The sequence below is a fragment of the Polyodon spathula genome, chromosome 11, assembly GCF_017654505.1.
Source record: "Polyodon spathula isolate WHYD16114869_AA chromosome 11, ASM1765450v1, whole genome shotgun sequence".
Taxonomy (NCBI): Eukaryota; Metazoa; Chordata; class Actinopteri; order Acipenseriformes; family Polyodontidae; genus Polyodon; species Polyodon spathula.
In genome coordinates this window covers 42101758-42154340 of record NC_054544.1, presented here as the reverse complement: position 1 = coordinate 42154340, position 52583 = coordinate 42101758, and the positions used below count along the sequence as shown (strand labels likewise).

The 52583-nt window shown below is 39.3% G+C and overlaps 1 protein-coding gene across 1 annotated transcript; it reads right to left on the bottom strand.

Moving 5' to 3' along the window:
* Positions 1 to 6246: 6246 nt before the first annotated feature.
* Positions 6247 to 49347, bottom strand: LOC121323485 (espin-like). The gene is made up of 13 exons (XM_041264570.1): positions 49054 to 49347; positions 43595 to 43785; positions 29758 to 29944; positions 28406 to 28588; positions 27410 to 27541; positions 18519 to 18524; positions 18175 to 18261; positions 16050 to 16214; positions 11189 to 11312; positions 10179 to 10294; positions 9438 to 9617; positions 8092 to 8797; positions 6247 to 8052 (listed from the first exon to the last, which is right to left on the bottom strand). The coding sequence occupies exons 1-13, from the start codon at positions 49345 to 49347 to the stop codon at positions 7196 to 7198; spliced, it is 3228 nt and encodes a 1075-aa protein (XP_041120504.1). The 3' UTR covers positions 6247 to 7195.
* Positions 49348 to 52583: the final 3236 nt, after the last annotated feature.

Genomic DNA, 52583 nt, shown 5'->3' with positions numbered 1-52583 from the left:
CAACCAGCTGAGGAAACGATTGAGGTAATAATCCAGTTTGGAAGCACTCCAAAACAAACTGCAAAAATACAGGCACCAAAAACCATAGAATTGACACAAGTGGCAAAAACAACCTTCCTTTTCAGCGTGCTGAGATTAATACCACTAATAAAGTTTCTGTGGGGCTGCTCAGCTGAACCGTTGTTTTGTTGAAGCAACAAAAATGTCACGGTTAGTCGCCAACGCTTTGTTAAATGAAGATGGACAATAAGCTTGTAAATGCATTATAAACTACTTAGGATCATTTATGTATTGAGAAGGCAAATAGGCTATTCCTCGTGATCTGTATCTCTCATATACCATTACGTACATATAAATATGTTATTATTTACAGTTTTACGTTTGTTGTGGATGCCCCCATTTTTCCTATTGGCTCTTAGAGTCAGTGAGTTTGCTGAGTCAGAGTTGAGTCAGAGTTGAGCCAGCCTTGAAAGTCAACAATCATCATCGTTGAAATTAGCAATGATTTTTAGTGTCGTTGCTATTCATCAAGAGTGACATACAGACAGAGACACCTCTCCTTAGATCCAATAGCCTGCGAAATAATGTTGATACTGAGTTTAATGAAAATATAATAAGCAGTTTTCCAGATAAATGGAAAATGTTAAGTGTGACATACATGCGTACGCATTCCGACAGTATATTCACGTTGACAGGGATTTTAACCCCTGTGGGAGATAAAGGAGAAAGCGACATGCACAGCTTAACCTGAGAAACAGGGACCCAAGTCTAAAGCTATTCATTGAACTGTCCCCAAGGGAATGTCAGGAATGACCATTGCTATCTAGAGTGTTATAAATGGAACAGAGGGGGGGGGGGGGGTGACTAAATGGAGCACGATGTGGGTGGAAGGGTTTGGAATGCTTGTGATACCCTGTATTCAGAAGACAGTGAACCATCAATGTCATCCAACAATAGAGTACAAAACTGCAGGGAAAGTGGATCAGATTGAGGCATGGTTTTATGACAGATTTGTAAAAAACCCAACCTGATATTATATACTGAGAAGGGCTCCAGTGGGTCCCCATATATTCAGGTGTATTTCAGAGAAAAAAAAAAGGAGACATTGTTTTCTCAAACAAAACCTACAAGATAGGTGGCAGCCAGCAATTTTGTTGAGGATGTCATGGGAAAGGCATCCAAAAAGTTAATCAAGGGTGTATCTTATACCGGTAATGTTTAGTTAATAACCTTCAGTTGTGAATTTCATACTCAAGTCAGATGTCTGTGACCACAACCCATCTCCAGTTATCTGTCTCGCTGAGGAACTTTCAAATGTTGGCCACTATGCAAGTTTCAGTTGAGACCTTTTGTTTGATATAGTTTACTCATCTAATTTTAATGCAGCATGTTTATGTTGTGCAGCCCTCTTCAGCAGGCATAAATCTCAACTTAAAAAAAGAATAAATGCAAGGCCACCTGGACCATCAATGCTAGTCCAGTTCTTAATTGCTGAAAAATCCAATGACATTGTCTAGTCAATTCCTCGAGGATCCCAGTTATTCAGTATCCGTGACGTGGCTTGGCAGCCCATTCCATGCACAGTGCTTTAAGTGCCTTCTAAGTCTGCCTCCACATTTCCAACTGTGTCCTCTGGCCCCAGTCTGCAATTAAAATATTAGCAAGAGTTACTTGCTGTCATTGATATCTAGGTTTGGCAGCTTGTCTGTAACACAAGTGTGAGTCCTTTGTTTCTTTGGTTTCTTTTCTGTTAGCATGACCGGGATTGACTCACATTGGTTGTGGGTTGCACCCGATTCATTTTACTTCTAAGCTGTCTACTATATACAGCCCTGCCTCCTCATCTTTACTGTCTGTCTTTTCTAAACAACTTAGAGCCCCTAACTGAGTATTCATCTGTGCTTGTGGCAAGACTAGTTTCTGTAATCCCCAAAAAAGTATGGTTCTAAGATGCAACTATAGCTTCCAGCTCTTGTAGTTTGTCTTTAATACTTGTTAATTAACTTTTTAATTCTACTACAGTAGTATTCACAGTGGTTTACCTATCCTATGACAAGCGAAGGAGACACTTGTTCACACAGTGTGGTGAAGGTATGGAATGGGCTACTTAGTCAAGTTGCTGGGGCAGAATCACTTGGATCCTTTAAGACCCAACTTGACAAAGTTTTGAGAATAATCAGCTTCTAAGAACTGGACTAGCTTAGTTGGGCCGAATGGCCTCTTGTTCGTACATTTTCTTCAGTTCTATACCAGTTTTCTGTCTTGGTTTCATTGTTAGAGCAAGGGGCCCCAGGCTTTTTTTTTAACAGTTGCTTGCCTACTAATTGCTGCCCTTCTCAGACTTAGTTTTAACCTTGCCTATATACTCACCTAACATGTTGGATCTTATTTTATTCTGTCCTTTACCAGTACAGCTACAAGCACTCACCATGGAATATGCATAACACTGTTTGCTGTGGCCTGGTTCCAGAAAGACAACGACCCTGCTGGAAATTTGTCCCAGTAACAGAATGTAGCTGCAGTGGTTCTCCTACACAGTTAGGAACCTGTAATACCAGTTGAAGAGATGGTTATGGTGTTCAAGAAAATACAGCAAGAGCCTATTTTTTTTAACAATAACTACCTGCCGAATTTTATGTTGAAGTTACCCGAAATGTATTTATTTATTTTTTTTAAAACCAAATAAATACAGAATTTTGGCTTGTTTTTATCTTGAACTTCCCTTCCCAGCACACCCCAGTGGGAAAGAATGGTTTGCTGCTGTTTATTAGACACACACAAAACACAAATCGAAAAAATGGGGAGAAAAATAATATTTTACGTGTTCCGATTTTTATATGTTACGGACAACTACATGGTCCTTAAAATAATTGAAGACAAATACCTGCTGAACTTAGAAAAAAAAAAAAAAAAAACAGAAGTCCTACCTATACTATAACCCTGTGCTGGAGTTTTATACGAGCAGAGTATCCAGTAAGAAAGTAATTAATGTGTGTAGCTACTGTTAACTCTAGCTGGTCCCCAGCTGACTAGCAGTAACTGGATTTTCCAATCTGAAAAACAAACAAATCAAGCTATATTTAAATTCAACTCAAAATGACAATGTGCATTTATGACACTTATTTTCTTCTTGTTGGTACTGATCAATCAAACATACCCTTTAAATTAGGCAAACATGCAACACTGTTTGTATTCACATTAAGACAGGCCACAGGGAATCTGGATGGAAACTCCATTCATAGTAGGGGAATACCGGAGGTGATAAAACCCTGCTGAGATTCTTCATTGCACCTTAACCACAACTATTGAAACTGAAACGAAAGGAATTGGAACAGCAATTGTTATAAATGGTTACCACGTTCACCAGAGTCGTAAAATGACATTTCACCCCCACTAGTTAAAGCTATTTATAGTGTCTCTTAACAAAAACAAAAGCAAGCTGGGCTTCGTCACTGTGTAGAACAAACAAATGGAACCCAATAATTAGGAGAATGCAAACTTTGAACTAGGAAAGATTCAGTTTGGCACACAAAATATGTTGCACTCTCATATACAGTGTGGTGCACCACAGCAGTGTAATTTACCACAGCCAGTCAACCATATTGAGGCATCAATATAATTTTGTGTGTAAAGATACATCCACAAATTCAAACATTCAGTAATTCAATAAAACTAAAATGAAACATATTTTCTTGTATTATGATTCAGATGCAAATACATGGATTCTAGTATATGAAAAAAACAACAACAACAAAAAAAAAAGCTTACAGTTGATATGATAAACTATAAACTCCTGCATACAGATACAATTCCATTGTTAAACAGGACAATGTTATACCAGTAGAATGTGAGTTGTAGTGTAATGTAAGAGTAGAAACCAAACACTGATTTAAGTGTAATCAAGAGGGAGTGGGCTGGCCCTGTGGCAGCAGCATTGCTTTTTGTTTGGTTTTGTTTTGTTTGTACTATGGTGTTTGCTGTTCTATAGCCATTAAGGTAATTATTGGCTATAACGTAACTTTTGAAGTTTTAACTTGAGCACAGTTTACATATAGTACCTGACACGTTTGTAGTACCAGTTGTGAAGATTATGTTGCTGAATATAATCTCACATAGCTAAAACCTTATCTCACAACCATCATCTCACATATTTGTGTGATAAGGTTTTTTTTTTTTTGTTTGTTTTTTATAATTAAGTGTATCCAATTATAATTTTCCCCTGATTTTCTCCCAATTTGGAATGCTCAATCACTTTTCTCCTCACCACAACAATTCCCGACACAGCTCAGGAGAACTGAAGGTTCAATGGGTGTCCTCCGATCCCACGAACAAGCCAGCTTCCTTCTTCACCCAGGAACTTGAAAGCGGATGTCAGCGAGCCCTGTAGGTGTCCACTATGAGCTCACTGGGTGCCTCCCTAACCCACATGAGCGCCTGAGCCAATGCAACACTCATTTCGGGGTCCCCAGCGAAGACTGGTCTACTTTGCACAGCCAGGGTGCAAACATCTCCAAATTAAATGGCAATGCTTTCTTCATGATCAAACTTCAATCATCAATATAATCCTGGAAAGCCAGGTACGTGAGAATCAAAATCTAAAAAGTGCTGCACGGGTTTTGACTAAGGAGGAAACTCCCTGTGGGAATTAACACCTGCAGCTCCTTTGCAAGCTTACCTCAAACATCTAGCCCATTAATCAGGACTATGCCACTCTTCTTAAAAGGTCTCAATTCTCAATGTAAATGCACTGATAATGTTATTAGCAAGAATTACACATATAAAGATATTTGGATCTAAAACATTTTTAAGTTGATAACTACTAAAATAAATTAGACACACACCCAGGAAAACATAAGTATAATTTTATGCAATACATTACATAAATCAAATCAACAGGTATTCTAAAATAGAAATCAACAGAACAAAAAACACCTCAAAAAGGTCATAAAAGTGTTCTAAACGGTTTGCCTTTTTAACAAGTCTTGAACAGTTTGATGAATGTAATAGATATTATTCATAAAAACCAACTTTGAAAACACATTAAAATGACTCCTAACATTCTGGGCACAAGACCCTGTTGTGGACCTGATAACGTCTTGGACTCGATGTGGAAAATGAAACAGTGGTATTGGATCAGAATACATCTGTAGATACTGGGAACCCATATGGTATTATTATTATTATTATGATGATGATGATGATGATGATGGTGATGATGATGATTATTATTAGTAGTAATAGTAATAATAATAATAGCAATAATTCATTTTTGTATTGTTTTGCCACTATATATAAGTTTGGGGTTGCATTTTTGCAAATGGAGTTGGGGATTTTGTCAGAATTAATGGTCTCCTCAATGCTGAGAAGTACAGGCAGATACTTATCCATCATGCAATACCATCAGGGAGGCATCTGATTGCCCCCAAATTTATTCTGCAGCATGACAATGACCCCAAACATACAGCGAAAGTCATTAAGAACTATCTTCAGCGTAACGACGAACAAGGAGTCCTGGCAGTGATGGTATGGCCCCCACAGAGCCCTGATCTCAACATCATCAAGACTGTCTGGGATTACATGAAGAGAGAGAAGCAACTGAGGCTGCCTAAACCCACAAAAGAACTGTGATTAGTTCTCCAAGATGTTTGGGTCAACCTACCTGCCGAGTTCCTTCAAAAACTGTGTGCAAGTGTACCTAGAAGAATTGATGCTGTTTTGAAGGTAAAGGGTGGTCACACCAAATATTGATTTGATGTAGATTTTTCTTCTGTTCACTCACTTTGCATTTTGTTAATTGATAAATATAAATTATTAACATGTCTATTTTTGAAAGCATTCTTACTTTACAGCATTTTTTCACACCTGCCTAAAACTTTTGTCTCTATTAATGCACAGATGAATCATAAAAATAATTATAACAATAATAAAATAATAAATAATCAGGGATAAAAAATTAAAATAAACAAATAACCATTAAAATTAATAAACATAAAAAATATGGAAATAATAAATAATAAAAAATAGATAAAAAAAAATGAATATAAAAATTAATTGTAACAATCATTTAAAACTTTCCAATGTTGATATTATTATCATTAATACTAATAATGATAATGATAATACAGATCACAGTAATGAACAGCAATTTTATTATTATTATTATTATTATTATTATTATTATTATAATTAGACACAAAATCCCATAAATGAAAAGGATGGTTGTGATTTTGATTAATCGGTGGCAGACATTCTATTTTACTAACTGTTTTCTCATTCACAGATATTCAGCACCAGATACACTCTGTTTTTAAGGAGGGGTAACTTCAACATGTATATTAAATAAAAAGTGTTACACTTCAACAACATATGCATGTTTTATTTTGTTAAAAGCAGTTAAGTGTTCTTGTTATTACTAAGTTTCTTAGCTCAGTGTTTTTGGTGGGAAGTGTCCACAAGACGGCAGTACCATAAGAAACTGACAAAAGTACTTAAAAACGTATTCATTCGTAAGCTAGTTTAAACACTTTCTGAAGACGCAGGGCTCCCACTTGTATAGAGTGTACATTGCTTTCTGTTTTGATTTGTAAACTGTGAAAATAATAATCAAATATTTAGCATCCAGTTATGTGGCATGCTGGGAAAAGTCTGGGCCTATTGGATACAGATACCAATTGCTAATTCAAGATAAGAATAGATAAATAGCAGCGAAAGGGCTATCAAGAGAGAAATGGTTTTCTACCTGGTGAGGACATTTGTAATTCCCTTACAAAGCTTAAGTCTGTCAACTACTGATTTATGCGGCTGCTCTTGTGAATGACTTTTTAAAATGTATTGTATTAGATACACAGAGCAGTACAATTTTGCTAACAAAGCTATCTTCTTAGAGAGGACATCAGCACAGCATGTAAAAATGGCTAAAGCACCAAATAAGAGGGCCTTGTAAATTACAGTATTTCAGAGAAGAATAAAGAAAAATAAAAACACACACTGATATCTGTCAAGCAATATGCTTTGCCAATAAATAGTGCAGTTTCCTCAATGGCAAATTGTGGTCTGTGTTGTGTGTGATTGCTGTATCTTGTTAAAATAACTTTTTAAAATTCATAACTGTCGACCAACAGGATGACATACTGTGTAGTCCTTTAAGCTATTGACCTATTAACAAAACAACAAGAACAAAAAGTGGTGGCAGCGCCTATTCTGCAAAGTCAAAGATCTCTGCCTCTTTCTCCTTCCAGAAGGCAAAGCTGCGGTCGATGTACTTGCAGATCTCATCATTGCTGAAGCTGCTGAGATCAGAGCCACTCTTCCTTATCAGGTCCTCTTCTTCATCTGGTGTGGCACTTTGAACAATGACTTTGGGCACCTGTCTCACTGTGGCGATGGTCTGCTTGGCAGAGTCTGTTGCCTCCAGTGGCTGGTTTTGCACGTTTCCAAAGAACTTAAGTTTGATGTCTTCAAAGCCATCTTTCCACTCCCGGCTGCCTGCATCAATCTCCTCAATGACCGCCTTGTGAAAGTTGCGGACAGTCTCCCAGCTGAACTTGCCCAGGTGGTCAAAGACCTCGAAGCACAGCAGATGTCTCATCTTTCTCTCATCAGGTGGAAGCTCCAGCTCTAGTATGTGAAAGTAGCCCAGCATAAAGAGGTCAAGGGTCAGACTGTGGTAGTCAAGGGGAGCCCCGTTCACACGAGGCAGGAACTGCTCTGGTGAGTATGTAATCTGCTGTCGGTTCAAGCGTCGTATCTGTCGTGAGGGGACGTGAGAGATAATGTTCCTCCAGTTTCCAATCATTTTGTTGATAGCACTTCTCTGCTGGAAGAAGTGGCCTAGCTTGCCATTCTCCATGTTCCTCTTGGACTGTCCCAATTCCTCCTCGGCTTTCTCCTCTACCTGCTCGGTGGCTGCCTGCCCTGCAAGACTCTGTTTCCTCTTAATATCCTTTATCTTTAAGGTCATGGTATAAGCTGACTTCTTCCAGTGACCAAGGAATAAGACCACAATGCGTTCTTTCCTCAGGCTAGTTGATTCCTGAACCGGTGAAATATTTCCTTCAGTAGGTGCTTCCTCAGAGCCAATTCCAGAGTCACTGGTATCATCAGGCTGTGACAGATAGGATTGGTCTTCCTCACCAAGCTGATCTGGTGGATCTATGGTGCCTGTGGTGTGAGTTTCGGCTTCAGATGCCACGGCAGGGCTTTCCGGCCTATATTCTTCTATAATATCCTCTTTGCTTTCTTCTTCAAATGGAGAGGTCCTCTCCTTTGTGGGACTTTGCCTCTCAAAGTTGGACCTCAAGTTCCTGACAGACACTCCAAACTGCTGGATCTCTATCTCAACCTTTTCCTTTGTCCCCCGGGTAGAGCTCTTCCTCTCTGGCCTCTGAGAGAAGACGGTTGCAAGTTCAGTGTTGGGCATCTTGGAGATCTCCTTGTTTTCCTTGTTTTCATTAAGATTGGCCAGAAGCAGGGACATACTCTTCACAATGCCTGATATGCGGTTGCACCACACAGGTAGAGAGATATGTCCATCCTTTCCTGCATTCTGATGCATGAACTGTGTGTTGACAGTTATATTGACGATGGGGGCAGGCAGAATGGTTCTTAGCTCTTCGGCCAACCTGGCCAGCTCAGACTCATACACCTGACATTTCTTCTTCATCTGCACATTCTCGATCTGCTTCTCTAAATAGATAAGATCATCTTCAGTCAACAACTCTCCGAAAGGACCCAGGATTGCATTGTGAGCTTGGGAATATCTCCAGCCTTCCATCTGAAGATATTTGTTTCCATTTTCCTTTAAAAGCAGATGACAAAAGTGTAATGTCAGTGTACATCTATCCACACCATGCACAATAAAACCAAAGGCAGAACATTAAATGAATAATGGAATATGGAATGGTGTAAAGAGCTTATCCTGGAGAGTGTGTTGTCACTCACAAGGATGCACACATCAACCCAGCCAAGAGGCAAATACAGCACAGAGGAGGAAAGCGTCCAACATTGATATAACTTGATTTACAGATCTAGCATGAACATAAGATCCTTCAATCTTCTTGGACAGAAAGATAACTTTGTAGAAAACACTCATTTAAAATATTATGTAAGTAAATACATAAGAATAATAAACAGTACTAATACGAGGAGTGCAGAATTCTGAAATGGAGCCAAACCAGATGTGTTCAAGGCAAAAAACAAAAGTCGCTTGGTCAGAAACATGTTTGAATACAACTTTAGCAAAGTCCTATTCCAAGTTTAAATCCTACACACTCCTCCTCCTCCTCCTCCTCCTCCTCCTCCTCCTCATAATAATAATAATAATAATAATAATAATAATAATAATAATAATAATAATAATAATAATAATAATAATAATAATAATAACAATGCTTGTTATTTCACAGTAGGTTATAAAAGGCTTCACACCAAACAGATACCTTTCTCCTCTGCTCCTCCTCATCCTGAAGCCGGGCTTGCAGTTTGTGCACCATCACCTGACGTTTCCACTCCGCAATTGGGCGTCCCTTCTCATCATGGGTGGGGACTAAAGAATCAATATCCACCACGTTCACCTCCTCAGAGGGCAACACCACTGTCCCATTCCCCGTGGAATCTGCCTTCTTTGGACGAGATGTTGTGAGAGATATTAATGTAATTGTAGCTAACAAAATAGCACATTTTCTCATTCACTCATTATATAGTATAGGTCTCAGTTTTTAAAGAAATACATGTTTTAGAATTTCTATTTTAAAACATGAAATCTGGTTCTACACAAGGTTAAAGCAACATTCACCTGGAGGTATTTTGTATTGGTGTGTCTATTTCTAAAACATATATTTTTTAATATATGGCCTTGGGGCAATTTTGAAACCCAGGTTTCCGCACTTGAACTGGTTACGAGGAATCCTGGAGACGAGGCCCAGTATAGGAAGTCTCCTGCCCTGTGAACACTGCTGTGATCTCTCACAGTATTAGCTATACTGTATAGCCCCCCATCTGCCCTGTGAACACTGCTGTGACCTATTTCACAGTGTTAACTATACTGTACAGCCCCCCACCTGCCCTGTGAACGCTGCTGTGATCTCTCAGTGTTAACTATACTGTAGGGCTGCCCACCTGCCCTGTGAACACTGCTGTGACCTCTCTCACAGTGTTAAATATACTACAAGGCTCCCCACCTGCCCTGTGAACACTGCTGTGATTCCTGCGTGCTTCAATGTTTTTGTCGTCTTCATTTCATCAAACAGTTGTTTGTTGTCGTTACTGGGCAGCGTCATGTTGAAAGATTTAATCTCTAGAACAATACAGCAAGAAACGTCAGGGAGTCAATGGTAGAACAATAATGTTAGCAATCAACTGAAAAGCCTTTAGCTGCCGATACCACAAGCAGGCAAAGATGTTAAACAAAGATGTTTAAAAAACATACAAAATGTCATATGAGACAGTATTGTAGGATTGTACAAAATGACTGTAATTATGGTTTTGAACTACGGCTCACCTAGCTGGATCTTTATTACATTTGAAAAGGTTGTAATTAATTTTATCAGCATATTGAATTGAACAGAAAGGCAAGGGCTGGACAAGAACTGCAGATCTCACAGTTCTTGACAGGTAAGGATGTGTCAGTATTATTAACACATCAGCCGCTAGGAAGAGATACATTACAAGGTACAGAGAAGGGTAACTAAATCCCATGAATAAATTGAATGAATTTTAATAGGACCAGCTAAATGTGTACCCAATTCTCACATGAAATGGAATTTTTGTGATAGAGAAAGTCTGTTTATAAACATATTAAGAAAAAAAAAACATATATATGTTAAGGATAGTCAAGATCTCTGGTCATTCATGCATTGTTTTATAGTCAATACTATAAGATGAGGATGGCTTCCTTATAAAAGTTTCCCATAGTAGAAGCATAGCAAAGTGTAATAAAGCAAAGTGACAGCATAGTAAAGCATATAGAGGTATGGTAAATGCATTGTATAACTGTAGGAAAACTGCAAAATTACTTTGGAAATGTACTGTGGTAAACTCCTGTGAGGGCTCATCCTCCTCATTTTAAAGTATATTCCAGACATGCTTTCTGGTCTGGTCATGGGCTCTGAAAAGGTGAACCACGTTCACGTTCAGCTCTGATGAAGCACAGATCCCTTCTTGAACCAACCCTTTGCTTTCTGATTCTCACCTGTAGATGTCCTTTCCTGTCTGGGTGCTGGTGCTTTCTGGGCCCCTGAGTTCTTGGTTGGAGGTAAAGGTGGTGCTGGAGGGGGTGGAGGCATGCCCAGCGAAGGGCTGACCAGGGGCTGCTTCTGGAAACACAACAATTAAATATGGGTTGCCATTTAATTCAATACCTTACTGTCTGCTGCAGCCTTAACCATTACCAGAACCTCCAAATAAAGTTCCATTCAATGGTCATACAACCCACACAGGAATACTTATTTCAAGGAAAACATTATGTGAAGGCTGCCATTATTGCTGTTCACCAGCAGAGAGCTGAGGGGATTTTGATCAGATTTAATCTACTAGGGGTGCGGAGCAGAGGGCAATGCTCTAAAATACTGCATTATATTACATTTGTGATAATTAGTCCCATTGTTGTACTGCTATTTAATGGGGATTCTTTTAATAATTACTGTGTTTTTAACAGTTGAAATAAACATTTTCATTTTTAGTAAGGACCTGTTACAACAGGTAAGCACATTATAATGTACAATGCGATCAACAGCAGATTGACAATATGCAGAATTACACAACTAATATATATATATATATATATATATATATATATATATATATATATATATATACATACACACACACACACATATATATATATATATATATATATGTGTGTATATATATATATATATATATATATATATATATATATATATATATATACACAGTGCTTTTTGTTAATGCTGTTTTTAAAATAAAGTTCTGTATACATGAACTGTTTCTTGTCTGTTTTTAAAAGTGTCTGAAATGGATTGTTTTCAAAACAAATCTTTAAATTTAGAGAAAGCCACCAAAAACCATAGACTGCAAAAATGCAAGCATGAACTTATTTAGGCTTTTGCAAAGTCTTCATGGATACAATTGGTGATAAATGTGGCTGTGCTTGATGTCCATCGGCAGAGCTGTATGAGAAGTACAGAGCTCTAACAGCAGACTAAGAACAGTTAGATGGATTGTTGACATACAGAGCTGAATTTAGAACACAGCCTACATATGCAGAGATGAGGCAGTGTAGTTGTTTTCTGTCTTACGTGTTCCCAAAGAAGTCATTGCCAACTTGTAAATTAAACAGCTAAGCGGTCACTTCAAAATAACATTCTGATTGTTTCGGACTGTTTCATCATAGCATGTCTTCATATTTAGAAATATTAAAATAAACTTCAATTCAAAAAGACTTCTAGTTGAAACGTTTGCCATTTAATTTAAGTTTCGTTTAGCATTTCTAAATTCAGCTCTATTGAGTGTTTAAATGTAGAACCATAAGTGAGATTACGATTAAACTTGTGTATAATTTCACAGCACTGGCAAGTTCAAACAGAAGGTGATAAACAGTACAATGCTAGCCTCGTAACTATGGACAGGAGTGATAACGACGAGGCCAAGCTGAATTCAATTGAAGAGTTTTCTTATTGAATAAAACCTGAACAACAGACTGCACCCTCACCTTGCCATTGAACCAGTCTGCAAAACAAATGGAATAGTCTTCAATTAAAGAATAGATGTCCAGAAACTATACTTGGGGAATGTAATACATGTATATCTGCAGAAAGGTTGATGTTTATGAAATGCAAAAGGGTGTGGTTATAAGTTGCTTCATAACAAAAGGGGCCAGTTTAATAGTTCATGAAAGGAATTGAATAAGTAAACAATAATATAGCGATCTCAGAAATTGAGTAAAAGAAGCTGAAATAAATATAAACAAATGAAATGGCGGGTTCTAGTTAACAGAGGTATTTTAAACAACCAATTGATAAAGAATTAATTATGATTTTGTAATGTCTCACTGACTGGAATTCACTGAGATTTCACTTTGATATTTACAGACTCATATTCACTCAAACAGTTATCCTACTTGCATATTCATATTATGTGTTTACTGAGTTAAGAGTATTGCTATTTCTTTTGCAAGACCAATTGATGAATGCATTTTCTTCCATGTAATTGATATTTAACTGAAGCTGAGATATTACCTGAACAGTATTGCCTGCTGAGATATAACAGTGTTGCATGTTTGCTCAACTGTTGACTCTGCGGTTTGAGCTTGTTTGGAAGGAATGCATAATGAAGAGCGCCAATTAAAGTAATTACATATTAATTAATTATCTATTAATTATCTTCAAGTAGGTACCTAAACACCAGTCGTCATCTCCCTGCATAATAGGTATGTGGATGATATTTTCTTCATAATACTTTTTTATGCTTCTTCCTCGAAGAAGCATCGTGTACTTCGTGATCATGCTTTGCACACAATAATACACGATAGACGGAACTGGTGTTGACCCACCTGTACAGACTATGCACTAACTCTTTTTCCCAAATAGGGTATAAAAAAAGGGTGTGTGTGGGCCTCTGTGAAATCACAGGTGTTTTTTTCTTCCTGTGATGAATCGTTAAACAGGAGCTGCCACAGAGAAATGGCTCTTGTGATTTTTCGATATACAGGACATTCAGTAACCTAAACGTATCTTTAGCTGCTGCCTGGAATAGTTACTTCTCATACAGAAATGCATCTCAGTGTCAATGACAGATCTGGGTTTGGTGAAAACTTAATACGTGGCAGCTTACTGCTACGCTAAAGACCAGCATGCATCTACTATTGTATACTTCTTGAGAAGCCTACAAATTTGTGGACTGTATGTAAAGCAAATTAGATTTTAGTGAAGGAGGATTTTAATTTCAGTCATTACATGCTAGTGAAAGAAATTTTGATGACGACAGTAAATGATAGCGAAATCCTTGTTCACAGCTCCCATGACTTGCCCTTCAATTTATTTCAAGAGGCTTAACCTCAGTGTTAAAAACTCCATGGCAACCTGGCATTGCGCTGCTCAATGGTACCTCACGATTCCTCGCTTTTTTCAAGATGCATGCTTCATATTCTGCATGTACAGAAGCACAGTGTATGCTGGACTTAAAGGACTTGACCCTACACACACACACACACACACACACACATACATACTTCACACCTATTGGGAACTGATAATAATCTTCTTCACGGCAATATACAGGGGCGTAAAACACAGACAAATATTACCACGTCTAATCCCTCCAAGGAAAGACTAGTCTCCAGAATGGCTCATCAGGAGAGTGATCATTTTAAAGCCTCACTAATTTTGTGCAGCCTTGAGTACTAAACACTTGCCGACTGAGCGTTGACCATCAGCACCTTATCACATGTCTTTTCCATTATGGCATATATCGTCTAGCAACATGGAGATGCAGTAGAAAGACTGAATAACTGAATACCAATTATATAAAAGTTTTTGCTCTATACAGTACTGTGTTCCCCATGCCTACCTTCTTGTCCAATCCCAGTATTCTGTAATACATAAAAGGTGCTTTTCCCTATTGCAAGACATTTTCAGTCATAATGAACTAGACAGCAGATAGAAGGCATTCGATTGGCAAGTATTTCCACATTCAACTGCACTGATGAGCTAGAGATACCAAGACACAGTACTGGCATCATCAGCCCGATCTGCAGTTGTTTCTATTCCGTGAATGGATTACTTTTTTGACTACCACCACACTTGTGAGTTGACTTGCTCTTTAAAAATGTGAAGAGGGGGTAATTATCTATTCAGGGGTATCAAGATACTTAGTAAGCAAGGGTATGATTGGGGTAAAATAGGCAATACATGCCACAAACTCTGCATTTTCCTTGTGTCCAATATATGTGTTGGAGGTTGTATACAGCAGGCATTCCATGGTTCAGTAACTTATCATAGAAATGATAATGGCCTAATCAGCTACAAATGCCCAAGCTGCATGTTTGTTATCATAGTCCGTCCTTATCAGCGTAGTAAAGAAATTATGCTATTGGTAGGAATGTTCCAAATCTGACAGAACTGTGGACAGTGGAACGCTGAATATCCGACCGTCACATAGCTGCCCTGGTCAATGAACTGCCTCGCTAAATAAATACATAAATATTAAAACGTAGGCTACTAGAGTAATGGCATTGGCAGGAAATGCAGCATCTGCAATGGAAACAGAAAGAAAGTGTTATAGCAGTCAGCCTTTTGGTGCGTTCCCCTTTAAGAGGGGTGGGCTGTGTACGTGTAGCAGTAACGTTTCAATACACATGTCGAGAAAGCTTTTTTTTTGTTCAATGTGTTTATATGATGGAGCGCACGCTTGCAGATATTAGCAGCGTGTTGTTGTAGTTTTTAAATGCATTTGAATTAAACAAAGCAGGCTTCATAAACGTAGTGCTTACTGGACGTTTGTTTAAAATACCCGAAGCAATCTTCAAACCGAGCTGCTTATCGGCTCTTGGCAATATCAAGAAAGAGAGCAAAGTACCATGACAGAGATATTAAGAAAGCAGAACCAGGGAGGCAGTTACTTCTAGAGCTAAGAAAGAAGCCATCAGTTGCAGGAATGGAATTACTGTACATTTACTGTTTGTTTAGCATTTTATTAATTTTTTTAAAAGCTTTGTGTGGAGATAGCTTATAACAAACTGGATAGCAACACTGTGTATTTGTAGCCCAATTAATCTTGTTTACATTTGCTTACTTTTAAAGCAAAACATTTCTCCACGTTTAAAGCAGTTGTTTTTGTTCACTAACCTTCTTATGGATGTGTAAATGCTTTTTCTATAGATGTTTGAAAATCCGACTTTTTCACATATCTGCCTATACCCCAGTCCACAGGGGGTCGGATATGCGATGTTGTACTGTACCTGTAATTTGTCTTGCGGTGAAACAAGAAACAACAAATAACTCTAAATTCAACTAAAAACGACTAATACTGTGAAAAGAAGTGATTATTAATGAAAAACCTGGATTGATGGTTACCTTGCCATTCTCCATCCCCGCACTGTAGCTGTGCGAGTCCCTGCTGCCTTCTGTGAGGGAGCGATAGTAGTCTCCAGTAGTGGTATGCCTTGACACGGCTGTCTTTGATCGTTTGTCCACCTCGTTATTGCTGATCACCAACAGAGAGCTGTTAGCTGGGGAGGGCTGAGGCAATAACACAAGAGTCTTAATGAATCTATAGTACAGTGCAGACAATAAATACAATTAATTATATTACTGATAAAAGTCCTTTGTGGATGGTAACAGTTTGCACATGATCCTCTTTACCTGTGAACTACCTAGTATCACTTCATTTTATTTCCATTATTCAGTGTGTGATGCAATAAATCAATTAGAGCCAATATTTTACTATTATTTGGCATTTTATTAACCACTGTTTAAAACCACATGTTTGCTATTGATTAAAAAGCACAAAAGTTTAGGTTAAAGCTGGGAAAAGAAAGTGCTCCTTTGCAGACAAAGTGCAAACTCCAGAACAACGCGCCCTCTGAATGTTTGCACCTCTTGTTTGTCCGTTGCTGAGATGTAAGAGGGACAGGAATTCTATTTTATTTTTTACTGTGGATGTACAGGGAAACACCCAGGAAGATATCACACCACCGACTCTCGAAGTCAGATACTGGAAACAGAACAGCATCTAGTACATGTTGCTAATGTTAATAAAACTTTTTTAAATACCAATACTAGATTATAAAACAAATGTACCTGTCCAGCCACCACCACTCACAGTTAAACAGAAAGGGTGACTTGCAGTTCAACTTGAACTGGTTTAACTGAGGTTTAATCCTGAAAACGAGTATTAAAAGACTAGTCTATACTTCCGAGTGACGCTTCTGTATTGTCTTCATGTATCAGAATTATGGATAATTCCATTTCATTTGTAGTTTGAAAAGAATGCTGTGAAAGAGAATTACGTTGCATGTTAGTATAGGAGGTAATAGGTGTTGTTCAAATAAAAATGGCGACAACCATACTGATAAATAAAATAAAGTGCACTGCAGACTCAGTATTGCAGAGTTAAGGTCATAGATATCTCGATATAGCTTGAGTGAAATCTTTAGTTTCAATGTTTTGTTCCACAACTCATGTGGAGAGTTTTGCGGTCTCATTTTGCCATCTTGCATTCATTCAAACCCACAACGGAATGCCTGGGCGAACCGCACTGTTCCAAACTACAACACATTGCTGAGCAGAAGCAGAGGTTGATCTAAGGAAATTTAAACAGCTTTTTTGGCAATTAAATTCCATTTTATCCAGTCTGTGATCTCTTATTGTGTGGGCTGATAATTTACAAATTCTCTTTCTTTTGTTGGACCAGCATATTTGTAGTTCCCTTTCAAGTGGAAAATACTGTACTCATATTTATTGTGTCATATATTACCACTCATGCAGTTTTGGTTAAGTTTTAGTTTAGTTTGTACATTCTAGTTCTTTAATATTAAACCTAAAATCTCATTCGAGTTGTATTGAACAGTCAACATTGTACCCAAGTATAATTGGTCCCAGTAACGTTTGGTTATTACCATAATCCTGGTTCCCTGAAAAGAATGATAACCATTACCGAATCAGAAGAGCCTTTCCTTCCTGTCAATCACTGAGCATATATAAAAAAGCTGCCCTATCAGGGCCTTGCTGTGAGGGGGTAGTCCCTCCCACCTCCTGCTGAAGAGGGACGTCCTCACAGTAGCATATCGCCATTTTCTCACTCACCTCGGTGAGGCAACACCTAGATTGCCCTTGTGCTTTCTTTGTGCAGGAAATTGTCTCATTTGTACAGTTTTTACCTGCAAATTGGATTTGTTACGGTAAACTACAATATTACGAGTGTTTTAGAGATTGCTAGTTGCCTTAGTCTCGCTTCGGTAGACATTACTGATTAGAGTTGGTTTCGACCTCTTAGAGAGACTGGCGCTAAGCTTTTATTCTCTCTCTCTCTCTTATTACCTTATGTAGTTATACTGTTTCTGAGTCGTGTGAGCTAATGTGGTGTAGTGTGAACCCGCTGGCATGCGGCGCTGTCCCCGACGCTGAATAATTCGGCTCTAGCTACCATCCAGCTCAGGCCTACGCGCACTTCTCAGCCTCGGGCTCTCTTAGCGCTTACGTGCTCCTCCTCGGCGCCGACTTCGATTGACTCGACTACAACAGCTCGGCACTGACCGAGCTCTTCATAACAGGTCTTTGGACATAGCTGGGATCAAAAAAAGGGGCGGGAATGAATTCAGTTAGACATTTAAGCAGCTCACTTGCTCTTTGTGTTTAACTTTAGCATAGTTTTTACAGCAAGGGTATTCTCAAACAACAGCTTTAATACTATAACAAGGGCATAACGCAGTTTATGGTAAGTGCTTTTATACAGAACTGTAAACCCACAAGAGATATAAAACATGACAGTCCAGACACAGCATAAAAAATAATTTTTATACAGTTCTGTATAAAAGCACTTACCATAAACTGAAAATAAAGAGCAGTAAAACACATTATTAGCCAATCAGGCACAAGGTATTTTGCTTTATTACACCAGCTTAGATTCACTCGTGTACCAGTTCTCTGAGCATGGAAACCACATGTTCACAAAATTTCACTAGTAATCTTCAAAAACAGCATGAGTTCTTTACACATAGCTAATTTACATATCAACTCCACCTTTCACATTCATTTGCATGACGTCGGGTGAAAAGCCTGGTTTACTCGAGTAAAATAAATTAGTGAATTGAAACCCAAAACCTTTTTCTCGTGTAAATGTCTGGAGCTACAAAAAAACTTGCATGGAAACCCCATGATTGTAATCATATAAGGAACTGTGTTAAAAGGAACTGCTTTAAGTCAACTGTACAGAATAAGGAAGTTCTAAAGGTTTTCAGTATGTACACCAAACTGACAGTTTTGGATGTAATGGACATCTTAATATTGGCAGTTAGTTAAATTATAAACTACTATGTAAAACAGTAATACGACTTCTCATAGGAAAATTACAGTTCACCATGAATACAAATAATAATAATAATAATAATAATAATAATAATAATAATAATAATAGTACAGCTGGTAGACTGAAAAGCATACATGGTCTCCAAAGAAGCAACTATATTTAGAAAGTCTAAAGTAACCCATAGTCTGTTCTAACATCAAACTACGCATCCAAAAGAGACCAGATTGTCGTTTATCTTCCAGGTATTTCCAGTTTCAGTTTAGGCTTTGTGAATAGGGTCCAATATTTCCACAAGCCTGTTGCACAGGTTAAAAATCCAACTGCAAGCAACACTATGGTGAGGGACAACTTCACAAAGGCCTTTCAGCAGCTAATAGGATCTGTTGCTCTCTCCTCTAATCTTAGTGAACATAAATGTATTGAAAACAATCAGGGATAGCTTTCAAAAGCCCCATGTAAATGTTTGACTGGTGTATATATCCATTGCTGGCTTAGTTTATCAGGTTAGCTTCAGTAAACCCAATTCTAGAGGTCTCAACTGAAACTACAAATTAGTTTTATACCGTTATGTTTTATGATAAGCAATCTTTAACTGAACAGTATTGGCATTCTGCCTGCTTATGCCTTTCCAGGAAACACCTTTATATGTGAAAACATTACATTAAAACCCTAAAAAAGGAAGCCTACTCTTACTCTAACATTACTGAAAGAAACAGTTAAACAAAGTACTTCATTAAAGGAGTACCAATTCTACAATAGTACCTTCTCCTAAAACCTATGAGGAATTTCTCTGTAAGAAAACAGGTGAACCAGAAGCCTCCTCGCTCCAAATGAGACCCTCACAGTGAGGAACATGAAATGTGCAACCTTACTATTACAGGCTTGGTCAACTGTACTGACGAAGACAGGTCTTTTACTGAGATCTGTGTCAATGAATATGTTCAGTCGGAGGAACATTTTACTTCAAGTTCACCAATTCCAGCTAATACTCAAGCTTGCGTAGCAAAACCATGGTATCAATCAAACTGACAAGCATGACCTCAAGCTTCCTTTCTTACTTGATATCACGTACATGCACGCCTGTTTTTATGAAGTAAGCCTGGACACCTTAATTATGAACAATAAACACACAATCTAAAATAGTGACTCACCGCTTGCTGTTTACACAAAAACCCAATCAGGTAGAAATCAGCCTGTACCCAGGTTTGAAGAAAGCAGGTACGTCTGACCCAAGCCAGCAAACTCCTGCTCAGAGACTGGTGACCACAAGGCCAGGGATCATTAGGTTATATACAATAAAGGCAGATCAGAGATCTTTTGATTAGAATGGGATTAATAATTGAAAAGTGATATTGGGTGACTATGACGTCACAGTGGCAAATGGGGACGGGCAGGGAAGTTAAGACAGAGAAGGGAGACATTGTATCCTTCATGCTCCACTGCTTTTCCATTCTTCCATAGGAATGAAGCAACAAGGGAATGTAAAGGATCTTCCGTCACGCCCATCTGTAATCATGATGAGGAAACTGGCTGAGCAATGTGGTAATGAATACCTCCGAACAGCCATGGAACTGTAGAATAAGGATGGATGCCAATGGGGAGGCTAAACTGATTTACGGCTTTGTCATTTGTCTCCAGTTCAGCAAACAAAGCTTTCCAAGTAGTATATTCCAAGTGTTGGAATAGTTTGGAGTGGTATGGCTACATTTCTGTCACTTGAGATATCCATAAAGGCTCATAGCCCTTAATAGCTCTACGGTACAATAGTATTTCATATGGCAGCTGTCTTATACATAGATTATGTTGCTGCCAGCACTACAGACTAGCATGTTTAGGCTCTAGCGGCTTACAACAGTTACTAAAGGCCACTGGTAATATAAACATCAGGCTTGTGCTAAACACTGTTTTCCATCATGAACTGCATCTGCAATATCTGTATTTCCAAAGTGAAAATGGGTGTGTATATATATATATATATATATATATATATATATATATATATATATATATTATATATATATATATATATATATATGTCCCCTAAGGGATTTTGTTGGAATTCCACTCAAAGAAAAGAAATGGAAGTTTCATAAACACCATACTTTTTTTTAATTAATCAAAATGGCGTGAGTTTAAGTTTGGTGAATAGAGCCTACCTCGTATTTGCTCTATGCCTATTACATTTTGGTGCAGATACTTGTATACAAATAAAATACTTTCAATAGAGACCCTTGTTCTTTACAAAATGATTACTGTTTCCTGTTTCAGCCAGCATTGCCACGTGTTGAAGATGCTTCATATGGAAGGGGCTAATGTCTTAGTGTTTGTGATAGAAAGCTTTTACTGGATGATCCTGTTTCGGATTGTTGCACCCACATCATCTCCTGCTACGGTCTGGAATGACTTGCAATCAAAAGTAATGTGCTGCACGCTTAAGAAGGTGGTTTATGAGTGGATGGTGACTTAGATTGTAGATGCTACTTTGATACCCTTTTGAAACCCAACCCCTACATTTCCCGCCAAAGCTTCGGAAAGAATGATAGCTCCTGATTTACTTAGATTGTGTTCTGTTGTAAAATAGATGATCCCAAAAAACATACCAAAGAATCTCAGAATGTCCCAAGACAATCAGTGAAAGAAATTCGATTAGGCACAAAAATAATACTTCAAAATAATGGCTGTGAATTCATATGAATTTGATACAGTTGAAATTAGAAGGGGTAAATGTGGTGTCAGTGCAACTTATCGGCAGAAGTGCTAATCCACATCAAAACCACCACCCAGACCCAAATGTTACATTGGTACTGTAGGTGACAGATATTGTACGGAGGAAGAAAAAATGCAAAAATGACACATTTTATTGCTTGAAGCTAAAGCCCAGGCATCTAAAACCAGGCCAGCTTCTCGTCTCTGTAGGCGAGATGCTGGAACCCGTAACTGAGAGGCCTCCAGCCACCAGCCAAGAGGGTACCAGACCATCTGATTCCAATGCTTCCGACTCACTGGCACAGGGAGATCATTCTGAATCCTGCTACCCATCCAAGGCAAGGTTTATTTTCATGGTGCATTAAGATATTAGCAAAGCGTAGTCTTCATTTATTTATAGATTCCTGGGGAAACAAATCTGCCCTTTTTATAATAACAATATTGGTAATCAACACTAAGGAGAACTGCATGACACTGGCTGGGGTGAATTTCTTGGGGGTAAACCTGACATGTCTCATGTTAAATTCCATTTGATAACCGTGTAACAATTTTTACATGGCTAGTTTCAAAATAAAACGAGTCTGATACAGAATGTGAATGTATTCTATGAAAGTGAGTCTCATAAATACCCTTACATCAGACATATACAGTGCTGTGAAAAAGTATTTGCCCCCTGTCTGATTTTCTGCATTTTTGCTTATTTTTGACACTGAATGTTACCAGATCTTCAACCAAAATCTAATATTAGATAAAAGGGACCCCGAGGGAACAATTAACACATTTTTATACTTATTTCATTTATTTATTAAAGAAAGTTATACAACACCAATGTCCCCGTGTGAAAAAGTAATCACCCCCTTAGACTCAATAACTGGTTCCGCCACCTTTAGCAGCGATAACTGCAACCAAACGCTTCCTGTAGTTATTGATCAGCCTCTCACAGTGCCATGGAGAACTGCTTCAACTCAATGACATTTGTGGGTCTTCAAGCATAAACTGCTCGTTTCAGGTTCTGCCACAGCATCTTTTAGGGGTTTAGGTCTGGACTTTGATTAGGCCATTCCAAAACTTTAAATTTCTTGTTCTTCAACCATTCTGATGTAGACTTGATTGTGTGTTTTTGATCATTGTCTTGCTGCACGACCCAGCTGCGTTTCAGCTTCAGCTCATGGACGGATGGCCTAACATTCTCCTGTAGAATTGTCTGATCCAGAGCTGAATTCATGGTTCCTTCAATGATGGCAAGTCATCCAGGTCCTGATGCAACAAAGCATCCCCAAATCATGACACTACCACCAACATACTTGACCGTTGGTATGAGGTTCTTACTGTGTAATGCAGTGTTTGGTTTTTTCCAGACATAATGGGGCCCAGGTTGGCTAAAAAGTTCTACTTTTGACTCATGTGTCCATAGAACATTGTTCCAGAACTCTTGAGGATCATCCAGGTGCTTTTTGGCAAACTTGAGATGAGCATTCATGTTCTTCTTAGTGAGCAGCGGTTTCTGCCTTGCTACTCTGCCATGAATCCCATTTTTGCCCAGTGTGTTTCTGAAGGTGGAGTCATGAACACTGACCTTAGCCAAGGTGAGAAAAGCCTGCAGACGAAATTCAATGTGAAAAATGCAGAAAATCAGACAAGGGGCAAAGACTTTTTCACGGCACTGTACAGTAGCAGGATTTAGAATCCCTACACTGAAATCTGTTCTCAATACTTCCAATGTGTAAAAAAAAAAAAGGGGGGGGGAGTGAAAAAACAAATCAATTAAAAATAAAAACCTGATAAGTCTTCATTAGATAAGTATTCACCCCCTTTGCTATGACCCTCCTAAATAAGCTCAGGTGCAACCAATTGCCTTCAGAATTCACACAATGAGTTAAATGCAGTCCATCTGTGTGCAATAAAAGTGGTTCACATGATTTCAGATTAAAGCCACCTGTTGGGTAGTGCATTCAAAGCAAAGATACTACCATGAAGACCAAGGAGCTTTCAAAACAACTCCAGGATAAAGTTGTGGAAAGGCACAGGTCAGGGGAAGGATATAAAAAGATTTCAAAGGCATTGAATATCCCTTGTAGCACAATCCAGTCGATCATTAAGAAATGGATGTTATACGGCACCACCCAGAATCTGCTTAGAGCAGACAGACCTCCCAAACTGAGTAGTCGGGTAAGAAGGCATTGGTCAGAGAAGCCACCAAGAGGCCAATAACAACTCTGAATGACCTACAGCGTTCCATGGCTGAGATGAGAGAAACTGTCCATGTGTCAACAACAGCTGAGATATTCCACAAATCTGGCCTGTATGAAAGAGTGTCAAGAAGGAAGCCATTTCTGAAAAAAAAACATGTACAATCCTGTTTGGAATTTGCAAAAAGGCATGTGGGAGACTCTGAAAAGATGTGGCAAAAGATTCTGTGGTCCGATGAAACAAAAATTGAACTATTTGGCCTAAATGCAAAGCGTTAAGTCTGGTGCAAACACAACACAGCACATCACCCAGGTAACACCATCCCTACTGTGAAGCTTGGTGGTGGCAGAGTCATGCTATGGGGATGCTTTTCATCGGCAGGGACTGGGAAGCTTTTCAGGGTATAGGGCAAAATGGATGGAGCTAAATACAGGCAAATCCTTGAGGAAAACCTGCTTCAGTCTGCAAAAGACCTAAGACTGGGATGGAGATTTACCTTTCAGCAGGACAATGAACCCAAGCACAGAGCCAAAGCGACACAGGAGTGGCTTAAAAACAAGAAAGTGAATGTTCTAGAGTGGCCCAGTCAAAGCCCGGACTCGAATCTGATTAAGAATCTGTGGTAAGACTTGAAGATTGCTGTCCACCAATGATCCCCATCCAACTTGACAGAGCTTGAACAATTTTGCCAAGAAGAATGGGCGAATATTGCACGATCCAGATGTGCAAACCTGGTAGAGATGTACCCCAATAGACTCACAGCCTTAAATACTTATCTAACCAAGACATCCACATCCTATGGAATTCGGCAGTTTCTTAAAAACAGGTTGCCTTTATTTTATATAGTTCTGGGTATTTTATAGTTATTTTTTTTTGTAATTATATTCTTCAAAAATAAGCAACACAGATTGAACAGCAAAAAGGACAGCCTTAAAAGAAATTCACCTGGCTAAAGCTTGTCAGCGTTTTCCAAAGAAACTATCTCACTTAGAACTCTGCAGGACAGTCTCTGAAAAGTAAACAAAACTCTCTGGTGGCTACAATCAAATTAAACTTAACCAGAGGACCCACGACATGTACCAAAACAAAATTTTAAAAATGTTCAATCCTGAACCAATCAAAATGCTTAAACCGATGTGGAAAGAAAACAACTGCTTAAAACTCATTTATGACGAGGGATATGTTAATAAATATCAAAAGAATCACGATTAATGTTGAAAAAGATACTGCAGGGATACATTCAACAGGGCATAAAGCTAGGGAAAGCTCTAGCATTGTGTTGTAAAACCTACAGCCTGTTCAATATAACTTTAACCATAAAAATGGCCAATAATTTAATAATGGCTGCTGTCATTTAAAATGTATGTTAAAATCCTGTTCACTAGTTTATTGTGGAATAACAAACGTTGAACTTGGGTGAACTAGACTCATTAAAACCATTCTGTATTGTTAAAGTCCATGTCAGATGACTGCAACATGACTAAGATTCTCACGGCTTTGTTTTTCCAGAACATACATGAAACAGAATCAAGTAGAGAAATGATCAACAGAACCTCTGTTAAAATATTCATCACTCACACAAAAGGCTTGCAGAGTACCATGCTTTGTTACAATCCTCAAAACAATAGCATTCATTTAGAAAGTCTTGTGGCCTCGGTGATAAGAAAACAAGCTTCACTAATTAATCTTCTGCCTGTCAGTAATAACTCAGGACTCCTCCTGAAGCTAGTCCCACTCAGCATGACACATGTCTTTATCGCTGGCACCTATAATTAGTTGTCATTTCATTTAATTTTCTGAAACACTATGCTAGCTATACTAACTAAACAACTAGCTGGCATACTTTATCACACAGCTGTCTGATGAACCGTCACTGAAGCAACGTTTACAGTACTTTTATCGCCTAGAGGACTAGTTGTCCACCTTACTATAGTAACAGATAGAGGTACAGCATTGGAAACGAATCTGGGGGGAAAGCACAAAGCCATTCAGGTGTTTCCTGAGAGTACTTAACCCTTTAAGCTACAAGGGACTATCAGAAGCCTGCGTTTCCAACTGGTTCTGGGGTGCTGAAGCCTTTCGCCCCTGGAGCACATGCGCAGTGGTGATTTCTGAGCTCTTAGTGGGTAAAAGCAATCCAGGTTTTCAATGAGCTCTGGGGCGCTAAACCCAGCGCCTGTGACAGTTATGAAAGTGTATAGCTGTCATAACTACAGTATGACATTCCAAACAATCAAGCCACTTTTAAAATAGGTGAAATATGTTTTAATGAAATAACTACAGTATGCTCCTGCAGAAAAGAAAGTAAAATAAAATAAATCATGGAGATTCATCATCTATTGCCTGATTAAACCTGGTACCCTTCATTTGTTTTCCCTCTGCACTAAAAGTAATACTTAAGCATAGGGCGATATGGTTATTCATATTGTATTTATATCAAATGCTAGTTATTTACATAGCCTACTACTTCTGTAGGCCTATTTATTGAGTATACAGAAAGCAGCAGCCTAGTATCTCTGGTGATTTATATCACAGGCTTTCATTTCAGTAATGTAATACACAGTAGCAATTACGGGAGGATAACTGAAGAACAGTTAAATACAGTACATCGTGTGTAAGTAGTATGTAACTTTATTATGTTATCCGTGTATTTGGGAGAGGTGAAATATGGGGGTTATGGTTGGGGGATAAAATGATGGTTCTCCGATGCCTCACCCCTCTCAAAGTTCACCAGCTGCCACTGGAACAAACAGTGTGATATATCTTCTGATACATATGCATTCAGACATTTCAGCGTGCATGTTTGCGTGCATGTTAGTCGGTTTAGCTTATTTCTGTAGAAATATGAATACATTTCAGAAAGTTAGTATTTTAATGATTTAAAGTGTAGCTAACAAAATTGTTCCATAAAATGTCTCCACCATGCAAACCCATAATATAGGTCTCAAATGTGCAGTTTTGAAAGAAACACCTTATTATTATTTGTTTATTTAGCAGATGCTTTTATCTAAGGTGAGTACAGAGACTAGGGTGTGTTAACTATGCATCAGTTGCAGATTCACTTACAACAACGTCTCACCTGAAAGACGGAAGACAAGGAGGTTAAAAGCCTTGCTCAAGGTCACACAGAATTGTCCCCAGACCTTCCCTGGCTTCAGTATCCAATCATCTGCTCCCCCAGTTGACTGACATGCTTTCTAACAGCAACATGCTTTTGACCCAGAAGACACTGCCGGGTGAAATGTCGTCGGGAGTTTCCTTTACCCTGAAGTCATACCAGTTATCACGTTTTATAATAAAAATATGTGTGTGCTGTATATGTGTTTCTTTTAAAACTGCTCAACTGCTCACAAAATGAGTATAAACAACCTAACTTACTAAAACTTCCTTAAATACCTGCTGTGTGTTTTTTTTTTCCAGTTTTGTATCTTGACCAATGTTTTCACATGCTGCTTGTTTATCGTTAAATTGGCGTGCAGTTAGAAAGGCCTCATGGTGTGTTGGAACTTACTGACTCTTGCACTGCCTTCAGGAACCTGGCACACTCATAGTGCCCGTTGTATTCAGCCAGGTCCCCAGCTGTGTATCCGTCTCTGTCTCGGAATCGAGGGTCCACTTGGCTCATCACCAGAATCTGGCAGCACTAGGGAGACAACAGTGTAATGATCCTGCAGATATTATACGACCATGTACCTTTCAAGATAGAGGTAATGGTTAAAACTGCAGGTGCAGTCCCCAGAGTTCAAGAGATGATAATGATGGTATTGTCTGGAACTGGGTTAAATACTGACACAAGATGAAAAAACGACCAGTGTTCTGTACAGGTTCATTGTAAGTGCATTGTAATGCTTCTAGAAGTTTAATCAGTTCTATTGGGGTTAACCTGGTAACCTGGAATTTGGTCTTTGTGTTTTTATTTTTTTGTTATACAAAATTGGCATCCTTTAACACCTGACTTGAAAAAAGGTTTTTGATCAATCGCCTACTAGGAACCAGACAAGCACTGAATTGTCTCCTCTCGTTCGTGACTATTCTTATGTGTTCGGGATTATTATTCACCATTATTACTCACACCAGCCTGGGGACTCTTTTCAGAAACATATTTTGCTGGAATAGTTAGTAAACATGACTAGAGAATCATCCATAACACATAGAATATTAAACAGGTGGGCCATTAGCTGCAAGATCAGTCAACTGTATTTGCACGGATGGCTTCCTGCGTTAATTAAAATTTCAAAGAACTTCCTTCTTACCCCAAACCCAGAGCATAGTGCATTGTGATGCACAGCAGACAGATATCTATAAGATAAAACCTAAGCCAGCAGATACAGTACAAGTGTATACACACACTTAAACACAGACAAACGCTTTTCGGATCAGATACCTTTGGTATATATATATAAAGAGTAATTCATTTTCTGTTTCTCATTGTTGACTGTTCTGTTGAAACTCATTTGTTACACCGCACCGTGACTAGTCTGCTAACTCACATCCTATTCATTCTTACCTCAAGCTCTCCGTTCTCGGCTGCGTCATGCAGGGGGGTTCCTCCCCAGTGGTCCTTAATGACCTTTGCCCCCATGCGCAGGAGACGCTCCAGGATCCTGTGGTGCCCCCCGCTGGCAGCAAAGTGCAGTGCCGTGGCTCCCTCGTTATCCTGTGCTGAGAGGCTCAGGTCTGTGAACGAGGCCTGTGACATAACCACAAATTACCTTATCTCATCCATGTGCTCATTAGAAATTGACAAAATATATTGCAATAAGCGAGGGACTGGTGCAGGAGGCTGAATGCAGAGTTGTGTCTGTTTGTCACACACACTATACAAAAGCATTCAGTGCATGTGAGGAACTGGCATCCCTTTTGGGTTTGCAGAGCACAGATAGCTGTCCTTTTACAGGTAAGAGCTGATGCTATGCAATGCTGTAATCAAACAAACACCTGAATAATTCTACTTAACATCCATATTTTGTATCATTAGCAACACTTTGTTTTGCTGTAATTCACTCCCAGGAAGCAGTAACTTTTAAATTTCTTTATAAAAATATGTCTATGAATTTAAAAACTTGTGATTTTACTACTTTTCAATAGTGCTCTTAGTTTAATCTGAATGTCTACCAGGTTTCAGGCTGGAGCGGCCATAAAAATGCTAGTAAGACAAGTGATAAGAAATTAGATTAGAATGCACTGATTAGCACTCCTTGTAATGAAATAGGGGCCCATGCATTTCAATTTACATACTGAGCAGAATTCAGCTGAGCTCAGATACGTCTGCACACTAGACGATTCATGTCAGTCTTGTTTTCAAATCCTACAGTATGTAACCCTGCAATATGCGATTTCCAGTTCATGAATACCCAAATTCATTTCTTGGTAACTAGTTTCCAGCTGGGATTAGAGACACACAAGTGCATGTGTTTTGGGAGTGTCCAATAGGGGCTACTTTTAGTTGGTTCAGTGTTGAATAGCTTGCTTGGATTAATGATGCCTGTGACCCTGGTGCCCCTTCTATTTGGCGTTCAGTACCACCCTCTTTCAATAACATAATTGTAAAAAGCTGCCCAGCTGCACTAAGTGACACAAAAAAGTATGTTCTCTCAGAAATTCAGTATTAAGCCAGAGTGTATTTTATCCCAAATTGCTATTAGCACAATTTGTTTATGAAAAAAGAAAAAAAAAAACAGCAATTACAATTCTAAAACCAAACAAGAAGCAACAATAATAAATACTAAAAGTGGTTTGTTTTTTGTTTGGTCACATTATTTGACACGTTTTTTCGCTTTGAAGAAAGCGTGCTCAAGACGATTAGGAGTAAAACAGTTCCAGGCGCGGAGTGCCACGATGGTGAGGTTGGAGACTCACCAGCCAGACGACCAGGGCGTGGTGGCCCATGTGAGCTGCGGCGTGCAGCGCGGTCATGCCGTCCTGAGCCCGCAGGAGGACGCTGGCACCGCAGTCCTTCACCAGGAACTCCACGATGTGCAGGTGCCCCTCCTGTGATGCCAGGTAGAGGGGCGTGGCGCCATTCCTCGTCTGCCGGTTCACACACCTGGGCAAATACAGGCCCAACGAGATCGTTAGAAACAAACTGATAAATGCAAACAAATCTATTAAAATTTCCAATTACCTGCTTGGCGATTTAGTACAATGGACAGGGTGGACAACACAGCTGAATTACTTATCAGGACTATATCTCATTGCAAACACTTACAATGTTTGTGTCACCTTTTAGAAATCTAGTTCTTAACGGGCCCCAGCAACTGATGAGTTATTAAGGCGGACATCAGCATAAGACAAGTTCTTATCGCTCGACTACAGAACTTGACGTTTAGTTGAATGATGCAGAGTTTGTCTTTGAACCTTATAGTTCTTGTCTTTCCATTCTAGTCAGTGAGGTGATTTATTCTACAAATTAACTGAAAAAGGGGTATGTGAAACAAACTGTTCTAAATAAGATATACAAGAAAAAAGATTTTGTTATTATTTATTTTTCAATAATACCAAATTCAGTATTCCCCACAGGATTAAGGTCCCTTAACTATTATTATTATTATTATTATTATTATTATTATTATTATATTATTATTATTATTATTATTATTATATTTTTTTAAATTTTGTTTTTAAAACTGAAAGTTGGAAAAAATTAAGGTAGTGGTCTTATTTATGTACTCTTTTTTTATAATAATATATACAGTAGTATATATTAAGCAAAAAAAAAAACAACAAAATTAGTAGCACTACACAATACAGTAGAAAAAAAACTAAAGCTAGTAGGCGCCTAGTAGATCATAGACTGTTATCATCAACACAATGACAGTATGACACATGACAGTATGTATCTGGTTGAACTATAACTCCTCCCGTTTGAATGAGCATGAACAATCAAGGACTTTACAGCAGAACTTCAAACCATGTGGTTTAGCTGACAAAATGCAGCGATCTTTAAAGCTCAGTCTAAGTCCACAGCGCTCCCTGCTGTTTTGTTTAATACATTTTCTGCTTTCCTTTGCCACCTGGTGACAGAACCAATGAAGTGCAGCTGAATAAATGCTGGCAAGAAAAAACAGGACAGCAAAGCTGCAACATTTTTGTGCTGTCTCACTCCATGGCTACCATTGTAGGTGCTAAAAAAGATGTGCTGTATCTTTTCCTTAAGAAATATAAACACAAATAGTTTAGTAAACCCCAGGACTCCCAGTGCATCATACATTATAATAGAGAAAAAAAAGGACTTAAATGTTAACCTGTTTAATGAAACCGTTTAAATTCTCTAGAAATGTCTTTAGTGAGAAGAGTACCGCTGACTGTTTTAACAGCATTGAAGGGGGTTTCTGAGCCATTACAAAAAAGATTTGACAATGGAAGTGTTAAGCAGTTCTGAAAAACTGGGCCTTTTCTATTACCAAATGCCACAATAAAAGTACTGGATATAATAATAGGCCTGAGTAATAGGTACTTAAAAATAGCAAAGTGTACGTGCATTTTAGAGAAGCACGATGTTGCCCTCTAGAGGCAGTGTGCAGCGAGAGAACCCTGAAAGTGTATTCCCATATGGCTTTCATTTTCAGCATATTTAAAACAGAAAATATTGTACTGTACTATTTGGAATATAAAATTAAATGTTTTAATTGTGTAATATGTAAATTTAAACCAAGGTTTAAAAAAAAAAAAAAAAAACTGTTTAGCATAACAGCATTCTTACAAGTTCCATCCTGTTTATCTGTTGATCTACCTGTTTTCCAGAATGGCTTTCGCTTCTACCCAGATTGCACAAGCCGCTTTTAAGCCAGCTTTGAGGTGGCCTTTTCAATAGCGTAAACCCAGCTGCAATAGTTTTAAGCCGTCAGAAAAGTGACATACTCCAGAATAGGTCTCTTGGAGCCTTCTTGGCTCCCTTTCTTGCTGTGTGTGAATGTATCTGACTCATGCAGGGGTCTATTGTAAATAAACATTGTCACTCGGCCATCTCCTTGGGAACAGCACATAAAAACACCTACAGCTGAAACTGCTGATAAGACAGACCAGAGTGATGAGTTTGTGTGTTGAATATAATATTTACTGTTTTTCTGACTCACTGAGAACTCTATAGCTCACTTCCTATGTTACAGGAACTGTAGTCTGTGCTGCACATTATGTGGAGTCAGGTAGGGTATTTATAAGACTTAAATGGCATGATAAATAAATGGGTTTCTCCTGAAAACATAAAAAAAAACAGCAAAATAATAAAGGGCTGGAAGGTTGTTTCGTGAAAACATAAGTTAGGAATGAGAGGAGGCCACTCGGCCCATCAGCAATTCCTAGGATTCCCTTTCCATACCCTCACTACTACATGTAAGGAAATGCGTCTACCCTCTGTCCTGTTTGTCTCCACTTTAAATTAATGCCAAGATCAGATTCATTCTCAATGCACAGGGTGTGAAGCCTGATGTTCTGGCTCAACATGCATCTTCTGATAAACTGAGGAGCTGCACGCCAGAGGTTCTCAAAGCAAGGCGATTAGGGAACCCCCAGCAGAAAACCGATCAAAGAAAAAATCTGAGAAAAAATGTGAAAAACTAGTCAAGTGAAACCCTTTCTCTCATCATAAAAGATAAGGAAGAATGTTTGTAATTAATGCAGATTCAATACGGAAACAGTGTGGCATCACTTTCCATGTGTTACTAAAAATATCTCATGATTTGCTTTTCTATTAATAATAATAATAATAATAATAATAATAATAATAATAATAATAATAATAATAATAACAACACACTAGGCTCAATTCAACTTATTAAAACATGCACTGTAAGTGAAATAAATACATAAAATCAACTCCTTGTCCTACTAAAGAATTAATTTTTCTAATGTATTAATTTCTCGGCTTATAAATTGTTCTTTTGTCAGTTAGATTTCTCTGGTCAATGTGATTTCAGAGAGAATTTTTCTTTGAGTTCAATTGCCACTTTTCACCTGAAGAAGAGATTTTTTTGTGGTCTTGAAAGCTAGTGTATATAAAATATCTGGGCTAATGCATAGAATAACATATGGGCTGCATTGAGTTACATGGAAATAAACTGCATGAAGGGGTTCTGTGAAACCACAAGAGCATCATTTCAACTTATTGGTGCCAAAATCACACAGTATGAGTTGTTTTGGGGTTTTTTTTTGCATGAGGACCAGCATGTCTATAAATTATTAATTTCTCCTCCTAAGACTTAAGCGAAGCAACAGTAAAAAATAGAAATGAACTCCTAGACAATAAAATACTTTCATGTTCATGTCCAAGACAATCTCTTCAGACCTCAGGGGTCCCAGTCCCCAGTTAAGAATCACTGTTCCCTGCAAAAATATATACCTGTATGTTTTACACAGGTGGTTGTACATGGCTTCTGTATGGAATTATCAGTTGTGTGGATGTGTGACGTTTTGTAGCCTAACAATGAGTGACTTCATTTTAAAGTACTTCTGCCAGGACAAAAGAAGCTTTCAAATCTTTAGCTGGTCCCCACTGCCATTTGTATACCAGTTCACACTATACAGCTGGGTATGTTACAGGTAGAAACCAAATATAAAAGAAGGTTGGGGTTAGCATTGTGATAATTATGAACTAAGTGCATGTGGAGTGTGAGTTGCCTGGTTTCTGCCCAGGTGATATTAATATTATAATATAATATTTATATGCCTTTCAGTAACAGAATGTGTCTCGATTCAGGAACTACAGCAGACTAACGGTATTAATAAATCACGAGGCTGGTAATTGGCCCTTTCTAATGATCCTGGCATCACCCTTTGAAGGGCCATTAAGATAATCAGATACTGGCTTTCAAAGAGATAAAATGAAATCCTTCCAGAAACCTTGCTGTTTCTCTCTTCCATTAGCTACATAGGTCCCAACTGTGCAGTTTTGAAAGAAACATGTTGTGGTAAATATTTTAGTTTTAAAACATATCTAGTATTGCATTAGGTTGAATGAAGTTTTCAGTTTCCATGTCTCAGCAAATCTGTTACACTTGCACTTCACTGATCATTGCACCTTAGCAGTGTCTTCTGGGTTAAAGCATGTTACTGGCTTACTTATCAGTCAATAGGGGAAGCAGCTGGTTGTTTAATGACAGGGAAAAAGCTATAGGATTGTCTCGGGAATACAAAGTTCCATGGCAATTGGATAATCATTTCTCCAGATATATGCTAAAAGGTAAGTGTGACAGATTGACAGATATACGTACAGACAGATATACCCCCAGAATCACATATTCTCAAAAGCTTATACTAAACAATGTTAACACAGGGACAGAATAAGGCTCCTATTCCATTGTGGCGAGCCATTCTACACTTTCCTGGGAATCAGGTCATGCTCGGAGTGAAACAGCAACTAAATACAGTATTTCTGAATGAAACAGGTGAAAAGTGGTGGACTATTGCCATCTAGCGGTATGATATCGCAACTGCATCAAATAAAGGCTAAGTGCTTACTGAGTTCTCATGGCAAAGGAGCAGTAAATTTAGCTGCAGTTTCACCACACAAACAGTAGATGGCATGTAAGTAACACTGTTCAGAGAAGACTGCATTGGTCAAGAAACTTCTTACAACTGTCTTTTAGGTACCCTAATACAGCCTCTCTGTCAGTCAGTTCCTCTAGGCTAAATAAACTAAGTAATATTAATAAGCAGTTTCATGACAGTTGGATAGGTGGCTCTTCAGATATATGCAAAAATGTCATTGTGACACACAGATAGACAGATATATGGAGACAAAGAGACCCCCACACACCCCGGTATCTGAAATTCTCAATACCTTTGGCTAAATAATATGAAGTGTGTACGTACTAACACAGTATATAGCTCCACTATATCCCATTTGAAGGGGAGTTATTTGCACTTATTACGAATAACTGTGACCGTAACCCATTCACTGTGGCTGCTTTTTTAAACTAAACCCAGTCACACAATATCCTCAGTGAGCCTGATACTGCAGTGGAATCTTCATTAAATAAAAAACACAGTGCGCCTTTGGCAGGATGCAGAACCACAAGACCTGCAGAGAAGAAACAGGCAAAGCTGGGAATAATGCACCCAATTAATACAGTGGCTTGCGAAAGTATTGACCCCCCCTTGGCATTTTTCCTATTTTGTTGCCTTACAACCTGGAATTAAAATGGATTTTTATTTGGATTTCATGTAATGGACATACACAAAATAGTTCAAATTGGTGAAGTGAAATGAAAAAAATAACTTTTCAAAAAATTCTAAAAAATAAATAACGGAAAAGTGGTGCGTGCATATGTATTCACTCCCTTTGCTATTAAGCCTCTTAATAAGATCTGGTGCAACCAATTACCTTCAGAAGTCACATAATTAGCTAAATAAAGTCCACCTGTGTGCAATCCAAGTGTCACATGATCTGTCACATGATCTCAGTATATATACACCTGTTCTGAAAGGCCCCAGAGTCTGCAACACCACTAAGCAAGGGGCACCACCAAGCAAGCGGCACCATGAAGACCAAGGAGCTCTCCAAACAGGTCAGGGACAAAGTGGTGGAGAAGTACAGATCAGGGTTGGGTTATAAAAAAATATCCGAAACTTTGAACATCACACGGAGCACCATTAAAGCCATTATTAAAAAATGGAAAGAATATGGCACCACAACAAACCTGGCAAGAGAGGGTCGCCCACCAAAACTCACGGACCAGGCAAGGAGGGCATTAATCAGAGAGCCAACAAAGAGACCAGAGATAACCTTGAAGGAGCTGCAAAGCTCCACAGCGGAGATTGGAGTATCTGTCCATAGGACCACTTTAAGCGGTACACTCCACAGAGCTGGGCTTTACGGAAGAGTGGCCAGAAAATAGCCACTGCTTAAAGACTGCTTGGTGTTCGCCAAAAGGCATGTGGGAGACTCCCCAAACATATAGAAGAAGGTACTCTGGTCAGATGAGACTAAAATTGAGCTTTTTGGCCATCAAGGAAAAATATATGTCTGGCGCAAACCCAACACCTCTCATCACCCCGAGAACACCATCCCCACAGTAAAGCATGGTGGTGGCAGCATCATGCTGTGGGGATGTTTTTCATTGGCAGGGACTGGGAAACTGGTCAGAATTGAAGGAATGATGGATGGCGCTAAATACAGGGAAATTCTTGAGGGAAACCTGTTTCAGTCTTCCAGAGATTTGAGACTGGGACGGAGGTTCACCTTCCAGCAGGACAATGACCCTAAGCATACTGCTAAAGCCAAACTCGAATGGTTTAAGGGGAAACATTTAAATGTCTTGGAATGGCCTAGTCAAAGCCCAGACTTCAATCCAATTGAGAATCTGTGGTATGGCTTAAAGATTGCTGTACACCAGCGGAACCCATCCAACTTGAAGGAGCTGGGGCAGTTTTGCCTTGAAGAATGGGCAAAAATCCCAGTGGCTAGATGTGCCAAGCTTATAGATACATACCCCAAGAGACTTGCAGCTGTAATTGCTGCAAAAGGTGGCTCTACAAAGTATTGACTTTGGGGTGGTGAATACTTATGCACGCTCAAGTTTTCTGTTTTTTTGTCTTATTTCTTGTTTTTTTCACAATAAAAAATATTTAGCATCTTCAAAGTGGTAGGCATGTTGTGTAAATCAAATGATACAAACCCCCAAAAAATTCATTTTAATTCCAGGTTGTAAGGCAACAAAATAGGAAAAATACCAAGGGGGGTCAATACTTTTGCAAGCCACTGTAGTGGGTGGACTAAAACACTGCCACACTCCCAAATCCAGGCTTATCAGAGCCTTGCAAAAAATAATAGTGACAGTAGGTGGGTCTGGATAAAAGCAGCAAAATATTGTGTAACTGCAGCAACATATATAATTGTAGCTTGAGACAATGCATTTGAAGCAACAGAGTTACACTGGTCTCATCTGCAACAAGCTTGCTTACCAGCCATACTGTAGCTTTCCAGTTTGGAATTCAACACTCGCTTGCTAATTTGAGAGCGGCTGTGCTTGCTTTGGGGCCGCTGTACTGTCTGACTGACTTCACCAGCAAACTAATGTGTAGAACTCTGCTTGTCAGTTAAAAAGCAATTAGCTTCGAATGACATTTCTTTGTTTTATAATGTTTGCGCTCATTCAGGGTGGTTCTTATCCCAATTACTTGTCTTTGTTGTAGTGAATAAAAAATACATACATCTTACTTGTTGCACACTTCCATGCATCATAGTTTTGAAAGAACAGCTTGCAAACACAGATTTCTGTAACACAGTGCAGTCCCACATACCATGTTTTCAACTGAAACGTGTGTTTACTTCACTCCTGCACATTTGATACCAATCCAGTGAACAACAGGTAAGATTCCTGGAATTATTTTGTTAGATACAATCATAGTCTAACTAAATAATATCTGTTACAACTTTAGGTTAAAGGAAGTTTCAATTTTCAGTTTTTTTTTTAAAGTGATCCCAGGTAGCCAGAACCCGGGTCGGGAGCTGGGTAGGTGTGCCAGTGTGGAAGGGGCTTTAGATTAAAAGAAGCTCTCAGTGACTATACCCTGGTCATTTGTTTGCACTTCCTGGGTCATTTTTCCTCAGCAGTATCTTGTGTGAGAGCATGTTCCTGGCTGAAAGCATATGCAGGGAAGCAGCAGATTGGTTATTGGTCTAAAAGCATAAAAACTAATTTGCTAAAAATGTGGTTCTTTCAAAACTGCACTCTTAATACCTATATAATGAACGGGTGTGCAAAATGTATGGAACTATTTTGTTATCTACAACAATGGCAGATTCACAATAATGACAAACATCACAAAGAAAAGTAACACAACAAAATCCAAAGCTTTAAATGGAACCTACTGGATACTGTACTGCAATATTCATTGTAACAATTCATTTTACTTTCACTGCAGAGCTTTGGAATTGAACATTTCCTTGAAGCTCTACAAAGCTCTTCTATCCTTCAATATGTATCTCTGCCACATTGTCAACTCTCCAGCACTATGCTGTAACTTAATAATGAGCACTTAATACTCATCCTGTATCTTAACAATGGCCATTCTATTCTTAGCCAAAACACTTCATTCTTCTCTCTTCATCAGTCATCCTACACTCAAAATTCCAGCAAGGCTGCTCTGTATTTTAACCAATATTAGAAGCATGTGTTGAATGTGATTGTGTAAGTGGAGACGGTGATGGAGAGGCAACGGAAAACTGTAAGTGGAGCTGGTGTCTGTCACGGGCCTGTCAGAGACCTGGCCTTGACAATGCAGCTTTGCAGTGGGAACGCCTCAGTGCTTGAGCTGCACTCAGGGTCAAGAGAGAGTGACAGGAGAAGTGTGGATTCAATCCCAAGCCCTCAGACCCAATGCGTTACGGCTGAACTATCTCTGAACTACTTCAACCCAGCAGGCCAGCATTCAGTAGCAGGGCATGAAAGTATATGGTGCTTACAAAATAGACATCATTTCATAGGTCCAAGATTTTCCTGTATGAAAAATGAGCACATGGTAATTAATTTGCATCAATGTCAGGTAATATTTAACGAATGTCCCTTGCTGTACTTCTGGTACAGCAAGGTCATTTATCCTAGTCATTTTTAGTGCAGACTTCAGTATGTTTTTTAACATTATGAGATATGATCAGTTTAAAATATTGTTTAAAGATGGCAGTGGCATAAACAAATCAAAAGAATGAATGCAAAGTATGACACAATAATTTTACTGCAAAAATACCGTATGGTATTTCCATTAAAGGTGAAACAACTTCCATAGTAAATATTTAATTTTAGGCCGATCCTTGTAGGCAAAAATGCCACCTTATAAATCCTTGTCTTCAAAGGGGAGCAAATTAAGTTTGAACCGGTTAAGATAATTAAAAGTTTTCAGGAGCAGAGACAAAAAAATACATATTCCAAGAATCAGTGCTATTTTGCTGTGCTATCCTTAACACTAGAGTATAACAAGTGAATTACCAAAGGCACATTACATATAGAAGTGGGTAGGTGCCCACTGGTGCCCACAACTATTGTTACATTGGTGTTCTAGAGTACTGGCAATTCTTCCCAGATATGATGTTCTTCAACTGCCTGGTCCCCTTTCCTGTATCCAACGATCCTATACTGACTTTCACCGTTACTCTGGATCACACAGAATGAACGTCCACTGAACTGCACATCTCACTAGATTCTACAGGACGTTTAACAGCACTGGTTCCTGTGTTAAGTAGAAAGACTATGTGACTAGTTTGTGAAACTTTCAAAAAGCAGACAGAACACAAGGCCTGACATATACCCCACCACGCAACAATTCAGAATATCTGAGTCACTGAGGCATTGAAACCCTCCATGATTTCAATATCCCTGAGTACGAAGCAGTAAATGTTGATTTTGATTACACATTTTAACACTGGGATGGCAACACCATTGTTCTTGGTTCATCACCCAGACTGCAGTTCTGAATTCAATATATTTTTTGTTTGTGCTCCAAATATTATGTAAAATGCCCACTAACTAATGATCATTTTTAGCCATGGGGGCTGCTACTGAAAATACTACTACGATCTGGATTTTCTGAAGGAAAGTAGTATTGAAAATGACCACTAGGGATATGCAACTGTAATATCTGCCCCCCTCTGCAACTGTCTTTCCAGAAGCAGACGCTGTTATTGAAAAATGTGATAGGTCCGAGTGTCAGATCTCACGGCCAAGCAAATTGCCTCCCAGGAACTGGAGAGTGGATATCGACGAGCGATCGCCCCCTGTGGATAAGAGGTCAGTAGCCAGAGGCCAGTAGCTCGCCCACATCCGCTCTCCTGAGTTCCTCAGTGTAAAGTGGCTTGGTTGTGGGATCACACAATACCCACTTCCCTTCAGTACTCTGGAGCTGCTGTGGTGAGGGAACACAATTGGACGTTCAAAGTGTCCCTTTGGCAGCAACAAAAACACTGTAAGATGGAAAAAAGATCTTACAGCCCCTAGCATGTGGCAGCTGAGTACTTGCCATCAATTATAAATTAAATAATTGCTTAATGCCTTGACAGCTGTCGAGCTAGGATCAGTTATCTAAAGCCAAGTCCCTCTTATCTCTGTTTAATTGCAACAATCTCCTATTGATCTCGGCGTGGGGGTTGAGTGACACTGTCTCCGTTTAGGAATCTGAGAAGCAAAATTGCTCAGAGAGATGATGCATGAAAAAAACACACCCTGGTTCCAAAGATGTCTTTATTGTCCTGTTTTACTTCACTAAACAGCAGAAACCTGCCAATCAAATGTCTCCGACAGCGACCCCTTTTGGTAAAATGAAACTCCATAATGTTGAATTGGGACATGTTGACTAGCCACTATCAAATTCCTTGGCAACAGACAGCGACTGTTCTATACATGAAAAAAGTGAGGTTAGAGGTGGGACAAGACACCTTCAAAGCAACCCCAATGAGCTTGAAGTAAGAACATTGGGCCATATTTTTAAAGCATTTCCTCTATTCTTAATTACCTAAAGGAGAAAAATATTATTTGGAACATTGCTAATGTTACAAAATGAAACACAAAGCACGTTGAGATTACTTGAGACATATATAGCTTAGTTGTTTGCCTCTAGTTTTGTGAAATTAATTAAGTGTTTTTCCCCTTTCAAATAGGGGTTAATTAAAGACTGGAGCTAATGTGGTGAAAATACAGCCTACTGTAACAGGTTGTTTACAAAGTAATTATGCTGATGTAGCCAAGGATAAAACTGCCCACAAAAGAAAAAATAGGTCATTTTTACCTAATTAAAAAAAGATATATATATATATATATATATATATATATATATATATATATATATATATATATATATATATATATATATATATATATATATCACTATAGGCATTGTAAGTTATCTAAAACTTGTAATGTGATAGAATAGTCTATGTAATTGTTCAAGGGGTTTCTAAGCGAGGGAGGGCCCCAAACATCTTATTAACTGCAAAGGTCAATTTCTGTCCATTTCTCATAGATTTCATTCTGCATTCATGTTTCAATAGAAATGCCCATTTTCACATAAGATACCTCATTTCAAGAAGTACAGACTGTGACATTCCACATCAAAATATGACATAAACAACCTGTCACTATCCTTCACAAACAAGACCCATTTATCATATTGGTGTGTTCGATAAGCACAGAAAATAGCGACCAGCTGGGCCAATGCTGTCCTCCTTTACAGGCCGTCAGACTCTCGGTTTCTGGAGATTGGAGTTTTTGGACGTGTGGCAGCAGCCACTCTGTAAAATTACTGACACTAAAGAATTCATTTTTCTTGTGTAATACTATCCATGATCAAACTGGAAAACCAAATAATCCTGAAAATCAAAAAATGACCACAATATGGCAGCCATCTTAGGTCACAGGCCAGGCCAACCTATTACTATCCTTCACAAAGACCCACTTTGTATATTGGTGTTTTCAATCAGCACAGACAATAGGGTACAGCTGACGCCCAATGCTGTCCTCCTGTTTACAGGCAGGTAGAGTTACTCGTTGTAACCCACACCCCTGACACACTGCTGTCAGCAGCGGGGAATCGGGCAGGCTGAACAAAACCTTGATGTATCTGCCCAATCAGCACTGCACTAATTATAGGCTAGCTGATGACTCATTAAGGTAGATGTTACTCTGCTTATAGCAACAGAATTGTTTTTATGTTAATGGGTCCACAAGGTTACTGCTACAGAAGAGCCTCAGAGTTGAGTACACATCGGGAGCGAGGGAACTCATATTCATGTGTGTAAAATGAGCAAGGAGAGTTGTGTTAAAGTTTGCAATAGTTTCATAACTTTGAGGTCCTACCATACGGTTTACTGTCAATGGATACACATTCTCCTTCACTACATGTTTTGCTTTTTCAGCTAAGAAAGTCATGAGAGCAATTAGAAGAAGGAATTTCCACATAGTAGAGACGCGTTAACCACGGGTTTAAAAGCCACCTGTTTCAGCAGCTTTCCATTCATCGGGTTAAGCCTTTGCGGTCCTATATTACAATTTTCCTTTTCCAGTCCGATGTCGGACCCGGTCCGACATCATCAAAAAGACGTCAAGCAGAGGCGCGTGTCTAAGCAATACCCATAGCCCCTGCACCACAGAGATAACACGGACACAAACAAAAGAAGTGCATCCAGCACTCAAAAAATATCACGGACATTTGCAGAGCTTTTTGAGATGCTATAGTAATAAAATAATGACTTGGATCACATTATTGAGGAGTTTGGTGATAAAAACAAGTGATCAGGATTTATCAGTATGCACGACATTAAGAGGTATGTGAAAAATACAGTGAACAAAGGGTGGGGTTTGGCTGGAGATGCAGTACTGAGTGTCCTTTTGCTATGCAGTGCCTTTTAAACCTGTTTTACTCTGAAAAAATATGTATTTTAAACAGCGCGTGTGAAAATTGCACCTGGCGCACCTGACAAGCGCTGAATAAATGGACCGCTAAGGGTTAAAGATCTTTCGGTCCTTTGCTTGTTTTTTTTATTTGTTAGTTAAGGATATATTAAAAACACTTTCACTCTGGTATTTAATAACTTAAGAGTGGGACACATGGAGGGTTTTTAGATATACATTCTATTATGGTATAAACAATGACAAATCTAAATACTGTCGCTACTGAATTCTTTATTGAATCAACTGGGGTTTTCAACAAGGGGCAATTTATAGACACCCTTATTAACATTACTACTTACAATAAAAATAGAGAGAAATAATGTGCAGTTGCACCGATAGGCGTTGTCTAAGTATAGACACAGGTTAGTGCAAAGACGAGTGCAAACGTTTCTACAGACTTTGATTGATAAGATGCTACAACGGCAAGGATGGGCTTACCTCAACTTTACAGAGCTGAGGAATGCTTCTCTTCCTCAATTCCTGTTACCTCCACTTGATTCTACTTATTGTTTGTAAGATGCTAGTAAGCCTGGGGTAAAATATGGTACGGTCCAAATGATAAAACTTATATTCAGCCCCACACACCCCACTTTTTACAGTCCACATACTGGAGTGCCGTTTCTTTCCTATGCGTTCTGAAGATTAAATTGGAGTTACCTTTCCCAGACATGTATATGTTTCCAGTGTAAAAGTGTTTATTAACATCATGTCATTTATTATTACCCAAGCCCTTTGCTACGTGTATCAAGCAGAAAACCAAAGTAAAAAAATAAACAATATTACAAATGATTGACAGCAAGAAGCTTAAAGCACTGTTAAATAATCGTGTAGTTTGTACAGCATTGAGCCGGCAGGGAGCAGTGTCTCAGGAGCAGTAGGGGTCCTGGCTTGATAGATCTGTAGCCCAGACAGCTTACACAGGGAAAGAGGTGAATTGTGCAATGTGAAGAATGGGAAATTAAAGCAAGAAAAACAGCACAGTAGTAAAATATTGAGTTTGTATTGCATCAGCAGTGACACATTTAAAAATTATAAAAATTGCTTGCAACATTTGACTTTGAAATACTAATGTAGCTTAAAAAACAGAAAACTTTGCTTGCACACAAAGGATTAACTGTACATGAGGATGTGAACAGCTGTCATATTCCTATTAAGAAAGATCTTGCTGGATTATAACTGCTCTTTGTCATCCCTATGCCAAAACAAGCTTAGTTCCAAACTCATAAGAACATTAAGAAAAGCAAAAGAGCTCAGCAATGCTTGCCCAGTTCAATGCTTGTCTGGTTCAGGGTTAAATACAGAGATGTTAAATCACTCACCCTGGCTCATGGCTGACTAGGAGTTTGAGGCAGGTGAGGTCCCCCTTAGCGGCGGCGTAGTGAACTGGCAGCGCCCCACAGTCCGTCTCTATCCCTGCTCCCCCGCCTGCCTGGACCATCCACTGCATCAGCTCTGTGTGACCAAACCGAGCGGCCAGGTGCATCGCTGTCGCCCCCGAACTGTCCCTGTCCTGTAAGAGAGGACAAAGTCATACCATTGAAGCATGCCATCACATTCACCATTCATATATTATTCATTTAATATTCACACACATGTATTTAGCTAGACACTTTCCAATAGAAGAAAGTAACTGTAGCCAACTTAAAATGTCTCTGCCATCCACATCCATTCATTCATTCATATATAGGTGACAAATGTGCAGTTTTGAAAGAAACATAGCAAACATGTCTTTTCCAAACAAATCACATACTACACTAGGTTAAACAAAACTGTTTACAAGCCATGCTTTTAGACCGTTTTGTACTTCTTAGTCATTTCACCTCACGGGTGAAATTGTTTCCATCCGTGCTTTGGCTTCAATATCCAATCAGCTGCTTCCCCAATTGACTAACATGCTTTCAACCAGTAACATGTTTTGACCCAGAAGACACTGCTGAGGGGAAATGACCCAGGAAGTGTAAACAGTTAATCTAAGAAGGTGGTATAGAAACTGAGAACTTCCTTAACCCCATGTACTACCAGATAGGTTTTAGATACAAAATACTTGTGTACTATTACAGTGGCTCTCAAAAGTATTCATCCCACTTGGACTATTTCACATTTTATTGTGTTACAACATGGAATCTAAATGGATTTAATTTTTGCCACTGATCAACACAAAAAAGTCCATAATGTCAAAGTGAAAAATAAAATCTACAAATTGTTCTAAATTAATTACAAATATAAAACAGAAAATAATTGATTGCATAAGTATTCACCCCCTTTGCTATGACACACCTAAATAAGCTCTGGTATAACCAATTGTCTTTAGAAGTCACATAATTAGTTGAATGGAGTCCACCTGTGTGCAATTACGGTGTTTCATATGATTTCAGGTTAAATACACCTGTCTCTGGGAGGTCCCACAATTGGCTAATACATTTCCTAACAAAAACTACATCATGAAGATGAAGGATTACACTATGTAACACAATTTTTGTTCCTGGGTAGTAAGTGTTATTTCCTAATTGCTTATGCCTCAAAAGTATAGAAAATGGCTATTATTCCCCACAAACTTTGCTTTTGTGACAAGGACAGTGATATTTTGAAATTTACCTATTTCTAATGAGAAAATGGGCAAATTTGTGTCTTTTCGTTCACATAAAGTCAGAAAAAAACAACATATGAATCCAAATTAACATGTATTTATACTAAAGTAATACAAAAATGACTACAAAAGATTTAGAAGTAAGTAGTTTTTCGAGATATACGATTATACTGTAAATCACTTTCACGAATCAGCCCCCAAATGTAGTCTCCCATCATGTTCTCATTATACTGTCCTTGGTAGCGGCGTTCAAAGTCCAGTATATCCTGGTGGAAGCGCTCGCCTTGCTCCTCTGAGTACGCTCCCATGTTCTCCTTGAATTTATCAAGATGAGCATCAAGGATATGGACCTTGAGGGACATCCTACAGCCCATTGTGCCGTAGTTCTTCACCAGAGTCTCAACCAGCTCCACATAGTTTTCGGCCTTGTGATTGCCCAGGAAGCCCCGAACCACTGCAACAAAGCTGTTCCAAGCCGCTTTCTCCTTACTAGTGAGCTTCTTGGGGAATTCATTGCACTCCAGGATCTTCTTTATCTGTGGTCCGACGAAGACACCGGCTTTGACCTTTGCCTCAGACAGCTTAGGGAGAAGTCTTGAAGGTACTTGAAGGCTGCCGACTCCTTATCTAGAGCTCTGACAAGTTGTTTCATAAGACCCAATTTGATGTGCAGTGGTGGCATCAGCACCTTCCGGGGGATCACCAGTGGCTCCCACTTGACGTTGTTCCTCCCCACAGAGAACTCGGTCCGCTGTGGCCAGTCCTGCCTGTGGTAGTGCGCCTTGGTGTCCCTGCTGTCCCAAAGGCAGAGATAGCAGGGAAACTTGGTAAAACCGCCTTGGAGACCCATCAGGAATGCTACCATTTTGAAGTCTCCTATGACCTCCCAGAAAAATGCAGATATGTATCCACTTAGGCAGCTGGAACTAAACTGAACTGGTGGGCTTAAGGCCCCTGTATTTATACTACTATTTATATTACTGGAAAGTTCTAGAAGTTACTTCAAGTTTACTCAGCACTGAATCTATCTGGAATGTTCTGGAAAATAGGTAAATTTCAAAATATCACTGTCCTTGTCACAAAAGCAAAGTTTGTGGGGAATAATAGCCATTTTCTATACTTTTGAGGCATAAGCAATTAAGAAATAACACTTACTACCCAGGAACAAAAAAAAAAAAAAAAAAAAAAAAAGAATTGTTACACGGTGTTATTCAAAGCAAATTTGGAATAAGGTTCTCCAAAAACACCAATCAGGGGTAGAATATAAGAACATTTCCAAGGCATTGAATATCCCCCGGAGCACAGTAAAGTCCATTGTTAAGAAATGGAGAGAATACAGCACAACTGTGAATCTGTCTAGAACAGGCTGTCCTCAAAAACTGAGTATCTGGGCGAGAAGGGCACTAGTCAGGGAGGCCACCAAGAGGCCTATGGCAACTCTAAAGGAGTTACAGTCTTCCACGGCTGAGCTGGGAGACACTGTGCATATGGCAACAATAGCCCGGGTGCTTCACAAAACTGGCCTTTATGGGAGAGTGGCAAAAAGAAAGCCATTGTTGAAAAAAACTCACATCCAATCTTGGCTAGAGCTTGCCAGAAGGCATGTGGGGGACTGAGACCAAGTGGAATAAGATTCTATGGTCTGATGACACCAAAATAGAGCTTTTTGGCCTCAACTCTAAGCACTATATTTGGCGCAAGCCTAACATCGCACATCGTTCTGAGAACACCATCCCTACCGTGAACCATGGCGGTGGCAGCATCATGCTATGGGGATGCTTCTCTGCGTCAGGGCCTGGAAACCCCGTGAAGATAGAGGGCAAAATGGATGCAGCAAAGTACAGAGAAACCTGTACAAACAAAACCTACTGAAGTCTGCAAGAGACTTGGGAATTGGGAAAAGATTCACCTTCTAGCAGGACAATGACCCCAAACATACAGCCAAAGCCACATTGGAGTGGCTTAAAACAAAAAGGTCAATGTCCTGGAGTGGCCCAGTCAAAGCCCGGACCTCAATCCAATTGAGAATATGTGGAAAGAGTTTAAAATTGCTGTTCACCAAAGGTCCCCATCCAACTTGACGGAGCGTGAGCAATTCTGCAAAGAAGAATGTGCAAAAATTGCAGTGTTCAGATGTGCAAAGCTGATAGAGGCTTATCCAAATAGACTCATGGCTAAAATTTCACATTTGAGGTAGGTAATGGAAGTGCAAAAGATGTATTACTTCTGTTCACTAATTTAATGTTTATGGCTGTAAAATATGACAAACCCATCAAAGTGCTTCTGCTGCACTGACTTGAATTCAGCCAATTAACAGAAATGGACTATCACATTTTCAACAATGTTATGAAATCCAAGGTTTCCAGAGTCGTAATGAAAGGTGTTGTGCAATGATGCGTTTAAAGGCACCATCTCTCACTTTTGGGGTGCAGTTTCAAAGGGAAACTCATGGGTTCATGTATGGAACTTAACCATTTAGATGCTGGAATACCTACTTTTCCACATTAAACTAAGACACAGCTTCAGCATTCCTTTTTGCTAAACATGTTCGTTTTGTGGTACTTTGACTAACATACCAAAAACAACCATGTGCCATTCATGAAAAAATATTACATGGCATACTTCAAAACAGCTGTAAACCTTAAACACACTCATAAACTTATCATTAACATGCCGTGATCACTAAACCACTTTATCTTCATTCGGGGCTAAAAGGATCTCTTTTTTTTTTGTTTGTTTGTGCAACTATTTTATTTTGGATACATCTGTAAACACCTTTAGGTATTCTGGTATTACTGGGAGAGGAAATAGAATAGAGCACATACTTTCATTACCTTTAATTACAATGCTCCTCAACTTCTACTTTATCCCAGTTAATTTAAAGCACAAGCATCAAGCAAGCTGTTCAATTTTTTTAAGTTTGACAGTAAGATCCCGGTTCAACATACTGCCTCTACCCTCATGGAAGTTAGGATGGAAATCTAGTCTGATCTCTGCAAATGCTCATGGATACAGAGCAGAATCATCCGCTGGCTGTGCACCTGTTACTGCAGGCTCTGTATCTTGCCAATATAGACTGAAATAGCCGAACAACAGGGAGATGCAGTTTGCATATACTGTATTCCGCAGATGTAAAGCCCTGGTTTGAAAGATCACCCCCTCTAAAACATTTATCTGACAGTAAAATTTTCACCATTCGTTTCTGGTTTTTAATAACCACGCGCAAATAATGTGGAACTATTACATGAAAAAAGGAGCTCGGAGGGGGGTCTTAACCTAGCCCTCAAGCAGACATCAGTCGCAGGTGATTGTAATGGTAAGGCACCCCTTAATAATTTGCCACTGCAAATTTGCACAGATTTGCAGTTTTACTATGTTTTTCCCATGTTTATACTAATCGTTTACCATAGTTTGCCATGCTTTTCAAAATGCTTACATTTCATTACTTTACAGTGCTTTCACTGCGCTTTATTTAATTTTGCTATTTTACTGTGGTACTTTTATGAGGGTCAGATTATTTAAAATTCCATCCACAAGTACACAGAAGTGATCTGTGTTTGGTACAGTAAGTCTGAACTGTGTAGAATTATGCACACTAATTCCGAACGTAGCTGGAATTAAATCCCCCTTATTTAAAATCTCTGAGGAATTATACAGAACTCACACACAACATTCATTAAACCTTCCTTAACTGTTGAGAAGTTAACAACAGCCAAGAGAACAGCCTTAAAAAATGAACTAATCAAAAAACTTTTGTGAATAAGGCTGGTCAATATTCTAAAATAGGAAGCAAATCCCAAACTGATGAAACCATAAGAAAACCATAAGAACAAGGAGGCCACTCAGCCCATCTAGGCTTTGGCCAGTTCCACACAGCTGATTAAGAACTTGACATAGTTAAGATCAAAGGATCCCAGTGATTCAACAGGACTAGGTAGCCCATTCTGTGCCTCTACCACTCTGTAATAAAGCACCTCCTGCCCTATGTCTCAGGTCTATCATCACTTAATTTTCAATTTCATCCTCATGGCTTTTGTGCCTCGCTTAAAGTACTGGTTAGGGTGTGTCAGCTACTTTTAAGATTTTAAAGACTTCAATCAAGTCCCCTCTAATTCTTCTTTGTTCTAGGCCAAGAAGATGCAGTTCTTTCAGCCTATTCCATTCATTTCTCAGCAGCCCTGCACTGCTTACCTCCAAGTTGCAGACCCCAGAGCTGATCAGCCACTGCAGCTCTGGCAGGTGGCCAGTGGCAGCAGCGTCGTGGGCTGGGGTAGCCCCATTTCTGGCTTCTAGGTTGCCAGGGAGATGCGCCTCGGATACCAAGAAGCGAAGGCAGTCGAGGCGGCCACAGCGAGCAGCGTGGTGGACAGGGGAGGCCCCCAGGGGGTCAGTGATGTCCGGGGTCAGAGACCCAGCGGCACACAACTCTTTCAAGATCAAGAGGTTTCCCTCCCTGGACGCCAGTATTGCCGGATGCAGCACCATTACCACAGGGGATTTTTATCTGTCTGCTCACAGTGGGGATGATGACTATATCTGTTTTTCTGCCTCCACCCGCAGGGGGATACTTGAGAAGCATCACGTGAAGTCACGTGAGAAGAGGAGGGGCACCAGGAGCAGGTCAAGGTTGATGAGCAATAAAGATAACGAGACACTTGGCTGCCGGAGTCCTGATACCGAGTGTCTTGTGTCCTCGCTTTCTGTAGTTTGTAATGATTAATCAGGGAGCCCTTTTGTCTTCACACAGACCACAACCTCTCACAATACAAACTGGCCATACAAAGGCATTAGTCGCAGTGCCAAGGTCAGAAAGGCAGGCCAGAAGTGTCTTTAGTGACATTAGAGAAGGACTGCTGTACACATTTAAATATTTCAACCAAAGAGGGAGGGGATACTCTGTGCACAATAACAATCTAGAAGCAGGTATTACAATAATTAATTTGTGCTTTCTTTTTTTGTGGATCTGAAAGATAACCAAAATATATGACTGTTTAGCACACAACCTGTAAAATAAAAATGTATGTTTAAGAATGAACTCATATTAAAACTGTATTGGAATACATTTACTAGTCATGCACTACTTTCTATATTAATGTATTGCTCATTTTTAAAGAAAATAACTAAATAACACACAGTAATTATTTATTCATTCATCAGATATCCAGCTTTTTGTTTGAAAGTTTTCAGCAGATTAAACAATCTGGTATTGGCAGCTCTTATAAAAAATAGTTGTTATATAAATCAACTTTATTTTATATTAAGAAACCCTATACATACCATTCGTCAGTCCTGTAATCAGACACCACATACTAAAGTATTATTTCAACATTTTACTACTACTACTACTACTACTACTACTAAGGACTCCTTCTGGAGCCCCTGCTGCACAACCCCCACCTAGGTGTGCAGGCGTTGGAGTCCCCCTCGGTGCGGAGACTGTTGATCTCGGCCAAGGTGACCAGAGTCTGGGATCTCCTGGATCGCGACCATTCAGGGTGGCTGATTCCTGAGTCGCTGGTTACCAGGGCGGTTCTGGGGACCATCAGGACGGCCTGCCAAGCGATCCAGGAGTGCAAATCAGCGTTGCACCCAGACTCTGCAAGGTATCTCGAGGGGCTCCTTGGGACTGGAGAGCAAATTCCCCCCCATACCCCGGCTCTCTTGTCCTGCTCAATGAACCCAAGGCCCAAGCCCCCCCTCGGCCTCCCCTCGAGAACAACCTGAGCAGGATCTTGCAGTTCTCCTCTACCCCCTTGCCATCGGCGTCGAGGAGGACCCTTTACGCGATGACGCTCCACACCCTCCATTTCCCCGCCCTCATCTCCCGCCAAGACACCGTTTGGCAAGAGCAACTTCCGACCACCGGAGGGCGTCAGTCCCCAGTGGGAGGCCTTCGAAGCTGGTAACTGGTAACTTAAAAAGTAACTAGTTTCCAATGATTCCGCATCGACAGCGAGGCTTGGTAACCTGTCACATTACGCATGTGTGTTTGTGTACCTTTCTGTCCGCATGTTCTCACAAAGCATGAAATGTGGCAGTGCAGAAATAAAGGAGATACACTGTCGTGAAAAAGTATTTGCCCCCTGCCTGATTTTCTGCATTTTTGCACATTTTTCACATTGAATTTGGTCAGATCTTTTTGTGGCTTGTAGTAGTATATAGAGGGATACAAAGGTTGGTGCTTCTTTCACTTGTTTGGAGTGCAAGGTAATCAAACATGCAATCTTCAGGTGTGAAAAAGTTATTGCCCCCTTAGTTAACTTAGCCCAATTAAAGAGATAATTAGGGTCAGCTGTTTGAATACTTCGGTTAACAATCAGACCTGATTTGGGCCAGTCCTGCCCATTATAAGTCTCACTAACTTTGGCCCTTACCATCAAAGTGAAGTTGTCAGCACACAAGTTCTAGAGGCACATCATGCCACGATCAAAAGAAATTCCTGAAGACCTCCCAAAAAAAAAGTTGTTGATGTCTATCAGTCTGGAAAGGGTTAAAAAGCCATTTCTAAGGCTCTGGGGGTCCACCAAACCACAATCAGAGCTATATTATCCAAATGGAGAAAGTTTGGGACAGTAGTGAATCTTTCCAGGAGCGGCTGTCCTGCCAAAATCTCTAAAAGAGCAAAGACTAAAATCGTCCAGGAAGTCACAAAGAACCCTAGAACAACATCCAGGGATCTGCAGGCCTCTCTCACCTCGGCTAAGGTCAGTGTACATGACTCCACCATCAGAAAGACATTGGGCAAAAACAGGATTCATGGCAGAAGAGCAAGACGGAAACCACTGCTCACTAAGAACATCATGAATGCTTGTCTCAAGTTTGCCAAAAAGCACCTGAATGATCCTCAAGAGTTCTGGAGCAATGTTCTATGGACAGATGAGTCAAAAGTGGAACTTTTTGGCCAACATGGGCTCCGTTATGTCTGGCGATAACCAAACACTGCATTCCACAGTAAGAACCTCATACCAACAGTCAAGCATGGTGGTGGTAGTGTCATGATTTGGGGATGCTTTGTTGCAACAGAACCTGGATGATTTGTCATCATTGAAGGAACCATGAATTCTGCTCTGTATCAGAGAATTCTACAGGAGAATGTTAGGCCATCCGTCCGTGAGCTGAAGCTGAAACGCAGCTGGGTCATGCAGAAAGACAATGATCCGAAACACACAAGCAAGTCTACATCAGAATGGTTGAAGAACAAGAAATTTAAAGTTTTGAAATGGCCTAGTCAAAGTCCAGACCTAAACCCCATAGAGATGTTGTGGCAGGACCTGAAACAAGCAGTTTATGCTCGAAAAACCACATATATCACAGAGTTGAAGCAGTTCTCCACGGCACTGTGAGAGACTGATCAATAACTACAGGAAGTGTTTGGTTGCAGTTACTGCTGCTAAAGGTGGTGTAACCAGTTAGTCTAAGGGGGCGATTACTTTTTCACACGGGGGCATTGGGTGTTGTATAACTTTCTTTAATAAATAAATGAAATAAGTATCAAAATGTTGTGTTATTTGTTCCCTCAGGGTCCCTTTTATCTAATATTAGATTTTGGTTGAAGATCTGATAACATTCAGTGTCAAAAAAATCAGACAGGGGTCAAATACTTTTTCTACTATACTGCATACTACATTATGCCTAAAAGCCCCTGGAGCAGTCACATTGACGTCCACACAGAAAACAATTGTATTGTGATTATACAGAACAGTATTCTACTTTATTATTTT

Excerpts from the sequence above, each read along its gene's own strand:
- LOC121323485 (XM_041264570.1), bottom strand. The coding sequence starts at position 49,347 with ATGGTGCTGCATCCGGCAATACTGGCGTCCAGGGAGGGAAACCTCTTG. Across the intron at positions 27,542-28,405 it reads CCGAGAACGGAGAGCTTGAG|TGCTGCCAGATTCTGGTGAT; the intron begins GTAAGAATGAAT and ends TTGTCTCCCTAG. Across the intron at positions 16,215-18,174 it reads TCGGCGCCGAGGAGGAGCAC|CCCTCCCCAGCTAACAGCTC; the intron begins GTAAGCGCTAAG and ends TTATTGCCTCAG.